The following is a 72,089-nucleotide window of genomic DNA, read 5'->3' as shown; positions in this document are numbered from 1 at the left end:
GAAAGGAAAAGAGACTGAGAGAGTGAAACAAAAGTAAAAGTAAGCGTTTGAGAGAGAGACAGAAAATAAGAGAGAAGAGGACAAAGAAACACTGAACAGAAAGAAGAAATACACTAAAAGAGGGAGATAGAGATAGAGATAGAGATAGAGAGAGGAAGAGAATCATTAAGAGAGAGGGAAAAATTCCTTCATGAGTACCTTGTGATGTTCTTTATCCTTCGAACGGGATGTGTTTTAAAAGATAGAGGTAAATACAAAGATATTTAAAGAGCGAGGGAAATAAGCTAAAAGGAAATAGGTGTATAGATAGTAAACGACAAGAAGAGAAACTGTTAGAAAGATAGAGAGAGAGGCGAATAGGAGGCATGTCACTAAGAGAGAAATAGATAGAAATGGAGGGAGGGAAAGATAAATAGGATCTCTATGAGTACAAAGAATTGAGAGCGAAAGTGAGAGAGGATCACAGTGTTTTTATAATGTTTGCTAAAGTAACGTCATGGCATTTCGACATCTTTCGATGTTTAAAAAAATGAGATAACCAAATATTTGATATATCTGAGAAATATTAGGTCTACAACTTTGCTTCAGCCGTTTTCCAATAGATGTCTCTAGGGTCAAGCAATGATCGATTAAATCGTTTTATATTTGTTTTAGATCTGTTTGCATCCCAAACTTATTCTCAACTGAGAATGTCACTTCTTGAGCCGAATTCTCGACATTTGCGGGAAATCTTGCTTTTCTTTTTCCAATTCAATGAAAAGTTCGGCTGAGGCTCATCGAATGCTTTCGGATACGTACGGTGAGGCTGTCCTAAGTGAAAGAACATGTCGAGAATGGTTTCAACGTTTTAAGAATGGTGATTATGAAGTCGAAGACCGGCATGGTGGTGGCAGGGAGAAGATTTTCGAAGATGCTGAATTGGAAGCGTTACACGACCAAGATGCGTTTCCAACCCAAGAGGAATTGGCCGAATCGTTGCAAGTGGCACAGCAAGCCGTATAAAAACGCCTCAAAGCCATGGGGATGATTCAGAAACAAGGAAACTGGGTTTCTTACGACTTGAAACCAAGAGATGTCGAACGGCGCTTCTTTGCATGTGAACAGCTGCTTCAAAGGCACAATCGAAAGGGATTTTTACACGCATTGTAACTGGCGACGAAAAATGGGTCCTCTACGATAATCATAAGCGAAGAAAGTCATGGGAAAGCCTAGACATGCCTCCACGTCGACGGCAAAACCGAACATTCACGGCGCCAATGTCATGCTTTGCATTTGGTGGGTCCAGCTGGGGGTGATATATTATGAGCTGCTAAAGCCAAGTGAAACCATCACAGGAGATCGATACCGAACGCAATTGATGCGTTTGAGCCGAGCACTAAAATAAAAACGGCCACAGTACGAGGAAAGACACGATAAAGTCATTCTCCAGCATGACAATGCTCGGCCTCAAGTCGTAAAGGTGGTCAAAAAATATTTGGAGAAGCTGAAATGGGAGATCTTACCCGACCCGCCGAATTCTCCAGACGTTGCGCCATCTGACCACCACGGTCTAGCTAACGAGCACTTCAGTTCTTATGAAGAATTCAAAAATTGGATTGATACTTGGATCGATTCGAAAGATGAGGAGTTCTTTCGTCACGGAATACGCCTGCTGCCAGAAAGATGGTCAAAAGTAGTAGCTAGCGACGGCCAATATTTTGAATAACATTTTTGTAACCGTTTTTATACAATAAAGCCTTAAGTTTACAAAAAATACGGCGGAAGCAAAGTTAAAAGCAAATTTAAAGAAATTCTACCAGTTTTTGAGACAAATAAAGAAGAAACCTTCTCTGATATAAGTTACTTTTTTCTATTTATTGAAGTAGTAAATATATCAATGATTCACTTCCATTTACGCAAAATATTCAACACCTAAAGTTAACGTTCCACCGTCCACTTCCGCTAGCTTAATTCACTGCCAACGAATTCCGTGACCCTCCGAAAAAAAATCTAATTTCCAAACAAACAAATCACAAGAAATTAAAAAACTTTCAAAATGAACCGTGAAACAGATTTCAAAGTCGTTGCTTCAATCAATAAAGTTTCAACGCTTCAATGTATCATTGCGACCGCAAAGCGTGGAACCCCAGGCAACCAATCAACTAACCAGCAAGCAAGCGCGGCGAGGGGGGTTTGCGCAAGCATTAATTCCATGCTTCATTAAATGTTTATACGAGTTTATAAAAACTTCTTACCGCTCGCAATTAGTCAATAAATAAAATTCACCCCCGTCCCCTCTGCTTCACAGTATACCGCAATACATACAATAAGGGGAGCAGTTGGCATTTTGGGGAGGCCGCTACTACATAGTTACCCGCCAACAAATTAGTGAAATATATAGCGAAAATTCAATATTCATAGCAAATATGGCTGGCGGCTATTTTCAACACAGCGGCGAATTGAAAAAAACTTTTCACTGAACTCAGTGCAAAGTGTAAAGTTGGCAAAAGACAACAACAACAGCGCCAAAAAGTGAGGGTCGGCAGTGCGGAGCGAGACTTTGCGGTATGCACGCGCTCAAATTGACTGAGATTACTAACTGGTTGTTGTTGTTGTTGTATGCTTGATTCCACACTGTACACTGTTGCAAATGGCGAAGTTTTGTATTTCGCCGTCCAATTGAGCAGCAACAGATTTTTATCGACAAGCAGCGCGTGGGTGCTCATAAGCGCAGCTTCGCTGTATGGAGGGAGCATGCGGAGCGCGATGTCTTGTCGGGCAGCTTGTTTTCCTGGGTTGCAACACTTCCAAGGATAGCAAATATTTGCACAACAACATAATAACAGCCGACGGCTACAAGGTTACCCCACCCTCTCTAACGGTACCGCAGCGCAACTGCAGGCAATGTGATATTTTTAGTACAAGTTCACACACATACACACATACATATATACAATACATATACAAATTATTCAATCTCAGCAAGAGGCAGTTACTCAGCTGTCAATGCTACGCTGCTCAGACCCAAGCAAGAGGTCTTCTTGAAGAAGATGAACCAGCACAACATGAAGTCGCCACTATTGAAGTTTATACGCGTATGTATGTATGTGTGTCTTTTACAGTTAGCACTGGTTTTAAGTTGGAAATTCGAAATAACTGTAAGTTGAATTGCCTCGAGGCGGCTGATTGCGTACATCTTCGGCAACCGGCCGTTATTCCATAAATGGACGCGTCAACAGCGAGTTGAGTTTGAACAGTTGGTGGGTGGGTGTGTTCTTCCATCTTCAGCTTAGGCAGTATAGCTGCGTATTGACAGCATCATGGTAGTCAAGTTTTGTGTCTGTTTTTGTTGCAACAAACACGCTTAAGTAGCTTAGGAGTGCGTTGAGCTAAGACTCTAGCGTCAGACAAGTTGTAGCAAAAGTTATGAAAATACGACTCCGGGCTACTGGTGTAGCCATCCATTTCACGGTTGGTTATGTGAAAATTGGCTACCAAATTGTGGTTGGACAAAAGCAAGGCAAGGACAAGAAGTGCATACAGTAACTGGATGGAGTGGGGGGCAAGCAAATGTTGTAAGTTGTAAGAGTGATTGTTGCGGAGATTTACATAGGTTTGTTGGTTAGATACCTCAGTATAATAATAACTTTTTGCATTCAATGAAATGTTGTGGGAATTAAATACGATTTTACGCCGCTGTGATTTTTTAGAAGTCCTTTCTGGTATTAGGTAAGTAAAATAGGAGTATGAATATTGGAGAAACGGGTCTATTATACCTATAGTTCATTTATGTGAGACATCAATCCAATAAACTGATATAAAAGCAGCATTAAAGCCAATGTCTGTCTCAAATCCTCAGTCAAATTTGGCATAAGCTCTTTTGGATAAGATCATAATAGGCTTTTGTTCTTCGTAGCGAAGGGGTTTTTCATGGAGGCTAAAGAGGCACATATCAAGAGCATCGATCTGAAAGTTCTTCGCATTGTAATTGAGAATCTGGTTTCCGGTTCATAAATATCCACACCTTTAGTCTACTAGGGTCGTCAGTGTTCTGGTGCAAAACCTTGCTGAATTGTAAGGGATTCAAGTCGACGGAAATTGTTACTTTATATATTTTCCCAAAAAGATGGATCCCAAATTGCAACCATTATTGTACTGAAAGGGTGTTAGAGGAAAATCAATCGGCCGGAGGTTGGATTACGTTTTATAAAGCAGAAAAGTCTTTAGGGACCTTCGAACATTCTAAGCGTTAACCTTAACACCCAAGCATAACGAAGACTCCAAAACCTCAATGTGGTTGCTGAGCAACATTTTATTAACGATTCCACTATATTTAAAAAGAGCGAAACTTCCATACAGGACTTTGAGGTCAACTGATTTTCTACGGATGGATCAAATCTAAATGAAAGAGTTGGTGGGAGAGTCTAAGCGTATTTCAAACTGAGGTGGTCAGGTGAGGTAAATCATTAGATCTACGGCTTTGGTAAGCGGACTTCATCGACAATGGAATAGACTATAAGACTAGTAAAAAGGCGGAATCGCAAGGAACTGCAAAACTAATAAGCTCGCAAAGAAAGGCACTCGGAGTTGCGTTCCCTTCTTGTAGATTTCTACTGCATGGCTTGATCTTGAATCAGTTTCCAATGAACTGGTCAACTATATATTCTTTCAGGGTGACAAAGTGAGTTCCTAGCCATTTGCTCTGTTCAATTATCTTTAGTTCTAGCGATTGGAAGTGGTCATTTTTCAGAGGACGTCCATACAGCCATAGTCCGTAGCCTGAAAGGCTACTTGGATGGCATATTTTCGAAGGTGCTTCGTAGAGTTCGATATTTGATCGACATAGTACCATGTTGAACTGAACTACCAACTTCTGCGAGACTAAGACTGAAACGTTTGGTTAGTTGCTTAGCTTGGGAGTTGCACCATGCAGTCGAAGTAGCTGGTATAAAAACCAAAAATACAAGCAGAATTTTTATGAGTTCAGATGCTAACACGATACAAGAGAGTTTTCGATAATTCTTCAGACGCTCGAGGATTAGCCTTGAAACTAAAACTAACTTAAAAGCAATCCATTACATAATAGGGATTGACCTTACAGCATTCTAAACTTTATGTTTCCAACTGTATGCACTCAAATATTATTATTTAATTCATTTCTATGCAAACAAAGAACGTTTTTAAACAAATTTCAACTGTTGGAAAAATAAAATTCACGCTTAAAGAAACAGCAAAATTTCCATTTCTCCAGCAAATAAAAGGCGGCAAGGCTGCTTTTGATTTGTACTCTAAGCAAGTTTGGAGCTGTGTGATGACCTTGCCAGACTATTGAAACAAAAAATAGTAGAAAAATAAAAAAAAGCATATAAAAAATGGCACAGCAAAGCAAATTAGTTGAAATTTCATCAAGCTTTCTAATTTCATTTAGTTAGCCAACAAAAATGGCTTCGGGCAGCCATTTGTGTGTTGTGTTAACGAGCAGTATTTCATAAATTTACGCTTGCGCTTGCTAACAATGCGAACGCTTTCATGCTCTACGAACTGGCAATGTGCATTATATTACAACAATAACAATAACTAACTGTATTTGCCAGTTTTGTGTTGCGCCAAATTTATTATAGTTTATGAAATTCCATTATCATATGCAAAGCGTTGTGGAGTGGCTACAGTGGTGGAAGGGAGTGTGCGTCTAATGCGTTAGATTTAAAAAATGCAACAACAACAAATACTACATAGAGTAAAGTAACTGTTAATGTTATTGCGCTCTTACACATATATTCACACACATATTACGCCCAACAAAAGCTTTGTTCATTTGTTTTGTCGCTTGGCATTGCTGGCCTGGCTGTGCTGGGGTTGTAAAGCTAAAACGCCAAAAAGTATGCAAATAACCCGGCAAATGTACAAACCCTCGTATGATAATATGCACTTAAGCACAAAGTCCATTTAGATGTGGGAGCGTGTGGGCAGAGCACAAAGTGCCCTGACTGCAAGGCAAATAGCGTGTGGATGCGCTTGGCTTTGTCCACATTTGTTGTTGTTGTTGGGGTTGTTGCAACACTTCCTAGAGCACTCTATGAATTTGTATTATGACAACGTATAGTCTGGTTGTGTGTGTTTGTTTTGGCTGTTGCTGCGGTTATTAATGCACGTACAACTAGTCACGAGTCTAGTTGCTGTCTAGTTGGCAACGCGCGCGCCACATCGCCGCCTCAAACATGTTTACATGGCGCTGAGTGCTTAGTATTGGCGCAACAGCAGCTTACCCATCTTCTCTCTGCTTCCCAGAGTGTTGTACAGGTGTTTCGTTCGATTGCTACCGGCGCAACAGTGTTTGTGTGTGTTTGCGAAGCGTGAGCGATATAAATGGTAGAATACTATATAAAGTACACAGATGCATATTAGAGTGTGTTTGTCTATGTACTAATACTTATCTATGTATTGTGTGACATTGTTGGCATGCAACCGTGTGCCCATTATTATGAGCGTTATTCATATTTTCATTTTCATATTGCATATATGAATCTAGATATGTATATGTGTAGGTATATAGCATTTCCCCGCGCCACCAAAACGTCATATTGACGCAAAGTCAGCAAATGAATTTCATTTTGTGCGAGGAATCGTATTACACTTTCTGCAAATTTGGCGAAATTCAAATTTGGTTTGCTTTAGAATTTTATCAAAATTACAAAGGTCAGGTCATCAGCTGGTGGGTATATGTAGAGTGTAAGTGGAGCTTTCGCTGCGCAATTTTGAGTTTGGTTTATTACATTTGCGGTAAAATAACAAGAAAGTTAAGCGAATGTTATGTGTTGCATTTAAATTTTTTTTAATAAAACTGAAACAAAACTGAAAAATAAATAGTAAATAATATAGCAAAAATATTTAAACAAAAATTGTTAAATCATTTTTTTTTAACTTTTAGTTTCTTAATCACTACTAATGAAATATTTTTATGCTTTTTGTGCTATATCCAGGCATCTTAATTGCTAATTAAGAAATTTTCGTCTATTAAGTAATAGTCAAGTAGTGTTTAATTGCGTTTAAATTAATTTAAGATTGGTTTGAAATGATCAGTTAGTGCATTATTGTCAGCAATTTACGTTTGATATTTGATTTCATACAAAATGGAAAAAAACTAATGATCAATTAGTGCTTAATTGTCATTCAATTAGTTTAGTATGTCAGTATATACAAAATTTGTAAATATAATAGTAGATTAGTGCTTAAAAACTTAATTAATAGTTAGTCAATTAGTGCTTAATTGCCGCTGAGACTTGAGATTTTGTTTAAAATAGTCAATTAGTTGCTTAGTTGTCATTAAATTAGTTCAAATTTGATTTTATACAAAAAGGAAGTAAACTATTCACTCATCAGTGCCTAATTGTCATACAATTACTTAAAAATTGTAAATCGATTAGTATACAATTAGAAACAAAATATAATACAATGTCCAATAATGTTTAATTATTTCTAAATTGCAATTTAATAATAGTCAGTTAGTGTTTAATAGTGATTAAATTATTTAATCAATTTAGAAAATTAAAAAAAAGATTGCATGAAAGACACAGCTAATTAATTGTCAATTTATGCCATTAAATTGGTATCAATTTCGCTTAAAAATGTGTTTCAGTCTAAATAATACAAATTTTTACTATGAAAACGAGAAATACAATGTGAAAGAGGTATTAATTATAATGCAAATTTGATATTTTGATAATTGTCGCTGAGTTAACGATTTTATATCGAAAATACTAACCCAGACGGAGTTAAAGTATAAAAGCAGGAACTTGTGATTGGATAAAGGAAATATTATATATATATATATATTTGGCGTAGGAACCGCTTTAAGCGATTATAGCCGAATCCACCAGAGCGCGCCACTCATTCCTCCTTTTTGCTTTTTGGCGCCAACTGGAAACACCAAGTGAAGCCAGGTCACTTTGCACTTGGTCTTTCCACCGGAGTGGAGGTCGTCCTCTTCCGCGGCTTCCTCCAGCGGGTACTGCATCGAATACTTTCAGAGCTGGAGTGTTTTCTTCCATCCGTACAACATGACCTAGCCAGCGTAGCCGCTGTCTTTTTATTCGCTGAACTATGTCAATGTCGTCGTATAAATCGTACAGCTCATCGTTCCATCGTCTGCGGTATTCGCCGTTGCCAATGTTTAGAGGACCATAAATCTTGCGCAAAACCTTTCTCTCGAAAACCCCAAGAGTCGTCTCATCGGATGTTGTCATCGTCCACGCTTCAGCGCCATACATCAGGACGGGAATAATGAGCGACTTATAGAGTTTGATTTTGGTTCGTCGAGAGAGGACTTTACTTTTCAATTGCCTACTCAGTCCAAAGTAGCACCTGTTGGCAAGAGTGATTCTGCGTTGGATTTCAAGGCTGACATTGTTGGTGTTGTTAATGCTGGTTCCCAGATAAACGAAATTATCTACAACTTCAAAGTTATGACTGTCAACAGTGACGTGGGAGCCAAGACGCGAGTGCGCCGACTGTTTGTTTGATGACAGGAGATATTTCGTCTTGTCCTCATTCACCACCAGACCCATACGCTTCGCTTCTTTATCTAGTCTGGAAAACGCAGAACAAACAGCGCGGTTGTTGCTTCCGATGATATCAATATCATCGGCATACGCCAGGAGCTGTACACTCTTGTAGAAAATTGTACCCTCTCTATTTAGTTCTGCAGCTCGTATTATTTTTTCCAGCAATAGATTGAAGAAGTCGCACGATAGTGAGTCACCCTGTCTGAAGCCTCGTTTGGTATCGAACGGCTCGGAGAGGTCCTTCCCGATCCTGACGGAGCTTTTGGTGTTGCTCAACGTCAGCTTACATAGCCGTATTAGTTTTGCAGGGATACCAAATTCAGACATCGCGGCATAAAGGCAGCTCCTTTTCGTGCTATCGAAGGCAGCTTTAAAATCGATAAAAAGATGGTGAGTATCGATTCTTCTCTCTCGGGTCTTTTCCAAGATTTGGCGCATGGTGAATATCTGGTCCATTGTGGATTTTCCAGGTCTAAAGCCACACTGATAAGGTCCAATCAGTTCGTTGACGGTGGGCTTTAGTCTTTCACACAATACGCTCGACAAAACCTTATATGCGATATTGAGGAGACTTATACCACGGTAGTTGGCGCAGATTGTGGGGTCTCCCTTCTTATGGATTGGGCAGAGCACACTAAGATTCCAATCGTCAGGCATGCTTTCTTCCGACCATATTCTACAAAGAAGCTGATGCATGCACCTTATCAGTTCTTCGCCGCCGTATTTGAATAGCTCGGCCGGTAATCCATCGGCCCCCGCCGCTTTGTTGTTCTTCAAGCGGGTAATTGCTATTCGAATTTCTTCATGGTCGGGTAATGGAACATCTATTCCATCGTCATCGATTGGGGAATCGGGTTCGCCATCTCCTGGTGTTGTACTTTCACTGCCATTGAGCAGGTCGGAGAAGTGTTCCCTCCATAATCCCAGTGTGCTCTGGACATCCGTTACCAGATTACCTTCTCGGTCCCTACATGATAATGCTCCGGTCTTGAAACCTTCTGTTAATCGCCTCATCTTTTCATAAAATTTTCGAGCATTACCCATGTCGGCCAGCTTTTCAAGCTTTTCATACTCACGCATTTCTGCCTCTTTCTTTTTACGTCTGCAAATGCGTCTCGCTTCCCTCTTCAGTTCACGATATCTATCCCACCCCGAACGTGTTGTGGTCGATCGCAACGTTGCGAGGTAGGCAGTCTGTTTTCTCTCCACTGCGGAACGACAATTCTCATCGTACCAACTGGTTTTTTGGCGTTGCCGGAGACTAATTGTTTCGGCTGCAGCGGTATGCAATGAGTTTGAGATGCCGTTCCACAGCTCCCTTATATCGAGATGCTGATGAGTGCTCTCAGAGAGCAGGAGTGCAAGTCGAGTAGAAAATCGTTCGGCTGTCGGTTGTGATTGCAGCTTTTCGACGTCGAACCTTCCTTGTGTTTGTTGACGGGCGTTCTTTGCTGCACAGAGGCGAGTGCGTATATTTGCTGCTACTAGATAATGGTCCGAGTCAATGTTTGGTCCTCGGAGCGTACGCACGTCTAAAACACTGGAGACATGTCTTCCGTCTATCACAACGTGATCGATTTGGTTGCGCGTGTTCCGATCAGGGGACAGCCACGTTGCTTGATGAATTTTTTTATGCTGGAAACTGGTACTACAGACAACCATATTTCGGGCCCCAGCGAAGTCGATCAGCCTCAGGCCGTTTGGCGATGTTTCGTCATGGAGGCTGAATTTTCCGACTGTTGTACCAAAGACACCTTCTTTACCCACCCTGGCGTTAAAATCGCCAAGCACGATTTTGACATCGTGGCGGGGGCAGCGCTCATAGGTGCGTTCCAGTCGCTCATAGAAAGCGTCTTTGGTCACATCGTCCTTCTCTTCCGTTGGGGCGTGGGCGCAAATCAGCGATATGTTGAAGAACCTCGCTTTTATGCGGATTGTGGCTAGACGTTCATCCACCGGGGTGAATGCCAGGACTCGGCGACGGAGTCTCTCTCCCACCACAAATCCAACACCAAATTTGCGCTCCTTTATATGGCCGCTGTAGTAGATGTCACAAGGACCCACCTTCTTCCGTCCTTGTCCCGTCCATCGCACTTCTTGGACGGCGGTGATGTCAGCCTTTAGTTGTATGAGGACATCAACCAGCTGGGCAGAGGCACCTTCCCAATTAAGAGTCCGGACATTCCAGGTGCATGCCCTCAAATCATGATCCTTAGTACGTTTGCAGGGGTCGTCATCAAAAGGGGGGTTTCTCATCCGAGGCTCGGTGTTTGTTTTCATTGGGGAGATTTTTTTATGTGGTGGGTCCCAAGCCCTACGCACAACCGCACAAGCGGGCTTCGCCTTCTCACTTTAGCTCGCCTCCAAACGGATGTCTGTTAGCTACCCAGGGGATACTTGGTCTAAAACCGGAAGTCGTGAGCTGCTTGAGTCATATGCAAAAGAATCGTTCCTGGCCACTCCCAAGTGAATGGCAATCAGAAACTTTCCTCACTTGCGCGAACTTCTACATATGACCCCATCCCCCTAAGGAAATATTATGAATAGAAAATATATTGAGTTTTGCTTAATGGAGACTCAATTAACAATTTAACTTAATATAGTTAATTAACATCAACCTAAGAAATATGAAAAGTTATTTTTATCAGAGAAGTATTAATGGGCAAAATTAAAAGGAAAATTTAATCCTTTTTTTATTTATTTATTAATTATTTTCAATAAGAAAAAATGTTTTATTTAAAAATAATAACAATAAATTTTAAATTAATTTTTTCATAATATAAAGTAAAACAGGGCAACAATAATATAACTTTTTTATATTAAAATTATATACTTTTAATTTATTTAAATTATTATAATTTTAATAAAAAGCCATCCAAAAATAAAAAGCCACCATGTCCTGTGAAAATTTCAATTTATTTCTCACTTTAAATCAAGCAAACAACGCAAAGCAATGCAAAAACATTGAAAATACAACGGTATTTATGCACCCAAATGGGTGGACACTTTTCCCGCAATGGACTATTGTTGAATTACGAATTAAGCGCGCTAAAAAATCACACAAATTCATTTGGGCGCTTAAAATATGTATGGGTTTTTAAAACGCACGCTATGAATATGCAAAAATATTTAATTTTTTTTATATGCTTTTCTTGCTTTTGTTGCATTGTATTTTGTGTGTGTTGCGCACAAATCGCATTGGGACGCCAGCAACACGCGGTATTTCACACAAACTGCAGTAATTTTAAGTGGCCAGTAAATGTATGAATATATATATTTACGTCTGTGTGTGTCTGTGTGTGAGTGATTGCCAGCAATTTTTATTGCATTTCAGTGCTATTTACGACACGTTTCGATGTGATTGCTTTGCTAGGGCTATGCGGCGGCGCTACTGTGCTGCAGTGCGCCAAAAACGCATATATTATTCATACAATAGACGCTGCGACCTCAAATATTTGTATATTTGTGTTTTTTATTTTCATTAACCAAAAACAATTTACTGCTCTATTTGAGTAGGTTTTTATTGTTGCAAGCATACACATTTTGGTTTGAGGGAGAGAGTATGGGTGTGTGTTGCATGTGTTCATAAGCGAGGCATGTTGAAAAAATCATAATAATATTTACATATTATAGGCATTGTGCTTTTTAAATATACCTACATACACGTATACGCTCATACGTCCAACTAACAAGACGCATATACTCCCACACTCATATTTATACCTTCAATTTTCCAACCTCTAACCCATCTCTTATAAAACCAAGCGTGTTAATTGTTTTTATTGTTGTTGTTAATTTCAACTTTTTTCCAAACTCCAACCAAATGTGTTTGTTGTTATTGTTGTATGCCTTCATTGTGTTGACTCGCTTGTTGACCTGCAACATGCATTTGGCATTCATGCCGCCCAACCATCCTGTTCCGCCATTGTTCCCTTCGAAAATTATGCATTTTTCCCCAATGGTCCATTAGCTGTGTGGTACACACACACACTTACTCATAAAAACACTGCATGTTCATAAATATTTCATTTTGAGTGGTACGAAATGAATTATGGAAATATTTCATTGCTTAATACACAAGTATTTACAGTCACTTTTCCATATAGAATATCCGTGCTGAATTTTAATAGGTGTCGCAATTGTTTGGGAATTTTTATGAGAATTTGCAAAAATAATTTCGACTAAGTGTAAATGCATATCTATAAATACATCAATTATTTAAACGGATATTTATGTATACAACTTGTAGATATTTTAACTAAGAAGATATTGAAAAAGTTAGTAATATAGGCAGATTAGCTCTTCTTCCCTCTCTTCTCCCTCCATCGCTTTATTTCTATATTTCCATGCTCCCAGTATTTTATTTCTCTGTTTTATTTACAGGGAATTAAAAAATTCATCTCGGCCAAAAAATGGAATTAACTCGTGAACATTTTCGTGCGATCATTTTTCACAACTTTCGACGTGGATTATCGCGACAAGAGTGCATCGATGAACTAAAATCTTTGTATGGCTATGAAGCACCATCCTATAACACTGTGAAAAGCTGGTACAACGAATTCAATCGACGCCGACGCTCGCTGAAATACGAATTCCGTGAAGGTCGTCCAAAAACAGTCGTTGTGCCAGAAAACATCGATGCTGTACGTGAACTGATAATGCAAGACCGTCATGTAACATACCTTCAGATAGAGGCATGCCTATGCATTTCTCCCACCAGCATACATTCGATATTGCATGAACACCTGGCCGTAAAAAAGGTTTGTTCTCCTTGGATCCCGCACAATTTGACAATCGCTCAAAAAAAGGCTCAAAAAAAGTGCTTCGAAAATTGGTTTGAGCGCATGCAAAAGTGTATAAATCTTGATGGAGAATATTTTGAAAAACAATAAAACCATTTTCGTTGATAAATATTCCTATTTTCATTATTAGGCCAGAAATATATATAGCAGCTCTCGTACTTAAGAAGTGGTAGAGTTAGTAACTAGAGCTTATTGTTCTGAGAATGGGGTATTTTTCTCTTTCTTTTCTAATCTTTTTTTTTCATTTTCCCTTTCTCCCACTTATTTCTTTTCATCTCCTTCACCCTTTCAAACAACCTTTCGGTCATGAAAAGTATCTTCGAAAATATAATTATTTTATTATGAAGTAAAGGAAGTAAAAATAATATACAAATCTAGGTAGTAGCTACCCAAGTAGTGGTATATATAGTAAGTAAGGCTATACTAGTTTTAGATTAGGCCTAGCTTCTCCTTCTCTCTACCTCTCTTCTTATTATTTTATATTTTTATTTCAACTCTCTTCTTTCTCTCTCCCGCTCTTTACTATTTTTGTATAATTTTACTCCTCCTTTCTTTTTTCTCTCTACCTCTCTTTTCATTTTTCTATATTTTACTTCTCCTTCTTCTTTATCTCTCTCCCTCTCTTCACAATTGTTGTATAATTTTACTCCTCCTCTCTTCTTTCTCTCTACCTCTCTTCATAAGTTTTCTGTATTTTTACTCCTCTCTCCTTTTTCTCACTCCCTCTATTTTATTTCTCAATATCTCTATCGTTATTTTTCTTTTCCCAGGGATATACATATTACTTGCATGACGGAGGAATCAACACAAATCTTATGCATCTGGTTGAAGGATCACACAAGTATTTGCAAAAATTACATAGTTCACATATCAATAGATCTTATCGACTTTAAATTCTCTTCGAATTCGAATCAATATCGACTTTTCGTGACCAAATATATACTATATACATATACAGTCAATCCTTACAAGATAATATATGTGAGTATTGTATGTATGTGATTGGCGTTGCAACCGTTTAGCCGGTTATAGCCGAATCGACGATAGTGCGCCATCTCTCTCTCTCCTTCGCAGTTCGGCGCCAGTTGGAGATCCCAAGTGTAACCAGGTCGCTCTCCACCTGGTCCCTCCAACGGAGTGGAGGCCTTCCCCTTCCTCGGCTTCCTCCGGCGGGTACTGCATCGAACACTTTCAGGGCTGGAGTGTTTTCGTCCATTCGGACAACATGACCTAGCCAGCGTAGCCGCTGTCTTTTTATTCGCTGAACTATGTCAATGTCGTCGTATAACTCGTACAGCTCAACGTTCCATCGTCTGCGGTATTTGCCGTTGCCAATGTTCTTAGGACCATAAATCTTGCGCAAAATTTTCCTCTCGAAAACTCCTAGTGTCGTCTCATCTGATGTTGACATCGTCCAAGCTTCTGCACCGTAGAGCAGGACGGGAATGATAAGCGACTTGTAGAGCTTGATTTTGGTTCGTCGAGAGAGGACTTTACTGTTCAATTGCCTACTCAGTCCAAAGTAGCACCTGTTGGCAAGTGTTATTCTGCGCTGGATTTCGAGGCTGACATTGTTCGTATTGTTGTAGTTGGTTCCCAGGTATACGAAATTATCTACGACCTCGAAGTTATCAACTGTCAACAGTGACGTGGGAGCCAAGACGCGAATGCGCCGACTGTTTGTTTGATGACAGGAGATATTTCGTCTTGTCCTCATTCACCTCCAGACCCATTCGCCTCGCCTCCTTATAATTGTGAGTATTAGTCATTAGAAAGTATTTAACTGAAAATATGTTTCACTTGGAATTTCACTGCTCCTCCGTATGTACTATGCTTCGAGGAGTCTACTACTAGTTATTGAGTAACTTAAAGCTAAACAAAGAGTCATAATTAGAACAGTCTTGGTATTTCTACTCTTTCTGATCGTCAACATTTCCATGTCGTGTGTACTCTGGTAGGAGAAGGTCAAGTTCAAGAACTCTACTTTCCATCCTCATCATAATCATAATCATAACTTAAATAAATGCCTTTCCATTAAATAAATTTCATTCTGAATTAAATTCATTTTCAATGTCTAGACTACTGTCAATGTCATTTATCTTTTCTTACGATTTGTCTCTCTGCCAACGGACTTACTGTCGTCCAACTTTTGTCTTAATGTTTTTATTGTATATATATTTATTGCACAGAATAAATCAAAAAACTATCGACAAATAAGGAAATTCATGCAAATAGAGACAAATGGTTGTTCTCCACTCTGATGACAGTTTACACCTATGAAAGATAAAGGGTGTTCTAGACAGTATATAAAATATAGTTTCTTAATAAAATTTATGAGAAGATACCCGCTTTAATATTTTCGCTACAAAAGTATTGAAGAACTTACAAAATCTACACAAAAATCAGGGTTGATTTTTTTAGTACTATTATTTTTTGCATCGATGACCTTCTGTATTGTTTTTGTGCAAGTTAACCCAAGGACCACCCCACTTGTGCGCATTCACACTCAATATGTTACACATCTATTCATCATCGCTCGTTGCTTTGACATTTCTGTCATTTGTCATATTCATTTACAACAAAGTGGTTATAAGTAAATATGTACGATTATGTCAGTACAATGAAAAGTAGAATGGAATAGTTTTTGTTTCAGCAATTTTTCACAACAGCTTTTATTAACATTTTTATTTGCATTGGTTACAGATTTGATAAATAGATAGCACTATATAAATATAGAGGTGGTAAAAAATTCTACTGAAATTCGATAGATGTGTCGATGTATATATGTATATTCTACCGGGAAAGAATGTCCATACCTTTTCGAAGGTAAAAAGACTGAATAGAAGAAATAATTTGTTCCAGGACTACTACTTTAAATAGAGAATAAAAATCCTAGCTTTCGAAGAACAAAAAAAAACGAAGAATATAAAAGATTTAGAGAGAGAGGGAGATAGAAAGAGAATGGATAGTTTCTAGAGGCTGGTTTGATTTAGGAAACCTAGATAAGTAGTTGCTACGAATAAGATAAGTGTGGAAAATACAAAAATAAATGACATAGTAAAAGTGACTAAGAAAGCATAGATAGTTGTCGTGAGGCCTCTACGATTTGTCTCTAGATCAAAATTATAATATGATTCTATCTCAGGCCCATAGAGTTATGTTATTTTTAAAAAGACGCTCCTTGGTCTCAAAGCAACTATTCTCTTAATATGATCGAAAAACTCTGTGAGGTGTGAATCATCATAAAAAGCCGGTTAAAATTATTTATTCAGTTAGATACGAGTCATTCTTCGGTCTAGGTAGGAGTCTTAAATTTCTTAAGAAAGTTGTTGGATGTTGTTGTAAGAGCTTAAAATATACAGTATGTAGTTTGGAGATTGCTATTATTACAATGAACTCGATGCGTTTGACAGTTTATTGTGGAATGTCATGTTCGATCTTTCATGTTTCGAACTTTCGACAGCGAGTTTTGAGGTTAGAAGAAAGTTCATATATTTTGTTATATTAACCTCAAAAAAAAAAAAAAAGAAAATTCGACGCTGACGTTCCCAGAGAACTAATTTCTAAAATTGTTCGCTTTTTAAATCGCAAAGCTCATTAAGGTGGACACCTAACACTGTTTGATAAAATGTGCGAAATTATGCGCTTAAGTTCGGTCTTTGAAATTATTATTAACGAGTTTATTTGTGCAAAAAAAGAAGGTGTAAGAAGTGAGTGTGTTGAAAATTACCAAAATTGTTATGATGTGTATCCGGCCAAAGGCCGGAGGCGTTACCAATGAGAATATGAAGGAGAAGAAGATGAAGACAAAATAAAAGCTGAACTATGCAAACAAATTGGAAATTCAAGCGAAATTTGTGTAGAACCAAATGCAGACATATTCACCTGATCAAAAACAGCTTTGCAACAACAACAATAACACATGTGTGCATATATTTACATATATTTGCCTACTTTGAATACGTGTGAGTATATAAGATATCTAGTGTTATTTATCGGCACATGTGTGCAACCTAACTGCTGCAGTGTTTTTGGTTTTGTAGCACAGCAGGAAATTACAAAAAGTTTTCTACTTTCATTTTTTATTTTTTACATTCCACAAAGCGGATGCTACCAAACTCGCTCAAAAAGTGAATGCCAAAGTAGAAGATGCAAGCGAGAGGCAAATGCGAAAGGTTGGCAAATGCAAATGAGAGACGTGATCGCATTAGAGATTCAATAAAAGGAAAAAAAAATTTAAGAAGGCTAAGAAAAAAATAAAATTTTTGAAAAATATAAAAATCATTTTATTTAAAATAAAAAAATTTAAGATAATAAAAATAATTTTATTTTGTTAAACAATTGACAAATTCATATTAAAAAAAATATCTGAAAAAAATTAATTTTGGTTTTTCAAATAAAAAATCTAAAATTAATAAAAGAAAAAAATATTAAAACAAATATTTAATTAAATAAAAATAAAAATAAATAAGTAAGGAAGGGTGTAACCGAACATTTTATACTCTCGCAATTTATTTATTTAACTTTATTTATATTATATAATACACAATTTGACCCACATATTCGTCATATATATTGTATAAAGTCCATTGAAAGTTGGAAACCATAATATTAGGTCAGAGGCACCGAGGTCCTCGTGTTCGATATATGGGGCCTTAAAAACCTATGGTCCGATTTTGGCGATTTCTAGAATGGGGCTGCCACACTATAAACATAGTATTTGTGCAAAGTTCTGCACCGATATCTTCACTAGTACTTACTTTATATATTGTAAAGTAAACGATTCAGATCGTCTTCAAAGTTCTGGTATATAGGAAGTAGGCGTGGTTGTGAAGCGATTTGGCCTATTTTTACAACATATCATTGGAATGTAACGAAACGATTACAAACCAAGTTTCATTGAAATCGAAAAACGACTGCAGAAAGTTTGGTTTATATAGCGCTATTGGTTTCCGAGATATGTACAAAAAACCTATTTGGGGGCGGTGCCACGTCCACCTCCCCAAAAAAATTACAGCCACATATGCCCCTTCCTAGTGCGATCTTTCATACCAAATTTTAATCCATAGCTTTATTTATGGCTTAGTTATGACACTTTATGTGTTTTCGGTTTTCGCCATTTTGTGGGCGTGGCAGTGGTCCGATTTTGCACATTTTCGAAAGCAACCTTCCTATGGTGCCAAGAAATAAGTGTGCCAAGTTTCATCAAGATATCTTAATTTTTACTCAAGTTACAGCTTGCACAGACGGACGGACGGACAGACATTCGGATTTGAACTCCACTCTTCACCCTGATCACTTTGGTATATATAACCCTATATCTAACTCGTTTAGTTTTGGGTGTTACAAACAACCGTTATGTGAACAAAACTATAATACTCTCTTTAGCAACTTTTGTTGCGAGAGTATAAAAATTTAAATGAATATCCAATTGTGTTTTTAATAAAAAAATTCAAAATAATTTAAAATTCTCAAAAGCTCTAAAAAATGCTAGAAAAAAGCAATAAAAATAATTATTAATTAATAATACTAACAAAAATAAACAAGTAAGGAAGGACTTGGGAACATTTTATACTCTCGCAATTTATTTATTTAATTTTATTAAGATAACACACAATTTGACCCATTTATTCCGCCTATATATGGTATAAAGTCCATTGAAAGTTGGAAACCCTAATTAGGTATATGGGAGTTAGGTGAAGTTATGACCCGATTTCATGCATTTTTGGCACGGAGACATATTATTAAAGGAAAGATATTCCCTCTGAATTTTTTCAAAATATTTGAGTAACTTACCTATATTTTCGGTAAAAAAAATTAGAAGCACTGAGGTCCTCATGTTCGATACATGGGGCCTTGAAAACTTATGGACCGATTTCGACGATTTTTAGAAATGGGCTGCCACACTATAAATACAGTATTTCAGCAAAGTTCTGTTTCCATATATTCACTAGCGCTTAACTTATAAAGTTAACGATTCAGACTGACTTCACAGTTCTGGTATATAGGAAGTAGGCGTGGTTATAAACCGATTTGCCCTATTTTCATTACATATCATTAGGACGCAAGGAAAATATTACGAACCGAATTTCATTGAAATTGGTCGAGCAGTTAGGGAGATTTGGTTCTTGACCCATAAGTGGGCGGAGCTACACCCATTTAAAATTTTGAGTACAGCTCTTCCGTACCGTCTTTATAATGAAATTTACTGAATTAAAGCATTTTTAGTAGTTTTCAACTTAACCTTTGTATGGGAGGTGAGCGTGGTTATAAACCGATTTCATCCATTTTTGCACTGTATAAGGTAGTACTTAAAATAAACGACTCTAGAAAGTTTGGTTGATATAGCTTAAGTAGTTTACGAGATATGTACAAAAAAACTTAAAACTCCAAAAAAAATTAAATCTAAATATGCCCCTTCATAGTGCGATCCTTTGTACCAAATTTTACTTGTATCTCTAGCAACTTTGTTGCGAGAGTATAAAAAAATAATTTAAACAAAATAATTTTTAAATTCTTAAAATCAGTCTTTCTTCTTGTTATTGCATTATCCGATTTATATTTTATTTTAATCTCATATGTGCACCGCCGCGAATTTGCAAGCAACAAAAGAAACGGATTTCCGGTGAAAATTTTCATAATTTGCCCTTTGGCATTTTTAATTTATCAGCACACAAAATTGTTGTTGTAATTACATGTAATGGTGTGTGTGCTTATTACTCCTGCATTGCATATTTATGTATGTATATAGCATGAGGGCATAATATGATCAAGTCTGCATGAGCGGTTAAATGTATTGAAATGCTGTAATTTCGAAAATGGTATGCTAGTGCGTGTGTTTGAGTGAGACGTGGTGGCAATCATTGCGAATGAGAGCCTAATTAAAACGCAATGGACACAGAGCCAATTAGGCATACAAATATGAGAATACTTTTTATGTGGACATGCAAGTGAATACGAGGGTATCGCACGAACTAAGGGAACTTGATATGATTTACGTGGCAGTGGAAACGTCTGTGTTTTTTAGTAAGACCGGACTATTGTTTTTATGCATGCTTTATAGATCTTACTTATGCTTGATATAGGCTCTGTGGCTTTATATCGAGCCAACGAAGGTTTATTATTTTTGAATCCCTTGCTTTACTGTTTAAAATATGCACAGGTGGCAACACTGTTTGGAAAAATGTTTTGTATTATAACTTTTAACTCTTAAATGTTTAAAATTTTACATAATTTTAGTAATTCAAAATTTTAATTAATCTGCCGATATACTTTTTAACACCCCCACGTAAATATAGAAATATCAGTATAAATGCCATAAAAGCATATTTGCACCCAAAAACTGCACTGGATAATAATTAACCAATGGAAATTGTAAATTGCAAGCGTTGTAATAATCATATTAGCCAAACGCATCAGTTTTTGGTTTGCACATTAGGGTGGTACTTAATAACCAAATTAATACTGTTACTGTCAGATAATAATTAAGCATTGGCTATGATAAACAGCAGGTGTTATAATGATTTTATTAGTCAAATCGGATACTTTTAATTTTTATTTAAACATTAGGGTGGGACTGAAAAAAAAGTATTTCATATTTTTAATTTAAAACAATAATTAACCACAGAAAATTGTAAATTGCAATTGTTTATTTAATCAACTAGCCAAATGCATAATTTTCTGACATTAGGGTGGTATAAAAAAATATTATTAATATATTATTATTAATATTTTTTAAACTTATTAATATTTTTTACTTTCAGAAATAAACTGACCCATAGAATTTAAATTTTAACCGTTTTACTAAACTTATTAGGCAAAATATAGAATTTTTACTTGTGCATTAGGGTGTTACTTAAATATCTTGAACATATTTTTTTCATTTACGCTTTTTTTAGCATTACAAATTATATTGAAAGTGCATACATACATAAATTTTGGGTCCGATAGTAGACTGTTTAAGAGTATTCAAAATTCGGACCACCCTAGCCACTTAATTTTTTTCGGCGTCAACATTTTAAAATTTACATCTTTCATTTCACTAAAACCTATATGAGCGAGGTTGTATTAATAAATTAAATTAAATGATATGCACCAATTTCATACTACTCTTTAGGACCACCCTAAAGTGTTTTTGGCATCAAAATGTTTAGTTTACATTTTTCTCTGTTACAATTTCAATACAGTATACTCTCGAAAAGTAAATCGATTGGTATTTTGGGTAATTTCCTTTTTCGAATAATTTACTTTTCCAAATATATACATAAACTAGCAGACCCGGCCACACGTTGTTGTGGCTAAGGTATACATTAAATTAAGTTGGTTCAATCTTGGCTTCGGCGACGATATTGATTACTTGAGGTCGATTTATGTTACGCAGCATGATGACAACTCACACTACTTTTAATTGCAAAGTGAGTGGTGATAGTACAGGCAATTTTTAATAGTTTGGGATAATTGACTACGTCATCCTGGTTTGTAGCTGTGTCGACTCTCCTGGACCGAAATTCTAAATTGTCGCATTAGGATCATCGATATCTTTGTTTTTTTACCACCAATATAGGTCATTCAATCAGTCATTTAGGGTTATCATATTGAGGTTTCATGTCAGGAAAACTTCTCTTTCAAGTCAATGAAGTGACAGAAATCTGTTGAAAATGCTATTAATCCATCGGGGTGTCAGCTGCGACCCTACCATTTGCAACTGCTTCTAGAATCGCAATTTGATATACATAGTTGCAAAAACACTCATATGTTAGTTGTTAATTGGCGATCTTTATGTGTCGCCACAAATTAAATGACTTTAGGCATGCGATTAGCACGTCAGTAACAGTTGATCCAGGAATAATTGGAAGAGTCTGGCGTAAATCACCTGTTAACAGAATCCTGGCTCCACCAAAAACGTTTATCTACAATCAAGATCTTTTAAAGTCCTGTGCAGTACCTCCAGCGACTTCTTTAATATTTGGAAAATCTTCGTTATAGCGCTAGTTTTGGCGATTTTGCCGACTGATGTTTCGTTCATTTGCAATTTAGGAGTAATTTCAAGGCCGAATGTGCCGTTTGTTTGTCTACTAACAGGTGCCTATTCCCGTTAACCTTGGAAACCTTGGAACCTTGGTGAAAATGAGTGAAATGGGTTCTGGAATTACATCAGCCCTCATATACTATATATGATGATTTTCTATTGGACTTTATGCCGAATATATAGGTCATATTGTGTGTTATCTTAATAAAATTACATCAATAAATTGCGAGAGTGTAAAATGTTTGGTTGGACGTGAACTTAGCCTTTCCTTATTTTTTACAAATTGTTTTGGGCTATCGACACAACCTTATACAATTGAACAATAACAAAAATATTTTAACAAAGCAACAATGACAACCTTCAAAATACTATTTTTTTGTTTTCTCTTTTTATATTTTTCTTGTCAACTCGAATAAAATTCTCTTATTGATATCTTCCTCGCAATTTTCCATATTTACTCACTTTCTAATCTTTTTCTGGCCTTCCACGAATATTTCAAGACTAAAATTAGCCAGATCGGTATGAACTTCAACAACCAATAACTTCCCGATTTTAGAAAATTTTTAATTTTCTTCGCGGAAAGTTAAAAAAATTTAGGGGTGGACCACATAACATTTAGGAGGATGAAAAATAGATGTTGTCCGATTCCACCCTAGCCGATATGCACGCTAAGATTCACGAAAATCGGTCGAGCGGTTTCAGAGGAGTTCAATAACGTACACCGTGACACGAGAATTTTATATGTATATTAGATTATCTGTTTTTATAATATTAAATGCATTTTTAAATTAAAAAAATTCATTCATTTATTTGCTTCAATAAAACATATGGATTTACATGAAAAACATATTTACATTTGCATACATACATATGTATTTACTATGAAGAGAAAAAATCTTGAATATTCTTTTGTTTTTTTTCTTTAGCAATATATTTTCTGACCATTTTTGTACGACAATTCAAAAAGTCTGACACCTGATTTGCATCGTTTTCATTTTTAAACCAGTGGATCAAGTAGGAGAGTTTATTTACTAAAAAGACGCGATAAACAAGAGAGTATGTGTTTTTGCAACATCGTAAAAAACACTGCTTGCTTCGTTTCGAATTTTTTTATCACACTCTCTGAAAAGTAAATTAAAAAATTTACGTTTTCAAGGTGCATGTGTAATCTTAAAGGCGATTATTTACTTTCTGAGAATTTACTTTTCGAGAGTATACTGTATTTATTCTCTCGCAACAAAAGTTACTAAGAGAGTATTATAGTTTTTTTCACATAACGGGTGTTTGTAAGTCATAAAACTAAACGAGTTAGATATAGGGTTATATATATCAAAATGATCAGGGTGACGAGACAAGTCAAAATCCGAATGTCTGTCTGTCCGTCCGTCCGTCCGTCCGTGCAACGGATAACTTGAGTAACAATTGAGATATCTTAATGAAACTTGGAACACTTGTTCCTTGGGACCGTGAGCCGTGACCGGGATACCTTCCAAAATAGGCAAAATCGGACCATTGCCACGCCCACAAAATGGCGAAAACCGAAAACACATAAAATACCATAACTAAGCCATAAATAAAGCTATGGAAGTAAAACTTGAAACAAAGGATCGCACTAGGGAGGGGCATATTCGGATGTAATTTTTTTGGGGAAATGGGCGTGGCCCCGCCCTCAAATTGGTTATTTGTATATATCTCGCAAACCAATAAAGCTATATAAACCAAACTTTCTGCAGTCAATTATTTTAGCCACCTCTTAATTTAGTCTCAAAATTAAAGAAATCGGAAATCGGGTGGGGTACCCACCTCCCATACAAAAGTTAGGTTGAAAATGACTAAAAATGGATTAACTCACAAAATTTCACAGAAATAATAACAGAAGAAAGCTGCACTCAGATTTTTTTACAAAATGAAAAATGGGCGTGCATCGCCCACTTATGGGCCAAAATCCATATCTCAGGAACTACTCGGCAGATTTCAATGAAATTCGGTATATAAAATTTTCTTGACACCCTAATAACATGGATGAAAAATAGGCGAAATCGGTTCACAACCAGGAATACTTTCCTTAAAACTTAATTTGAATTCCATCTGATTCCTTCACTTTATAATGTATACATAAGTAACCAATGAAGATAGTGGAATAAAACTTTACACAAATACAGTATATGATCTGTGGCATCACTTGTGAAATAATTGTCGAAAACAGACTATAACTTTTCAAGGCCCCAGATATCGAACATGTTAAACTCAGGGCCTAAGGGTACATTTTAACCGAAAATATGGGCAAATTTCTCAGATAATTTAATGTAATTCAGGGGAAATTATTTTCTTCTAATAGTGTGTCTCTGTACCAAAAATTATTAAAATCGGGTTATAAGATCTCCTTGCTCCCATATACCTAATTATAGGTTTTTCAAAAATACGGTGGGCTTTATTCCGCATATATATATTGGTTAATATGTGAGATATCTTAGCAAATTAAAGTGAGCGTATAGTCTTGGATATAGTGTACCGTGCAGGTGAAAATGAAAGAAATCGGTTCAGGAATTACCTCAGCCCTCATATACTATATATGACGGTTTTCGTTATTCTATTAAACGTTATGCCGAATTTATGCGTAAATTTGTCTGTTATCTTAATTAATGTTTATGTTTATTTTCGTTGCGAATGCTTGAAAATATTTATCACAGCACCTTAGAACCACCCTGATATGGCTAAATTATACTCTAACATTGTAAAAACATCCAATTTTGCCACAACAACAACAGTACCTTGCATTTCAAGCACTTGCTTGCATTGCATTTCGGTGCTCATGTAAATTACAACAATTACAACCAATAATTTTACTATTGATTTTCGGTCAAAATTGGCTAATTGCGTGCAACGTTAACAGCGTCATACACCACAATAATAATAACAACAATGCAATTTATAATTCAACCATTTCTATTATTAGCGCACATATTATTTTCACTTTGTCTATATATTAGTTAGTATCATGCATACAACATTTATTGTTTTTGTTGTACTAGTATTGCCAATTGACGCTGATGAATTTGTCTGGTCATCAACAACAGCGGCGTTTGCACAAATTGTTTAATGCTATTTGTTGAAAATTTACCAAACCCAATTGTTAACACACACACACATACACACTAACTGACACGAAATATGCCGTTATGTAATTGCAGCAATTGTCTGTTTTTGTGGCGATTTTCGTAAATTTCGCTCGAAATATTATTTGTTTTCGGTTTTGCGGCGCGCATACTTTAAACGAGCCAATTATTGCGATGCAAATTGCTTATTGTTTTTGTATTTTTATTATAAAAATATTTGCTAAAATTTGGCATCAGTCAAAATATACAGTTATGTATGCAGTTGTGTAGTGACAATGGCGCAACTGCGGGGGCATGACATGTAGTATTGATTAAAATTTATTTAATTTAATTTTTATGAAATTAATCATTAAAATCGCATGCTTATAACCTTCGGCTTACGTGGCCGCATGTAATATATGCAACTCGTGCATTAATTTGCTTGTCGAAACTGATAAGCGGTGACCTTTAACTACAGAAAATAGCAGCAATATCAGCAGAGTGACTCAACAGAACAAAACTCTGAACAAAGACGGCTGATTGTACCGTTACTTAGTTGTTACGTCAATCTCAATGAAAGAGCAGTGGCTTACCTTAATATGTGATGTAAGAGGGGTCTCACAAGCTTCGAACCGCTTCCGAATGGTCCGAAATCTCACAATTATGGCAAAAAGTTGGAGAACTGATAAACCGACAGCCGAATTCCGCTCGGAAACCACTCTTTCCGTAATTCCAATATTTTATTTAGTAGAGATTTGAGATTCCCATTATACTCTCGATGAAAACATCGGAAAGTTCTTTAAACATTTTGCACTTTGATTGTTCGAAATAATTATCGGAAAGTGTTACTTTATGTTAACTATCAGATTTCGGGTTCTAACTGCTGAACTCTCTTTATTTCTTTGCCTAAAGTTTTATAAAACATTTTTCACTTGGAAATTATTAAATCACAGTTCGCCTTGGCTATCAAATATGAACTGAAATATATAGAATAAGTTCCGCTTTTCAGAAAATCTAAGATATTGGTTGACTTACAGCTTCAAATCGCCTCTAAACTTTCAATTGGTGAAACCATTACTCACAAACGTTGATCCAAGCCATTATTCACAATTAGATAAAGGCCTGGATTTTTATGCCTGCAGCAGAAGATCTATGGAGGTTTGAAACTACCGCCGATTCAACAAACTAACAATCTGAAATTCTGAAAGCTCTGAGGGTCGAACACAGCACTTACAGATCAATAGTCCATAGCCTGTTTTACCCGAAGAACGAGCTGTGAATAAGTTGAAAATAGTTCCCATAATTTTAAGGTTATGCCGCTACAGTAGTTCAAATTCAGAGCTCGTCAAATAAGAGTCAGTCATGGGAACTCGATAGCGTTGAACATTACCGATCAGAAATTCAACCATCTTCTACCAGGTTGATGGGTTTAACATATAATGAAGCAAGTAACTTAAACTTAAGAATTCCAGAACAAGAGCTAAACTTATCAACCATTATCCCTATAAAAGTTGTGACAACATTCTGTTGAGACGAAAATTTGCAGTAGATAAAATCAGTTCGTTTGAGCTAATGAATATTCAAGTATCGTGGAATCAAATTGTATCATAACAAATTCTAAAAATTATGTGAGGAAGTAAGAAAATAGTTTCCTCACCGCACAGAAATATGACCGCGGTCAAATGTGGGATTGTTACTGAGGATTCTCTCAAAGTTACTACTAATAAAAATTCCGATCAGATCGATATTAGCGTGAAAGAAATTTGCGGATTCGGCGAAACACTTGAAGAATAGTATTACTAATCCATATATCATAGAACTGGGGTATGGAGTATATCAACTCAAACCCCCACCTCTATAAAAATGTGTGCACCACCAGTGCTTACTTAAATACATTTATGTAAATATGTTAGTGTTTTTGCAATTCAATTAATTGCATAAATTCGGTTGAATTTCAAATTAATGATTTATTTTTCATATTGAAATATTAATAAATTTGGCATTCAACATATAAACGCAAATTAATTCATCAAACATCAGCAATGCGTTTATTAATTTAAATATTGTTATGCATATACTTTCCCTACTAATAAGATTACACTGTGCTAACGTACAAATACTAATTAATATTTACTAAATTGTATATATTTTGATAGTAGGTTGGTCGTTGAACAGTTGAACAGTGAGTTGGTAGTTTGATAAAATATATGGAGATTCACATATTTATTTGTTTCTATTTCAGAAAAAGTGAAAAGAGAGTGTGAAACTAGTCAGTTACTGACTTTTATCGCCACTGGAAATGAAACGAGAGAGAAATATGGACATTTATATAATTATATATATGTATATATATAGAGAGAGAGAGAATTAGATACAAAAAGAAAGCATAATCCTCGAAAAATCTGTAAGACTCTTTAGACACACTCCTCGATAGAACAAATGAAGAAAGATAACTGGACTGCAAAATCAGAAAGTGATAGACTGAGGGAGAAAACGGTAGAGAGATGAACAGATATGGATTGAAAGAATAAGAGCGCGAGAAAACAATGGCGACGAAGAGCTTATGATGAGTACATACAGAACGAATATATTTCTGTAATCAATATTTTCATATACCGTAAAGCACGAAGTCCTTTCGAACCCGTTTCTAGTAATGTTAACTGAATGTGATCAATGCTTTTGATTGAAGCTTCTCTCTGATACTCTAATGAGAATTATAATTTGGCGCATTTGGAATGTATCTGCAGGTGCTCACAAACATGCATCATCAGTCTGGAGAGTGAGTTATAGGAACTTTCGTTAGCTCAGTCTGATCGGTTCTAGTTTGCAGAAGATGAGGTTTAAAGCCACACTACTTGAAGAGTTATGATATGAGCTTATGTCAACAATTTCCGTCGAGCTCCGACTATCAAGAGTCCTGAGGATCAACGGAACTGGTTTAGGTGCTCACAAACATGCATCATAGTCTGGAGAGTGAGTTATAGGAACTTTCGTATCGAGGTTCGGACGAAAATGTTTTAAATTTTAACATTTGAGTTAGATTAATGACTTAGCTATAGTTGGACCGCTTATCTACTCTGTAATTGAATGGACTCGTATGCCTTTTCGGGCTACGGATAAATCTTAAATTCCGCCTAAATGTTTTATTGAGTCGATGCTTTTTGAAATTTCGTTGAAAATATCATACCTTAAAATACTAGAAGAGTCTATGCAATCCAAAGAAGCTGTGTTCTGCCTTTAGGCATTAAAAATTAACAACCGAAAGTTTGTTTGAGGGCAATACGTGAAAAGACTAACAGTATAAACAGCGGTATGTATTTCATATAAAATACTGACGTCCTTGAATGTTCTTGTCTCTCTCGGCAATGCATCTGCTCTCTCAAGGTAGTGAGTAATAGAATTTACTATTTCTTTCGAATTTTACGAGTAAATTATTCTTTTGACAAATTCGCCTTTAATACACGCTGTCAACCGTCGAAGGCTCGCATTACAAGTGTCCTTGCAAGCTACTGGAAAATTTCGCTAGTCACTATGGTAATATATACACCGACGGAGCACATCACCAACACTAGTCTGAATGATTACTCTTTATATAGTCGACTCGCACACATATTGGCATTGACAAGGACGCACACGTCTAATGCACGTGTAGAAAGTATAATAACACAATAAAACGTGCAGTTGAGTGCTAAATTGTTTTGCAGTGCTTTTTGCGACTCTCCGGCAAGCGTGTGCAGCATTGCACAGGTTGACAAGAACATACAGGTACAGGGCGTGCAAGTGCAAATGCGAATGCAAATCCAAAGAAAAGCATAGTAAGACGCTGTCATTTTGGCTGAGAAATGATGTTGATGCGTGTTTGCAATTTTGCAATTCATGTTGAATGCCGGTGCTGATGTGTTTTTAATTTACTACAATAACAACAACAACAACTGAAGTGAATGTGCGTTTTAAGTGGTTGAAAAAGGAAAGCTTTTCGGATTTACCTTAGAGCTTTTTGAGGCGCTGAGTAAGTTTGGTTAAAAATTAAATTTTGTATACAATTTATTAGCGAAAATATATTTTTATAAAAAGTTCTTAAACTTTGAATCAAAAGCTTTGACTAAAATATGAAAGCTTTTATAAATATATATTGATAAAAATTAAAAAAAATGTCTACTCTTTGTTTAAACTTTATTTATATTTTATATTATTATATTTTTTTAAAAGCTTTTGAAGTTTGAATTAAAAGCTTTGAATAAAATATAAAAGATTTCATAATTAAATATTGACAAAAATGTAAAAATATGTCTGCAGATTGATTACGCTTTGATTATATATTTTAAATCATTTTATCTTTTTTAAAAGCTCTTGAAGTTCAAATCAAAAGCTTGAATAACATATGAAAGTTTTGTCAAAAAAAAACTTTATTATTCCATGCTATTACAAGCTATCCCAATGTAGTCCAGTTATGTTAGAATACAGTTAATATTAAGACCACGTACTTGAACACTATTTCTTTTTGACTTTTCAACTGGAGCCCGTCCTATGCTATACGTTTTAAATTTAAAGTCATGTCTGTACGAACAAGTCTAGTAAGCTTTCAAGAACGATTAATCTGTGCCATTTAACAATCTAGAGTATTGCAAGCTTTGAAAGCTCCGTCAAACTTTGGACTGAATATCCTACAAATCAACTATTCTTGGTTTGTTGCACAAGATTTCCTACTACTTAGAACTCTATCGAACTCTAAGAAACTTATCTAATTATCTTTTAGGACGATTAATTTGTGCTATTTAAAAATCCAACGTGTTGCATAATTGTGTGTGCTTTCAAAAGTTCAACTTAAAGAGATTTTGAAATATGTTTTAAAGCACCTAACTGAATGCCGGTTCAACTTTGGGGTAAATATTCCAAAATAAAGCTAAGCAATGATTTGACATATCATCTGATCTGCTTCTTGGACCCCTATTGAGCTTGGATGTATCACTACCCTGAATTTATGTGAATAAATAAGCTCTAGAATCCTAAACTTCTCTTGTTTAAGGACTTAAGAAAGCTCCTAAGCTCGTATAATTTTTGACCAATGAAGGACCATTCTTATTTCATTTCGTGATTAATTTAATAACTTTTCAGAGCTTTATCTGAATAAAATATCGATCTTGCGACCTTGGCCGTATAATATAATAATAACTGGCTCAATTCCCGCTTCCTAGAATCGCCTGTCGAGGTTCCCCATGGAGCTTTTCTGAGAATAATTGAAGATCTACTCAGCTCGGAATGTTAAGTGAATCTAAACGCTTCTGAATTGTGTTTTTCAGCTCTGAGAGAGGTCCGTTATATCATCGGTTGGTACCGAATTTAATCGTTTCAGCGTGTGAAAGACTAGGACTCTTCATTTTCATTTGATCACGGAGTTATAATTTGGTTGACTATGGGACTAGGTATTTTTTGCTTCGTAGTTTTGACTATTAAAATGCAACCCAAACCAATCTTCTACTACCACATATGCATTTCTCAAGTGTTGTCTCTAAAATATTAACTTTTTTGCATTATTTAAACCACCCGGAACTGCATATGCACCCACTTGTCGCATATTCAATTTAGCCAATGTTTGTCTGTGCTCGGCACTTTGCAGCTTAAGTTAAAATCTGCCAATAAACTTTGCGATCGCATCTCGTTTGAAGCAGCACAAACACACACACACAGATGCAGAGAGACAAACACGCATCCTTAGATTCTACACCCCACTGAGCGCCCCCAACGCGTAGATTTCTGCTTTCTTTTTTTCGGTTTTTGCAGCAGCTTGGCAGTTGGAAATTTGCAATGGCTTTGGCATCGGAAATGGCAAATGTCGTTTGTTTACTCACCGCCGCCTCCTCCCTTCCTCTCGCCCACTTTTAGCTCGTCTAAAGCTTCCTGTCGACAGTTGCAGTGACAAAAACGGCTAACGCAATAATATAGCTGCAGGAATATCACACAACAACAACACATACACGTATGCAAACAAAAACACAAACACTTGCAAAAAAGCTGAGAGAGCATATGAAACAATAGCAACAATAATATAGAGTGTTTTTAGATGCATACTGTTAGGCGCATATATCCGCTTGGCCTTGGTTTGGTTACACACTCTACTTGTCGTTGTCTGGTCATTTGTTGTTGTTGTTGTACTGCAAATATAGTGTTTTTTTGCTGTTTTATAGACGCTACCCTTGCTGCTGGCAGTTTTATTATTTTTGTTGTAGTTTTTCCTTTTTACTGTTTTTGTTGTTGTTGTTATTTACTTCGTTTGTTGTTGTTGTTATTTTGCATTGCAGACGACATGTGTTCATAAATTTTGTCTCATGTGCATTGGCATGGCATTTTTATTGCATTTATTCTATTGACTTTTCCCGACTCAAATGGTCTTTACATAATTCGCATACATAAAAGTTGGATAAGACGCTGTTACGAGCACACTAAGATGACCTGAGTGTGAACGAATGCTTGTTGTTTAGTAAAAAACTATGCGCTATAACGGTATCGTTTTCAATAATGCACAAAAAAGCGATGGTAAATATAGAAAATTGAAAGAAATATAAATAAGAAAAAATCTCAGTACAAGTAAAAAATTATAGCATGCGATAAAATTTGTGATCAAGAAAATAATATTGCATGCGATAAATTGTTCATTTACTTAAAAGGAATTGTGAGTAATGAAGGCTAAAATTAAAAAGAAATGTACAAATACAAAAATTCAAGAAAAAATATTTTATTGAAACTAAAAATACGATAAAATATTAAGGAAAATATATTTTTCTTTTTTTATCGAATATTTCGAGCATTTGGATTATTGAAAACTACGGCCCGTTGCCTACTAGTGCCACTTTATAGGTTTCTATTACGAATATTTTTATATTTTTATTTCAATTAAGTTAATATCGCCTATCAGGTTCTATCGAGCTTACTGTGTGAGAGACTTAAGCCCACCGTCAACAAACTGATTGGACCTTATCAGTGTGGCTTTAGACCTGGAAAGTCCAACATGGACCAGATATTCACCATGCGCCAAATCTTGGAGAAGATCCGTGAAAAGAGGATCGACACACACCACCTTTTTGTCGATTTCAAAGCTGCTTTCGACAGCACGAAAAGGAGCTGCCTTTACGCCGCGATGTCTGAATTTGGTATCCCCGCAAAACTAATACGGCTGTGTAAATTGACGTTGAGCAACACCAAAAGCTCCGTCATGATTGGAAAGGACCTCTCCGAGCCGTTCGATACGAAACGAGGCTTCAGAAAGGGTGACTCACTATCGTGCGACTTCTTTAACTTGATGTTGGAAAAAATAATACGAGCTGCAGAGCTAAATAGAGAAGGTACAATCTTCTAGAAGAGTGTACAGCTGCTGGCGTACGCCGATGATATTGATATCATCGGAAGCAACAACCGCGCCGTTTGTTCTGCTTTTTCCCGCATGGATAAGGAGGCGAAGCGATGGAGGTGAATGAGGACAAGACGAAATATCTCATGTCATCAAGCAAACAGTCGGCGCACTCGCGTCTTGGCTCCCACGTCACTGTTGACAGTCATAACTTTGAAGTTGTAGATAATTTCGTATACCTGGGAACCAGTATCAACAACACCAACAATGTCAGCCTCGAAATCCAGCGCAGAATCACTCTTGCCAACAGGTGCTACTTTGGACTGAGTAGGCAATTGAAAAGTAAAGTCCTCTCTCGACGAACCAAAATCAAACTCTACAAGTCGCTTATCATTCCCGTCCTGCTTTATGGTGCAGAAGCTTGGAAGATGTCAACATCAGATGAGACGACACTAGGGGTTTTCGAGAGGAAAATGTATTATCATTCCCGTCCTGCTTTATGGTGCAGAAGCTTGGACGATGTCAACATCAGATGAGGCGACACTAGGGGTCTTCGAGAGGAAAATTTTGCGCAAGATTTATGGACCTCAGAACATTGGCAACGGCGAATACCGCAGACGATGGAACGATGAGCTGTACGAGTTATACGACGACATTGACATAGTTCAACGAATAAAAAGACAGCGGCTACGTTGGCTAGGTCATGTTGTCCGAATGGACGAAAACACTCCAGCTCTGAAATTGTTCGATGCAGTACCCGCCGCAGGAAGCCGAGGAAGGGGATGGCCTCCACTCCGTTGGAGGGACCAGGTGGAGAGCGACCTGGTTACACTTGGAATGTCCAACTGGCACCGAACTGCAAAGGAAAGAGAGGAGTGGCGCGCTCTCATCGATACGGCTATAACCGGCTAAACAGTTGAACGCCAATCACATACATACAAGTTAATTCTCAATTAGTAGTATCGGGAATTCTCAATTTGGCTTATAGCCTTTTCACATAGGAGTTAAGCGATCAATTAGCCAGCCTCTGTTCGATTAAAACGCTGATTAAGATTGATTTACCATAAAAAATAAAAATCTACATTAATTTTTAAATGAATTTTTTTCATTTACCATCTTCTTATGAAAAGCAAAAACAAAAATTTGTAACAGCAGAACGATTATCTAGTAGACGGATGTGTCAATTAATTTGGCTGTGTGAAACGGCTTATTAAAACATTGAAATCCTTGATTAGAACGTGAGTTTTTGGTACTCAATTAAGTGTAATTGAAGCAATTAAGCTCATACTTATTACTCAATCTATTTAGAGTTCAAATTATCTATTAAAATCTGTTAAATATATATAATTTATTTCAAACTTATTAGATTAAGTAAGATAAACATTTCTAGAGCACTTTGCTAAGTCACAGCTGAAGAGATTCTGGCAATTGCATTCTTAATTTGTATTTAGTGTAACATTTAAATAAGTCTTATTTTGCACATAAGTAAATTAATTTGTTGGACCAAATATGTTGAGGACTTCACGAGCGGGAATAAAACACATTCATGAGATACTAGTTGAGTTGACTAAATTGAATGTGTTTGAATACTTTACTCCAGAAATTAACCTCTATTTAAATGGCCTGAGCTAATTAGTTTCTTAGAATATATTTTTATATACAATAGGTTAATATTCGGAAATATTTTCTACTTCTACTGAATATCAAAATAATCGTTTTATTTGAGACTGGGTTCATTTATCAAAGTAGGGAGTGATGTCTACAGGTTCAATTTTCAAGAAAAAAACTCAAGTTTTACAGTTTAGTTTGCTACCATTAAGGCTTAAAGATCTGCATTGTCTTGCCTTAATGGTAGCAAGCAAAGTAGACGAAGTTTTGCTTTTGAAAGCATTAAAAGTTAATGTTAAAAAAGGGTTGGTACTCATATCAAATTACTGGGATGTTTTCTATGTTTATTATGAGTCGAAGGTATATATCTATGTTCAAGATGAACATAGTTATTATGAGTCGAAGGTATATAACTATGTTCAAGATGTAGATTGAAGAAGAAGCTCTAAGTATCTGGTGATTACGACTCTAGTAAAGAGATGTTGATATCGAACGTCGGATGGATATGTCGCTGGGACGCGGCTTTGGACTTTTGCAGGCGTAGAACACAACGGCGGCCACGCGCTTTTATAGCGTATAAATCCTGCGATTTTGATTGCCAAGTGTCAAATACAGTTAACAGACAACAAAAGGCAAATGAAAGCGGACAGCGGCCAACAAATCGAGAAAGTGCAATGTGGAAAAACAGCAACAACAACAATAGAGTAGAAAAAAAATGATTTTTTGACACAAAATTTGTCACCACGCATGCTATGACGCGGCGGTGGCGGTGTGTGGTAGGTGAGCAGGAAGGACGGACGGAAGTAAAATGCAGTCAAAACTTACACACATACGAACCCTTGGCGCATTTGAGTGGCGAGTGCCGTTGAATGGTGTGGTCGTTCAACAGGACAAATGGCCGCTCGGCGTCGTTGAGCCCTCGTGATTTATGCCCACATTTGTGTATGTGTGCGTGTGTGTCTGGCGCGAGGTGGTATGAGACCATCGCTGTGCTCTTGATTGTGTATTCCGCTTTGCCTTCACATTCACGGCGGTTGAATGCTTGGCGTGCTGGTGTTGCCATATTGGTCGTAATCGTTAACGTCTGTGTCGCATTGACGCCACAGCTCAATGGAACAACTCATACCGTTGACACGCAATCTCCATCCATGCTCCATAGGTTGGGTTATGGCTACCGAAATTCCCACCCTCCGTGCTTCACGCAACGCGTCGCTCTTGCTATCATTCGTGTTGAACTATTGAAAGCTTGTTGACGGTTGCTCCGCGCACCCTACAGGAGGGTACACAGCGGGCGGCCGCGCCTATATATGTATATTCCGTATAAATTTGCGATGTGTGAACGATTTGTGAACACTCTTTCTGTTTTTGCCGCACATTGTTGTTGTTTATTTTTCTACTGCCAGTTTTGACTAATTTTTGGCGTATGCTTTTTTTCATGTTTTTCATGTTTTTCATCTTTTTTCCGTTTTCTGCGCAGGGATTTGCTGCTGCCGCTGATGCACGAGTGGATAAATTCGTTTTGGCGGCTACGTAAAGGGTGTGCCAATTGGTTGGTTCGTGTGCTGCTCAAAAAATTGTTATTTGACGCGGTGCTGCTGCTGTGTTGTTGTTGTCTTTGTGTGTTGCGGATTTGTTTCGGTTTGCTGGCTTATGCGCAAATGTTTGGATTTTATTTGCATACAAATGACTGAAGTATGTCAAACTGCTAGAATTGTGCATTGTTTGGAAAACAGATCACATTTGTATGTATGGATTTGTGTTTTTTTCGTGATGAATGTCAGCGGACAGGATATAAATAATAATAACGAAAGGCTTAATTGCCATAAGAAGCTTAGCGTGGCGACATTCGTATGTGATAAAGTGAAGTTGGGTTGGAGATGTTGCACGAGAAAGTATGGAAATGGGTTACAAGTATATGAGAGAAGAGTTTTGGTGTTCAACACTGAAGAAGAAGTATTTAGTATGCTCAATACATAGTAATTCTCATGCTACTTTTCAAAGATTCCCATGTCGGTTTAGAAAGAAAAACAAAAGCTTTCACTCAAATGGAGATTTCACTCAAAACGAGTGTTGATTTGTAAATAAGTTTCCCTTGAAAAAGCTTTGACTTAAAAGAGCTTTCACTTAAAAGCGATTTCACTAAAATACTTTTGAGTTGAAAAAGCGTTCACTTAAAAGACTTTTAAGTTGAAAAAGCTTAGACTAAAAAAGGGTTTATCGGCAATTTTTTTTTCATTAAAAAGGTCTCGTTCAAAGATTTTCATTTCTAAAGTGCCTTGAATTTTTAAGAGTTTGGAGAGAAAAAGCATGCGACAGAGTTTTGGGGTTTAGTAGTGTAATTTTCCTTGTTTGTTATTTACTTTGATAGGCTGTTTGAGAACTCTATGGTATTTAGACTGCTTAGAATATAGGAACAGGCACAATGGTTGCCCGGCGATGCACCTAGGCCTTCAGGAGGTGATTACTATATATATACTTATTAAGATATTTTTACAAGCATCACCTGTGGAGGTTGAGGAATGAAAAAAGCTACACTTATTAAAAGTTTTCACTTAAAAGAACTTTCACTCAAAAGAACTTTCACTTAAAAGCACATAAACGAGCTTTAACCTGAAAAGGCTTTTATCATACCTGAGACAGACATGTAGTATACATTGTAGTATGCTTCAGAAACCATATGTGTATCACCGGTTTTCCGAATTTTGTTTGAAAGCAAATGGTGTTCCGTACTACAATAGAGTTCTAGAAACCATTGAAATTTTGTGGTGTTGTGAAATGTACTACAATGGATTGCATTGAATACACCGAAAGCTTTAAGCTCTTCTGCCACAATCATATGTTTTCTGACATTTTGACATACAGAAAATTAATTAAATTCAAAATTAATTGAAATCAAAAAACAAAATTTGAAAAACAAGTATGTGAAAAATATGTAATATTTAATAATTATATTGGATAATAATATTTTAAGATGGCTTGAAATTATAACTAAGTCAGGATCAATTTTCCTGCCTGTTATTCATAATTACATTTTGCTTGAATTTATTTGTATCAGCTGATGAATGTAAACATAGTACAATATACTATTTGTGTGTCACTATGCTGGTTCATGGTTTCTAGAGCTTTTATTGTAGTACCTATTATAGTATGGAAACCATATGTCTATCTTAGGTATCAGAAAATATTTAACTTAAAAAGAGTTTTCACTCAAAAGAGCTTTCACTTTAAAATAGCTTTTACTTAAAAGAAAGTTGAAACAACTTTCAGCACAAAATTGTCTTGGCTTAAAATAGCTTTCATAAAGTTATACACGCATATAAATGTTTCATCATTCCCTGCCTCTAAAAAGGTTTTCATTGGCCATTTAATGTGTATATTTTTAATTTCCGTTAACGAAATTTCCCTACGCTTTGTCAATTTTTATTAACCAACTAATCGATCACAATAATATCGGCATTAATATACGGAACAGTGACAGCTGGTAACAGCGCAAACCATCAAAAAATAGCCACAACATTAAGTACAAACATAACAATAACAATAACAAAGTCAAATTTACAGCTGTCATAAGTGCAAATAATATTCACCACCAGAGAGTGAGAGTTCTCTTTCGTGCGCCTTTTATTACTTTTCGCCTTAATGCCCAATTTATTTAGGCCAACTAACCAAGAAAGTGACCGCCAGGGCTGGCCAGGGAACGAATAAACATAAAACTTTTACATGCTTTTTGTTATTAATTATCTAGTTGTTGAACAGGCGGTAAGGTGGCAAGGCTATGTGACGCAATGGCACACGAGCCTTTCATATTGATGGGTATAGAAGCAGATACATTAAAGGACCTATGGCTTTGGCTTCAGTACACTCGTCCACTCATCTTTCATATATTAATTATACAAGCTCCTGCTGTTAATATCCTTCAATGTATGCGCATTGTCCTTGGCGCTACAGTGACCACATACCCATACATTTATAATAACAATGTAATAATAACAATGATGATTTACTTATTATTATTGTTACCAACATAGCCATAGTCTTAATTGTTGTTAATATATTACTTAGTTCCGCACAAAATCCTGAGGGTGGTCCTTCAGTACTCCCAAAACAGTCGTGCTTTGTTTGTATCCACAATCATTGGTCGGTCTGGCTACCTACCTAATTATTATTTGTGTGTTTTGCTATTTATTGCAATTATTAATATTTGATTTAAGTGTCCAGCCTTACAGTTAAGCAAATGTTCGATTGTTCACAGTACAATGGGGCGTATGAGTGACCAATAATAATTGTATATTAGTGTAAGGAAATGAAGCATTGATAATTAAGTGCTGACATGCTCACTTAGTTGACAATACAGAAATGCCGTTATGTGTCGATATAACGGGTATTGCTTTCGTAATGCTTGAGTTAAGTATTGTATGTTAAAATTTGTAGCTTAGTGCATGTAAGATTTGGGAGAAGTGAAGTGTGTACTTAATGACCAGCATAACAAGCGCTTGTTTGATTTCTAAACATTGTCATTACAAAATTATGACAACTTTTCATGCAAAATAATTCTCAATTTGTTTGCTCAAAATATACTAGATATGCCTGCTCCTCTGCTTTCCTTTTGATTGTGCACAGATTTAATGGCAAAATAAGATAATTAACAATGTTGAGTAGCAAATAATTTATATAAAAAATCAGAAATGTTCAATATAATATACAAATCATGTTGTTGTACATAATATACATATACATATACTCATATTTCAATAGTTTCAATAATGAAGTAGCATTTTGTTAATGTACTAAAATGTCAACTTAATGAATGTCATAATGAAGTAGGAAAATCATTTTAAACGCCATATATTTTTAAGGAAGCATTTTCAAAACAAATAACTTCAAGGAGTTTATGAAGCAGCAGAGGCTTAAAGTAGTAAAAATTAATTCTTCAATCAACTTTATTAAAGAGTTCTGATAATAAAAGTAGATTTGATCATTGGTTTCAAATTTGATTTTTAATATCATTTAGCCAAAATTCCTATTGGCGAACATTTTGTAAGCCTGAAAATTAAACGGTGCGTCTTGGGTTAAAATTATCGATACGATTATGGAGTAAAAGTTTGAAATTTCAAAGTACATATGTATGTAGTTTAGGTATCTCGAGTGAAATTGTATAATTGTAAACGGAATTACTTTTGGACAGATTTTCTGAGGATTGGTCGAAATGACCGGCACCGCGCGTTAGAGGGTTAAAAATTTTCATGACAATATTTCTCGGACAATAGTATTAGACTTTAGCAATAAAATTTGTCAACATTAAGTTGTAGATGTGTTGGAATGTACAGAGAAAACACATTTTGAGTTTCAGGCTTAGACTTCTTCAACAAATGTACTCCACATATATCTCTTGGATCTGTAGGTTTTGATTTCAATGATGTCTCAAGCCTAAAAGGAAGGTTTATCATATTTTAATTAACCAGAGGTTGTGTTACTGTGCATGTTTTATAACCAAAATCACAATTTAAAAAGCTTTACCAACTTTATCGCAATCTGCAATCACAAGTACTGGACATAGAGAAGGCCTGTGAAGCTCTATTGGCTAACTACGAGAGCATACATAAAACAGCAATATATACAGATAGTTAGGCGGACCATCTGGTCTAGTCATCGTCGATGACTAATTCCAGCATAGTACATAACTGCACGAAGGCATTGAGCTACACTCCAACTACAAATTCCAACTAGACTTGATCTGGGTTCCTGGCCACAGGTAAGCCTTTCTAGACGAATCCGAGGAAGAGTTAACACCTCGATTAGGAGAGAGCAAAACTCACAATTTGAACAATTAGCTGAGAACACAAGGAAAAATTCAACCAAAGAACAAAAACAGATATGGCCAAAATATGATAAGACAAGAACTAGGTCTTGGAGAAGTATTTTAATGGGTTTGCTCTACAATAACATTTGCCGCGGCTGCGAAATAGAAGGGAATAAGAAACAATTTTTCACTTTCTCTGTGATTGCCCAGCTCTATCGCATATCCGACACAGTATACTTGGAATCCATAAGGCATCAAACCTTGACTTGATGTCTATTAAATGCATATCGGACATATTATAACTAGTTTCATCAAAAGTACTTAATGGTTTGAACGAAAAGATGAAACGTGATATCAGTATCATAAAGGTCTACGATTAGTGCATTAAATTTGCACATCTAATGCTAATTGAGTTGAATAAACTATATAGCTGCACTCCTACATATCTACCTTTGCACAATCTGAACAATGCTCAGCCCTAGCTGGATTCTTCAAATCATCAGAATCTGAAATCTTCAGTTTAATGCTTTATATTGTATATGTTTAAGAAGGCAGATGATCTCGCTATGCTGAGATGAGACTAAGAGTACTTGCTGACATTTGGACAAGAATCACCTTCGGAGTAAAATGAGTGAAGAACAAGTAAAGAAAGGCAATTTGAAAATTCTATAATTAGGTATAACCATTTCTGGTAGGAGATAAACTATTAGAAGAAAAACATTTCCCCTGAATTAAATTAAGCTACCAGAGAGATTTACCGAAATTTCCGGTGAAAATTTACCATGGGCCACTGAATTCTTCATATTCGATATTCGGGGCTTTGAAAAGCTATAGTCCGATTTCGACAATTTTTTCACAAATGATGCCATAGATCATATACAGTATTTGTGTAAAGTTTTATTTCGCTATCTTCATTGGTTCCTTATGTATATCTTATAAAGTGAAGGATTAAGATGGAATTCAAAATTGAGTTACATGGGAAGTTGTCGTGGTTGTGAACCGATTTCATCCATTTTCCACACGTGTCATCAGGGTGTTAAGGGAATATTATATATCGAATTTCATTGAAATCGGTCGAGTAGTTCCTGAGATGTGGTTTTTGACCCATAAGTGAGCGATGCCACGGCCATTTTCCATTTTGTAATAAAATCTGAGTGCAGCTTCCTTCGGAAATTTCTTCTGTAAAATTTAGTATTTCTGACGTTTTTCGTTAGTGAGATAACTCACTTTTAGTAATTTTCAACCTAACTTTTGTATGGGAGGTGGGCGTGGTTATTATCCGATTTCAACTAATTTCATGGAGTGTGGTGGGGTACGTAAGAGAACTGACTGCATAAAGTTTGGTGTATATAGCTTTATTGGTTTGCGAGATATATACAAATAATCGATTTGGGGGCGGGGCCACGCCCACTTCGCCAAAAAAATTACATCCAAATTTGTCCTTCCTAGTGCGATCCTTTATTCCAAGTTTTACTTTTTTAACTTTATTTATGGCTTAGTTATGAGACTTTATGTGTTTTCGGTTTTCGCCAGTTTGTGGGCGTGGCAGTAGTCCTTTGCCCATTTTCGAAAGTAGCCCTCTCACGGTCGCAAGGAACATGTGTTCCAAGTTTCATTAAGATATCTCAATTTTTACTCATGTTATCCGTTACACGGAAGGACGGGCAGACAGACATTCGGATTTTGACTCGTCTCGTCACCCTGATCATTTTTATACATATAACCCTATATCTAACTCGTTTAGTTTTATGACTTACAAACAACCGTTATGTGAACAAAACTATAATACTCTCTTAGCAACTTTTGTTGCGAGAGTATACAAATATATTTTTTTTCTTCCTTTGCGGTTTGGTTAGCTTAAATATTGTTCCGAATCCTTGTTCTCGGACCCAAGTAAAAAAAAAAACACTATTTCAGCACCTCCTGCTTTCACAAATTATAATTGATTTAAACCTCCTTCATTCCATTCGTGCAAGTTGTGAGTTTAGTTGATAGATATGTAGGGTTTGTTAGCGGTTGTTTACCAGGCGTCCTCTAAAGATATCTGAAGATCTGTACACACTCACAGAAAACGTATTACTATTCTCTTCGAGCTCAAAGCTTCATTTGAATTCATTGACAGAGTTAATATTTTTCTAAATTGCCATTTTATATTCTTCATTTTTAGTCAACCAACTGTTATTTAAATAGAAATTTAGTTTGTTTATTAAAAATTCAGTCATTCATTGCAGACTTTGTTTATTGGCATTGCATCACTTTGAGCAATTTGTCACATCAAATTGACTTTGAGCACTGAATCCTTTTTGGCATTTTATTTTAGAAAACTTTAGAAATGCACTATGCAGATGATCGTTCGTTGGATGCGAGCTGCTGCAACGAATTGTGATGGACGTGCTGTTATTGTTGTAGAAATAAAAGACTTGGTGCTCACTATATATGTACCTACATATATATAGATATATAAATATATGTATATCTACGTTGCAGTTGTGTCTGTTGTCATTGGTCGTACAGCAAATCGCTGACAGCTGTTGGCGTTGGCACTTCATTGATTGTAGTTAATTGGAAAATTGATTTCTACAAACTCGTCAGCTATCAGAGGTTGCTAAGCAGCAGTCAAGGGGTGCGCTTATTTCCACTGTCGCAGTCGAATTTGTTGATTTGCCACGACAACATTTTACACTTTAGTTTTTTAATTAAATCTAATTCGTAAGCTAAAGCTGCCTGCAGTTAATTGCTAGTCTAATATGAAATGCAAGCTTCTTCAGCCAGCAGTTTTCCGCTTTATTAAGTCAAACAAACTCGTTCAAGTTTATTTGATTTCGCAGATTTTGTGTCGCTTAATGACTTGGATTGCATGCAATTAGCAGGGAAATTCAGCTGTCGAAACACTGCATTTGGAAGCTGTGAATGCGTTCACTTAGCTACAGCCTGGACCAAGGCATAAACTCGTACCCTTGGTACATTAACGGTTTACTAATTGTGTCAAATGCAAACTTCATTAATTTGATGCAACAAGTTGACAGCTAACAGTTTATGCTATTGACAAGCTGCTGCTGGCGATTATGCATTCCGTTAATCTGTGCGGAGTTGAAGCTTCTTTAAAAGTGTGAACAAGTCAGTTTGGTTTTGTTGGAAGCGTGTGACGGAAGTTTGTACGCTAAACTATAACTCTCAATGGATCAATAGTTAAACTTGTGTAAACTTGTAACTCTGTTGAAAAGACGAATCTCTAGAAGGAACCTTTAATAACATAGCTGATATATTTGGTCCCTTGAGAAGATTCGAAATGACTGAAAACACATTTTATCTTATAACATCTAGTAAGAGAACTGTATAATATATCAGTGAATAAGGCGAAAAATGAAATAAATGCGATTAGAAGGTCTAGAAGCAAATCTCGCTTGAATTTGTATTGCCAATAAGAAATATCCTTACTATCCACTGGTTTTATTACGTCAACTTAAGAAATTATTTGGATAAAATCTTAAAATAATCGGTTTCTTATCCTAAGGGCAACTATGAACTCAACGACCAAAAATCAATATTGATTCCTTCAAAATAGGATATGTGTACTTAAAACCTCAAAAGAGCTAAGCTAAGAGTTCAGAATAGTAAACATTAAGAAGAAGTTCGGGAGATTTAAGATTTCTGTAAAGACCCTTCCCCTGATGGCAACCCGTGAATTATTGCAGAAACACTCTGGGCTTGACTCCAATGACTTGATAAGGCACGAAGTAAACGGAAACTTCGGCAGAGATCTTAAAATTGTCAGTGCATCCGATTGTCGAATTTGACCACTCCTGAGGAACATGGATGGTTTCGTTTCTATCTCTTCTTCTTGACTGGCGTAGACACCGCTTACGCGGTTATAGCCGAGTCCAAAACAGCGCGCCACGTATCCCTCCTTCTGGTAGTTTGTCGCCAATTGGTTATACCAAGCGAAGCCAGGTCCCTCTCCACCTGGTCCTTCCATCGGAGTGGAAGTCTCCCTCTTCCTCGGCTTCCACCAGCGGGTACTGCATCGAATACTTTCAGAGCTGGAGCACTTTCATCCATTCGAACAACATGACCTAGCCAGCGTCTTTTTATTCGCTGGACTATGCCTATGTCGTCGAATAACACATACAGCTCATCGTTCCATCGTCTGCGGTATTCGCCGTTGCCAATGTTTAAGGGATCATAAATCTTCCGCAAAACCTTTCTCTCGAAAACTCCTAGTGCCGTCTCATCGGATGTTGACATCGTCCACGCTTCTGCACCGTAAAGTAGGACGGGAATGATGAGAGACTTGTAGAGTTTGGTTTTTGTTCGTCGAGAGAGGACTTTACTTTTCAATTGCCTACTATTCCATAATAGCACCTGTTGGCAAGAGTGATTCTGCGTTGGATTTCCAGGCTGACATTGTTATTGGTGTTAATGCTGGTTCTCAGGTAGACAGAATTATCTACAACTTCAAAGTTATGACTGTCAACAGTGACGTGGGAACCAAGATGCGAATGCGCTGACTGTTTGTTTGACGACAGGAGGTATTTCGTCTTGTCCTCGTTCACCACCAGACCCATACGCTTCGCTTCCTTATCCAGTCTGGAAAAAGCAGAACTAACGGCGCAGGTGTTGTTTCCAATGATATCGATAACCATCGGCGTACGCCAGTAACTCTACACTCTTATAGAAAATTGGACCTTCTCTATTTAGCTCTGCAGCTAGTATTATTTTCTACTTCGTTTCTATCACAGTCGGTTGTATGTAATCGGACTGGATCCGAATTCAAAACCGAGCAAGGGGATCTATAATTATTTCTGCTGAACTTTTAACAATTACGACGATAACTAGAAGCTTCTGATTAGGACCTCAACTATTGTGACCATGTGAAGGAATGCAAATTTTGCAAAAAACTTGGAGTTTTTCAGTTAAATTACCAATTTTACATAATCCATCTGTTTGTGGTTATGTAAAAAACTGAGTTAACTATGACCCTACTTAATTATATAAAACAAAGAAAGAAATTCAGTCAAATGAACGACAATTCAACGTCTCTCAAGCAAATACTGATCCACAAGGTCCGGACTGCAACATATGAAAAGCATACTTTTTAATCGGCTGTTAGTATTATAGTTTGGAAAACTCTTCAATAAATCTTTATGGATCCACTTTTTTCAATATCGTACGTCTAGTATTACTCGGACCTCGGAAAGCATTTCTCACTAAATGAGTAACGCTACATAAGGTTTAAAGAATATTTAACGATCTCGATAGCATAAATGACCTCGAAATACGGGAAGTATTAACAAATAGAATAATAGAGCGCAAAATCTGTACCAAAAGGTTCTCCGAGTTTCAGAAGATTTCAATATGACTTCGACTTCCTAAAGGAATAAAAAGATGAGATTTTCTTTGGGACATTTTGATTAACTTCTTCAAACCTCAGAAATGAGTTGGAGATGTTGAAGAAGCCGATATATAGAGGGTTTTAGCTCTATAAGAATACGATTTCAAAAAACTCGGATTACAAAGTCGAAATTTTTCGAATATATACCTTACGGTTTAAATACCTCCGAACATTCCAGATGAGTAAAATTAAAGCATTTAGCACAACTAACCGTCGAAAATGGCTTAACAGCTCCCCACAAGGATTAGTGAAGATAGTGAGAACGAAGACACTGTTGTTTTAAGTAGCATAAATACAACGCAGTGCGGAAAGTGAGCTCGTAATTCCACGGCAGTCACTAAAAGTCGCTGCAAAGTTTCGCACGACCGACTTGCCATTTCCTGCTTATGGCGTTAACACGAAATCGGTCGAAATACCTGCAGAAATGTTCAAGTATGTATGTATGTATGTGTTTGTGGAGGGAAAGCATATGGTGAAACTAAAGTATATGTGTAACTTGAAAAATGTATGATTTACGAGTATGTTGGCACGTTTCATGAAATTCAAAGTTCAACCAAGACACACAAGCACTCGAACATAATGTTGTAGATGAGTGCAGATAACTGGTAAAGTCTTTAGTAAAAATTAGTGAAGAGTTTCTGCATCACGTTTGGTGAAAGTTCGAAAGCATTTTAAGAAGTTCAGATATACTACCTTGATATACATGTATGCTACATATGTACATATAGGAGTAAGAGCTCTTCTGAGAAAGAAAACATGTTTTGGGTTGTAAAATTTCATATTTTCGAATTAAAAGGAAATTAAATACGGAAGAACACGTTCTTTATTCAAATTCTAGAGAAAATATGGGTATGTGATATATAGGAAGTTCCTCGAAAATTAGATTTGCAATTAGTATTAGAAATTGTTGACCGATTACACCCATTTTTAATAAAAAAAATTAATTTATATAATAACTCACACAGCCATAAAATTTCAATAAGAAATCTAGCTTAATAGATACCGAGATATCTATTTAAAGACAACTGATATAACAGAAACCAGTCTCATACTGATAAGGGTTATCGATTAATTTCGATTGCTGAGACCCAATAATTTACTCCGACTTCTGTTACAGTGGCTTGTATATAGGCCCACCAAGACTCTTAGTTTATTTCTGGGGAGGTTTATTACACACGTAAATCTTTTAATATCATACCCTCCAATAAAACGCTTTGCTTGGCGTAGACCCGTAGCCTGCCGCCAGTACCTTTTCCTGTCTTTCCTCAGTTCATTCCGGAACACCTCCTTAATTATGTGTGGCCCCACTGCTATAAAGGGTTCTGGGCCAAGCAGCTTGGTTGAAGCTTCCGATCGCGCTAGTTCATCAGCCGTTTCGTTCCCTGCTATCCCTTTCTGTCCCGGCACCAAGATTAGGTGTACACTGTTTTTCATAGATAGAGTATTGAGACTATCAATGCACTCTTCGACCAAGCGGGACTTTGTCTCATAAGAAGAGTTAGCTTTAAGTGCCGCTTGACTGTTACTCATAATAGCAATGCGTTCATTCCGATATCTGGGCTCGACGTTAACCTCGGCACATCGGTAGATAGCATAGACTTCTGCCTGGAATATGAAATGGAACATGCGAACGCTCATCTGCTGTCAATGTATCCAAGAAGCGAGGTTTCCTTCTCCATCTGGGTGTACTCTTGGCGCTGTCTGTTTGTCCTTGTCGTTGTTGTTTTTGTTTTTGTTTTTGCCGTTGCTCCATCTGTGTCGTACGACCAGTTGGCTCAAAGGTGAGCCTCGTGATCTATATTTTCTGTAACAAGAGTATTCGCCTCGTCAGAGCTCCTTGACGTGGTAAGGCCATAGTTACTTCTCAATGCGGCCCGGTGTTGGGAAGATGTAAATTAATGGATATAGAATTGTCAGAGAAAGGTCTGGACCCACTTCAACCACAAATATGGACCTACATATATCATTATTAGAAAGGTTTGACTGATACCGATTTATCTGAACATCTTTCACCAACTTTTAGCTCTAAGCAACGCTGTGATTGAAGCATTATATTTCATATATGGATGTTAGCCCCAAGATATGTATCGAGTATATACATTTCAGGAAGGAGGTTTCCATATATATCACCAAACCACATATGCTCTTCTCATTTTTTATGCTCATTGCTTTTCTATTTCTATTATCTTCTTTTAACGCTTATAGCTACTCCTTCCTCTTCCTCTTCTACTTCTTCTTCTTCCTATTGAAAATGTTTTGAAGCATTTAGCATTTAACACTTTGCACTTTAACTCTCTTGGTGGTCTCATTGCAATCAATTGGCACACAGCAATTGTCGTCCTCCCACGGTGAATGTCCTTTGTGCGCCAAGTGTGAATTCCTTTCAACGGCAGTCAGTTACGTATGCGTGTGGGTGTCTGTGTGTGTTTAGACACACCTAAACATGCAATTACAAATGTGTATTATAGTCTCGGGCGTATTGTCACTTTCAAAAGTTTGGCAATAAAATTTGTGTTAAGTGATTTTATGGTCTTTAATGTGAACATTGTATAAGGTATCTGGTATATATGTTTGTTTGAATATTTGCGTTTAAGAGTTTAAAATATGTAAACCGACATGAATTGCCAACTAATTGTTGGTGAATAAAATATATGGATACTTCTACAGTTGTTTGTTTGTATGTTTATCTAGCTATTTAAGTAGCAATATTTATTGAGCGTAAAATAGAATTTGAATTCATGAGATATTAAAGACCGGTAGCTTAGTGCAAAAATTTTAAACAATTTCTTAAATATATCAACAAGTATTTCCCAATTAAAAATATAAAATTATTTGTTTAATGGAAAAAAATAAAAAATAGTAAAATTCTACTTAAAAATTCTCAAATAAAAATATAAAATATTTTGAATATTTTGAAAATTAAAAAAAATAATAAAAAAAAATTATTAAAATTTGAAAAACCTTTAATGAAAAAATAAAACAAGATTAATATTTTTTAACAACAATTCCAAAGAAATATTGCAAATATAAAAACATTATATAAAAAAATTCTGAAAATATATTTTAAATATTACAACACATTCGTATAAAAAAAAATATTAATATTTAATACTTAAAAAAAGTTTAACAAATAATTAAAAAAAAAATAATAAATAATAAGTATTATCTTAACAACACGTCAAAAGAAATGTTTCAAATCTAAAAACCTTTAACAGTAATAACAAAAAAGTAACCAAAAATTAAATTTTTAATATCACAAAAAATCATATTTAAAAATATTTACAAAAAAATAATGTTTTATCTTTTTTAAAACATTAATACATATGTATATTAAATAATTTTTATTAAGAAAAAAAAAAAAATAAAATTTTATAAGCTTTTAACAAAAATAAGAACAAAATTGTTAAAAATTAATTCAAAATATCAGAAAGTCGAAAAGTATTTTTATATATCATCAATGCAATATTTTTTAACGTAAAGCAGGTTTAATATAAAAATGTAAAAAAAAAAACTAAAAATATATTATAAATCTCACAAAAAAATTTATATACAATAATACAAACAAAAATATTTTTTTAATAAAAAGTTAACAGAAAAGATGAATAAAAAATTAAAAAAAATATGTTTTTAAAACATGTAAGGAAGGGCTAAGTTCGGGTGTAACCGAACATTTTCTACTCTCGCAATTTATTTATTTAACTTTATTCATGTAATACACAATATGACCCACGTATTCGTCATATATTTGGTATAAAGTCCATTGAAAGTTGGAAACCCTAATATTAGTTATACGGGAGTTAGGTGAAGTTATAACCCGATTTCACCCACTTTCGGCATAGACACATATTATTAAAAAAAAAAATATTCCCTATGAAATTCTTCAAAGTATGTATATGAAAGACTTACTCATATTTTCAGTAAAAAAACATTAGAAGCACTGAAGTCCTCATGTTCGATATACAGGGCCTTGAAAACTTATCGTCCGATTTCGACGATTTTTAGAAGAGCTATACTATAAATGCAGTACAGTAGCTTACAAGTGCCTACCAATATATATTGTAAAGTAAACGATTCAGATCGACTTCAAAGTTGTGTATTTGGATTTGGACTATTTTCACAACATATCATTGGAATGCAAAGAAAATTCCAAAATATTCATTAATATTGGTCGAATAGTTTCGGAGATATGGTTTTTGACCATAAGTGGGCGGAGCCCCACCCATTTATAATTTGGTATACCAAGTTGAGTGCAGTTCTTCCGTACCTTCTTTATAATGAAATTTAAGGTTTCTGGTGGTTTTCCTTACTGAATTAAATAATTTTTAGTAGTTTTCAACATAACCTTTGTATGGGAGGTGAGCGTAGTTATAATCCGATTTCCTCCATTTTTGGACTGTATAAGGTAGTACGATGCTAGGAAGCTATATCAAGCTTAAGTAGTTTACTAGATATGCACAAAACCTTAGTAGGGGGTGGGGCTACGCCCACTTCTCCACAAAAATTACAACCAAATATGCCCCTTGGTAGGGCTATCCTTTGTACCAAATTTTATTTTTATAACTTTATTTATGGCTTAGTCTTAATTTTTACTTAAGTTACAGCTTGCACAGCGGACGGACGGACGGATAAACAGACATCCGGATTTGAACTCCACTCTTCACCCTGATTACTTTGGTATATCTAACTCGTTTAGTTTTGGGTGTGAACAAAACTATAATACTCTCTTAGCAACTTTTGTTGCGAAAGTATAAACATATGTTTTTATTAAATACAAAAATTAAAAAAAAAAAATTATATTGTTTTAAATTTCCTTTTCTAAATTCCATTTATTTTCTAAATTGGTGAAATAAATAGTTTAATAGGTATAAGTAATTTAAATACAAAAAGAAATTTGCAAAATTATAATTAAAATATGTTTTGAATTTTTGCAAATTTTTTATAAATCTTAAAAGAAATATATATTTACAAAATAAATTTGTATATATGTAAATCATTAAAAATATATTTTTCATAAGAATTGCTTTTCAAAAAAATGATAAATTTCATTGTTTCAATTTAATTTTAATTTTTCATATATCTTTCCAGTTAATTTATGGCAATAAAAATAGTAATTTGACCATAAAAATGATAAAAACAAAAATCGCATACTTACACACGTTAATCTCTTGATGTTGAAATAAAAAAATGTCTTTCAGCTTTAGAATTAAAAACATGTACATTAAAGACATGTACAGAGCATTCGTGTAAGCACCTCCGATAATCTGTGACAAGGTCATGCTCTCCTCCAAATTTGATTAACAGATTCCCCGAATTTTAATTTTCAACTAATTGTTGATACTCTATTTCGCATATAAAATTTAATTAGGCCATTATTAGTGATAATAAATAAATATGAATTACATAGAATACAATATATTCTTAATTTACTATCAGTAGTTACACTGGATTTTGCAGAAGCGAGTTTACTTGTTTGCTGCCAGAATTCGGTCTCAACAGTTTGTTTTGTCACACAAAACCGAGTAGTAAGATCCTAGCTGTGCTGAAACTTTACGTTCATTCAGTTAGATAATTCAAATTATTATTATTTTTCTGTGTAATTTTCGAACTATAAAAAGTACCTGATATGCATTGTAAAGTCGCTCTAATTTGTTTGCTGAGTATAACAGCGATTAATGCACATGTAATACCTCGTTTTAATCATTCAACCTACCACTCAGAAGCCGAACGAGAACTACAGTTACCGTCAAGCATCGAGAAACCTTGTAAGTATAAATACTTTTTTCTAGCAGTTTAGATGTCGTTATAAAGCTTTATTCACTGTCTTTAAGTACGTCATTTGCTGCACTCCTTCAAAGATTACGGCAAACCAAAGTTATTATCAAATGGAAGCTTAGGAAGCGAACAACCTGACTGGCTGAACCGCAACGAAAGCTCAGTCGCTGATAATGTTACAAATGTACAGCAAACTATTAACGATTGCATGAACAAACTGAAGGGTTTTGCTGCGACTTTAGCACTACAAAACAAGGCTAAAAATAGAGTTGTGCGCAGTACTATCGCGCTTAATCTTGGTAAAGTTGAAAACGACTCCACAGACGGCGAGAGCACTGTGAATAAAGAAAAATTGAAAAATCTGCTCTCAAGCATCTTTGATGAGGATTCCACAGATGGCGAGAGTACTGCGAATAAAGAAAAATTGGGAAATCTTCTTTCGAGCATCGTTGATGAAGATTCCACAAATGGCGAGAGTACTGCGATTAAAGAAAAATTGATGAACATTCTATTAAGCGTCTTTAAAAAAGATTCCACAGATAGCGAGAGCACTGCGAACAAAGAAAAATTGAAAAATCTGCTCTCAAGCATCCGTGAAGAAGATACCACAGATAGCGGTAGCACTGGAGATGAAGATGGGGATGAGGAATACATGAGAAAATTTATTTCAAGCATCTTTGAAGATGAAATCACAAACTATCTTCCAAACATCATTCACGAAGAATTAGAATCGCAACTTCCGAGCATTCTTGAAGAATCAGTTTTAAATATTCTTTCAAACATCTTTGACGAAAATTCCACAGATACTGACAGTGATGAGGAGGAAACAACATGGACAGATGTTATTAAATGGATTTTGGCCATTTTCTATATCGTAACGAATGCATAATAAAATTCTGGAAAACAAAAAAGTACCGTGTTGATTTCTTTTAAATTTCATCGAATTCTTTGTTAACAACAATTATATTTTATTAATAATAAATAATAAATAATATAAAAAACAAAGCAAAAAAAAATATTGTTTATAATACATGCTCTGGACAAGATATAGTCCGATTTCGACAATTTTTCCACAAGTGGTACCACACCTCAAATCCAGTATGGGTGTAAAGTTTCATTCCGTTATCTCCATTGGTTCTTAATGTTTATATAATAAAGTGAATGAGTCAGCTGGATAACAAAATTTAGTTATATGGAAAGTGGCCGTGGTTGTGCACCGACTTCGTCATTTTTTCATATATGTTCTCAGGGTGTCAAGAAAATCTTATAAACCGAATTTCATTGAAATCGGTCGAGTAGTACCTGAGATATGGTTTTTGACTCATAAGTGGGCTATGTCACAAACATTTTCAATTTTGTAAAAAAATCTAAGTGGAGCTTCTTTCTGCCATTTCTTCTGCAAAATTTTTGGTAGTTTGATTTTTTATACTAAATTTCAATATTTTAACTTTATTTAAAGCTTAGTTAAAACATTTTATGTGTTTTCGGTTTTCGCCATTTTGTGAGCGTGGCAGTGATCGGATTTCACCCATTTTCAATAGCAGCCCTCTGACGGTCCCAAGGAACCAAGTTTCGTCAAGATATCTTAATTTTTATTCAAGTTATCCGTTGGACGGACGAACGGACAGACAGACATCAAGATTTCAACTCGTCTCGTCACCCTGATCATTTTGATATGTATAACCCTATATCTAACTCGTTTAGTTTTATGACTTACAAACACCCGTTATGTGAACAAAACTATAATACTCCTTTTAGCAACTTTATTGCTAGAGTATAATAATAAAGAAATAAAAGTCGGTCTTTCACTTATACACATATTGAGTTTACATATAATATAATATTAGAATAGTGTTATTGTTATTGTTAAAATAAAGTAAAATTGTTTGTCAGCTTAATATATTTAAGTATTATATATTACAGTTCTTTGAAATATTGAAATATTTAAAACAACAACAGCATTAAAACAATTAAATATATGTGAGAAAAGGTCAAATTATAAATGATGTCAATGCCTATCAGTTGCTCATATTGTGGTTTACACACACACTCCAACACCCATGGCATTTAGGCAACTGATAAAGAGTGGCTTAACACTTGGAATTTCCGCATGTTCACTAAGCAACCGCATTCAGCGAACAAATTCCGAGAATCTGCATATGAGTTTTGAGAAAAGACAAGTTCACGCACTTCTGCAAAACTTATTTACCAGAATTTGAGTTCCAGCTATTTGTGATATCTTGCACCCTCATCGCAACGCAGTAAATGAACACCTACAACTGTACAACTTTGTAATGGCATATAAAACATAGTTTTACAATTGGATTACAACCACGCCTATTTTCCATGTTAAGTAATTTTGATCCCAACAATTTCTTGGATATTTCAAGACTTAACTTAGCGGTAATAGTACCTAGAATGTGTGTAAACTCTGGAAACAAGAATGGTTCGAATCGGTACAAATACTAGTAGTTCACTCTTCAGTTGGTTTTAGGTCATATGTGTATATCAGACAATATCTTAATAAATCACACTACTTCATATGGTTTTAGGCACTATGACCGACAAGACTTTACTGGTCTTGACCAGGACTAAGACCAGGATTAAGAAACAGTAGAATGGTAAGTGCCCAGCAATTGGGATTATCAGTGAAAACTTCCAATTGATCTCCTTCCAAGGGACCATACTATCAAAAGGGTAAACTTTGACAGACGATTCAGGGACGGACAGATCTAAGGCAGCCGATGGTTTAGGTGGCGGGTTAACGTGACCATGCCTCAAGTTCTCTGTTGCTATAGGATAATTTTCAAGCATTTTTCAAGCTGAAGTCTATCGGATCTTCATTGTAATTGATCGACATGTTTTTAAAAGCCATCAACAAGAAGAACAATGGACAAGTAGAAACTGCTGCTGCCTGCATTTGCAGGGAATTTGCCATGCCAAACTGTTTCTCGGGGAATATAACCAGAAAAGATTTAAACAATTAATAGCGCTAGAAACAAACTGAGACAACTAGTGGCACTTTACACTGGCCACTGCACAAACCATGAATCTTCTTGTTGGATCAGTGTCATTTCCGTGATCTAGTAACGGAGACACCTGAGCACTCACTGCTTGACTGCACGGCGATCGTAAAGAGAATGAATCAGTTAATAGGGGGCTCTGTGTTCCCAATGTGTTAGTATAGCGTCCATTAGTCCTGAGGTACTGCTAGGCAATATTAAAGCGACACGGTTAGATGGTATATTGTGATGTCCTTTATTTGTCAGCTTATTACAATTGATACGTATATGTCAGTTGGTACCGAATAATAATAACAAGTAAGGAAAGACTAAGTTCGTGTGCAACCGAATATTTTATACTTTCGCAATTTATTGATGTAATTCTATTAAGATAACACACAACTTTAGCCATATATTCGTCATAAAGTCCAATAGAATAACGAAAGTCAACATATATAGTATATGAGGGCTGAGGTAACCACCAAGGCACACTATATCCAAGACTATATGCTCACTTAATTTGGTTAAGATATCTCACATATTAACCGATATATGCGGTATAAAGAACACGGGAAGTTTGATAATCCGTATATAAGATATGGGGGAACTAAGGGAATTTGTGACCCGATTAATAATTTTTGGAACAGAAACTATTAGAAAAAATAAATTTGCTTTGAATTGCATTAAAATATAGAGATTTACCGACATTTTCGGTGAAAAATTTCTCTGAGTTCTTCATGTTCGATATCCGGGACTTTGAAAAGATATAGTCCGATTTTGGCAATTTTTCCACAAGTTAAGCCACAGGTGATATATAGTATTTGTGTAAAGTTTTATTGCATTATCTTCATCAGTTCCTTATGTATACATTATAAAGTGAAGGAATCAGATGGAATTTAACATTGACTTCTATGGGACGTGGTCGTGGTTGTGAATGCTGGTAAGTGTAAATTATATGGAATTCGATATACGTATATGTAATTTATTATCAGCATTTATTACCAACATTTATACTGGATTGTGCTGAACCGAGTTTTCTTGTTTACTGACAGAGATCAAACTCAACAGTTTATTTTGTCACACAAGGCCGAGTAGTAAGATCCTAGCTGTGCTGATACTTTACAGTTATTCATTTATAAAATCAGAATTATTATTATTTTTTTTTTGTAATTTTCGTACTATAAAAAGTAATTGAGATGCTCTATAAAGTCATCCTAGTTTTTTTGTTGGCTATAACAGCGATAAATGCGGCCATATCATTCCCAGTCGAGTTGTCAAGAGATTTGGAAAATCCATGGCGAATTGATAACGATTTCAGTCGCAGTTGGTACCGTATTGAAGAAATGAAAAACAGGCTTAGAGCAAAGTTAGCAGAAGAAAAAGATCCCACTGAAAGAAAAATTTAGAAATCTTCTATCGAGCAACCCTGATGAAAATTCCACAGTTGATGAGAGCACGGTGAATGAAGAAAATTTGTGAAACCTATCTTCAAGGATTGTTGAAGAAGTACTTTTAAATATGCTTTCAAACATATTTGGAGAGGATTCCACAGATAATGACATTATGGACACAATGGAACAATATTATTGATATCGCATCGAATTTAGAATAACATTTTGCTACCATAAAATTACCAAATTAACCAATTAACGAAATGTTTTTCCTTTTTGAAAACTAAATTAGTCAATTTCAGCGCATTCATTGTTATCAAAGAGTAATATTTTACTAATAATAAAGAATATACCAAAAAACAACAAAAATCGGTTTTTCACTTATACATATAGTAATATAATATAAGAATAGTGTTGTTGTGGTTTTTGTATTAAAATAAACTAAAAATACATATGCATTTACATATATATTACAGTTCTTTGAAATATTTACAAGAACAACAGCATTAAAACAATCAAATATATGCGAGAAAAGGTCAAATTATAAATGATGTCAATGGCTATCAGCTGCTCATATTGTGGTTTACACACACACTTCAACACCCATGGCATTTAGGCAACTGATAAAGAGTGGTTTAACTACTGGAATTCCCGCATACTGACTAAGACGTGAGCAATCGCATTCGGCAAACAAATTCGGGGAATCTGCAAATGAATTTTGAGAAAAACTTGATAAGTTCACGCTCTTCTGCTAAACTTATTAATCGATTCTCATAATTTTATGGTTTTTGGGTTTTAGCTACTTTTGATATTTCGCTCTCTCATCGCTACGCATACAACGGCACATCTTTTCCTCGGTATATAAAACACAGTTTTATAATCGGGTCACAACTAGGGATGGCAAAACATTTTTTTTAATCGATTAAATAATCAAATGATTAATTGCAAGATATAAAAAAATAATTGCAATTAATTGCAATTAATGTAAAAAAATCGATTAATCGATTAATTCCAATGTTTGCAACTTTGCGTAAAAATAAAACCAATAAAATATAGGAGACTATATTCTTATTTCAGACATTCAAATTGTGTTCGTATATACAGAAAAACAAAAACGGAAATAAAATTAAAATATCGTATTAAAAATTAATTTGTCTTAGCATAAAGGAAAATATATTAATTGAATATATGGGCATTTCCGCCAGAAGGTCCACCACAGACAAAATATTAAACATTATTAGAATTACAAAGTTTTTGCATATTTTCATAGGAAAATATTTAAATTTATTTATATTTAATTAATTTTAAATTAATTTATAGCCAATTACGAGATATACCAAAGCCAAGTCGAACAGGAGCTACTTTTCTCATTTCGATTTTTCTACTACATTTGTTTTTTCGTCAAAATTGTTAAAGAAACATATCATGTATTAATTTTTGCTTTGTGTAAAACCTTTATAAGGGTACAAAGAGCAAAATAAAATGAATAAGAAACCATGCGATTGCAAATAACTGTAAGTTTTTGCTCTCTTATTATCCTATATTTTAATGTCCCGTGCGACATCAAAAAACAACACTTGTTCCCACTGCATCGCAAATAAAAGCAGCAAGCTCGCCAAATTTTGGGTATAAACAGTAAATTTATATACAATTAAAATAAAAAAAACCTTGTTCAAAAATCAGAAGATTTGTGGTTTTGGTAACTACTTAAAATTGGTCCCATGCGACATCGTAGGTGTGGAATTTAAAAATTAAATTTTTTTTTTGTTTTATAAAATTTACTTATGTATGTAAATAGATACATTTACATTAATTATTTACATATGAGCAAAATCCGCACTTTAAATTCCACTAACTAGCTATTTAAATAGATTTTGGTGAAAATTATAGGCTTATAAATCAAAATAAGAGTGCTCATTTTAACAATGTTGTCAGAAGAAAATCGTTTGTCTTTAAAAGTGACAAGTTAACGCACGACATATTATTTTCTTGATAAAACTCTTAACTAAAATTAAGAAATCATTTAGTTGCTTTTCTAAAATATTTATTTTTTTTTTAATGTAACTGCTCTCAGTTTAAAATCATATTTATATTATCAAGCCTGATTGATTTTATAAAATAATTAAAATAGTCTTCATTAGAATATAATTTTTTTGCAAGGAGCCGTCGATGGAGTGGGAGCAGTTATCAAACGAAAAGTCTAGCAGATAACGAAATCCAAAAATATTTATTCCCGAGGACAACATTTTCTTAAAAAACTGTATTTCACATTCATAATACTATTAATTACTTTTAATACTATTTTCATTTCATACTATAGAATTTTTGTTGTGTTTCTCGTTGGATATTAGTTAAAATAAATAAATAAATACATTTACTACTTCTTTAAGCCATTTTATTGGACTTGTTGTTAAATAATTACATATTATAACAACAAAATAAACATAAATATTATGATGGAAAAAAATGTCCCGTGCGACATGTCCCGTGCGAATGTGATTAATAATTAATTAAAAAAAACTATAAATTATTTTTGGATGAAATTCATACCATCTTTAAAGGCCATCAATGCGCAACATTTTACAATCAGAAACATTTGAATATTGCCTCACAATTCGCTGAAATCGCCGTTTGAATCGTTGTCCCCAAAAACGACTTCCATTTTTTGTCCCGTGCGAATGCCTTGGTTTTTTGCAATTATCTTGAAAATGAAAACCGTTCCAAAATCAACATTAACACTAAATGTAGAGCTAATGAAGAGCTATTAAAAAATCCTACTGTCAAAATTAAAAAACATTTTAGTTCATATTTTATTTTAGTTGAAAGGTGCACGATTGTCCCGTTCGACATGGCGGAAATACCCATATTCAGAAAATTTAGAAGTCTGTTCAACCAAGTTTGAAGAAAAAGCAATTTCGATAAACTTTAAATAGTGTTTCGACTTAGTTCTAATAACTGACAATTCAAATAAAAGCTCAATTCATCTTGTGGAGATGTAAAATCGTTGTCCTTCCTCCTTCTTGTGTGCACTAGAGTGCACAAAATGGTGTCAAAGTCATCATCACTTAGGGAAACATTGTCTTTACTCCAAGATTGCAGAGTCTAATTTGTACACATATATTTATATACAACTAGAAGAAATTTAAAATGTAATACCGATTGCTCCGACTTACCACCAATTTGCAGGCTACAGTTGCATGCTTTAATTTTAAATGCTGCAACATATTTGAAGTGTTATTAGAAAATTTTAAATTTTTGCAGCAAAGTTGACATTTAACGTAGTTGTTGCTTATTTTATTAAAAAAATGTCCACACTTCGCTTTTGACTGGCGCCATTGCTCTTCAAACAACTGAACGTAAAATGCGTTTGACTTAACTGTAAATGCAGTGTTACCAGACATTCATTTGTTGATATTAAACTACGTTGACATATTAGAATTTAACTATGTTTACACCGTTTGCAATTTCGACCCTTGTAGCTAACTTAGATGAACATAAAATGTATTAAATTTCAAAATGCTGTTTGCGATTAGTTTGCAATTACTCGAGTAATAGTCGAGTAATTAGAAAAGGTGTTTCGATGCAATTAAATCGTAAATTGAATGAAAATAATCGATTAATTTAATCAAATGATTAATCGTTGCCATCCCTAGTCACAACTACGTTCATTTTCCATACTATGTCATTTTGAAACAGAAAAAACTACTAACTTAGTCAACAGCCATATATCATTCCCAGACCATATATATCAGAAAATACGCGAAATATCTTAATAAAAACACACTACTTCATATGGTGGTAGGCACTATGACCGACAAGACTTTACTGTTCTTGACGAGATCAGTATTAAGAAACAATAGAATGGTAAGCGCCCGGCAATTGGGATCATCAGTAGAAAGCTTTCAATGGTTCTCCTTCCAAGGAATGATATTATGAAGAGGGTACATTTCGAGAGACGATTCAGAACAGTTCTAAGAAATAATAGGGAATGGGAGGAATCATATCTCAAGAAATTCAATACACATCCAACAAAAGTACACCGACGAGCTAAAGCAGTCCCCGGGTTAACGGGACTACACCTCAAGTTGTCTGTTGTATGGGACAATTCCCCAGCATTTTTCAAGTTGAGGTCTATCGGATCCCTGTATTGCAGTTGATCGACATGTTCTTAGAGGCTGTCTACAAGAACAAGTAGAAATAGCTGTTGGCTGCAGAGAATTCGTCACCACAAAGTGTTTCTCGGAAAGATTTAAAAAATTAATAGCGATCCCTTGAGACAACTAGTGGCTTTTACAATGCCCACCGCAGACTAAGGTGCCGATTCTGTGATCTAGCGGAGACACTTGAGCACTTACTGCTTGACTGTGCGGCGATCGCGAAGAAAAGGAATAGGGGGCTCTGTGTCCCCAAAGTGTTAGTATAGCGTCCATTAAATCCGCTCGAAGTTTCTCTTAGTCCCAATATACTGAACTTGAAAATGTTTAACTCCTGTTTGTTATAATAGCAAAGTAATCAATATATCATGTTAATATTTAGTCATATTATTAAAACTAGCATAGAAGCACATTCTAACAAAAATGATCAAAATCGGTCTGTATCTGCGCCAACGCTCCATATAACTTATACATATATCGAGTTCCGGCAGTTCGGTTGTTTTAAGATTATTTTCTAGTAGAATTTCAAAGGTAACTTAATGAATGATAAATGAAATATTGGTATCCAAATAATTATAAGTATCGCTTCATAAATTCGGTATTTAATGTGTACCGATTTCTGGGATTATATTAATAGTTCTAATTATTCGCGACTTTGTTGTTTATTTACAACCGATTTAGTAATGTTCAATTTGTTTTTTAAAAACATTTTAATCAACAAATTAACAAGAGAGAGAGAAGGAGTGCTGCGCTCTCTGCAAACACTTTTGGTGGTTTTTATAAATAAAAGATTTATAAATAAAAGATTGAGCACTTTCTCAATTTCGCATTAAGCGATAATAAATATAAATATATAATTCTATAGATTCCATTGTATTTCATTATTACTTATCAGCAGTTGAACTAAGCTGACCTTAATATTGATTGTACCAAAGCGACTTCACTTGCTGGCTGTCAGACTACAGACTCGACAGTTTATTTTGTTACACAAGACCGAGTAGTAAGATCGTACTGCGACGCAATTCTACAGTTATTTAATTTAGTTTTATTTTTTCAACTAATTTAATTCAAAATTTAAAAAAATTTGGTTTTTGCAATTTGCGAACTAAAAACAGAACTCGCGATGTACTGCAAAGTTGCTCTCGTTTTTTTGTTGGGTCTAACAGTGATTAATGCAAGCGTCATTGCGCGTGTTAATTATCCAACTTACCAGTCAGAAGCGCTGCGAGATCTACATTTACCGTTAGGTGTCGAGGAACCATGTAAGTAAACATACTTTTTTCTAGCAGTTTAGATTTTGTTGTAAAGCTTTGTTTTCTGTCCTTAAGCACGCCATTTATTGCCACCCTTCGAAGATTATGGCGGTGCACGTTTGTATTCTAATGGAATATTCAGAAGCGTACAACCCGACGGGCAGTTGCCGAATGAAAGACAAGAGATTGACAAACAATTTGAGCCGCAGCAGTATCCATACGATGTGGTTAATCGCATATTACCGAAGGTGCAGGAGCCCACCGATTTCCAACCGCTCGATCAACAGATAACCCAAGTCTCTGACAATGTGAAAAATACACAGCAAACTGTTAATGATTTCGAAAATTATTTGGAGGGTGTAGCCGCGGCTTTAGCACCGCAAAATAAGCCTAAAAATGGAGTTCTACGTGTTACTATGGACATGGCGCCCAAGCTTGGAGAAGTGCCAATTAGTAGTTTAGCTGAAAAAGACTTCGCAGATAGTGTTTCAAGCATACTTGTGGGAGATACACCCACAGATAGCGAAAGCGCAGAGGTGGATAAAGAACTTGACAAGTTTCTTTCAAGCTTGTTTGGAGAAATACCAAACGAGCGCGAAAGCGCAAACAAGCACCAAGAATTCGTAAATGTTGTTCAAAATAAAAATCTAGGTACCTTTGATGACAATATCATTGAAGAAGATAGCGCAAAATATGAAAAAGAATTGGAAGATCTTCTTTCAAGCATGATGGAAGAAAAAAGCGGTAGCTCAAATAAGGACCAAGAATTCATAGATTTTCTTCAAAAGATTCTTGAAGAAGATAACGCAAAAAGTGAAAAAGATATTCTAGGTTCCTTTGATCGCGATGTCCTTGAAGAAGAAGAGAAAGAATTGGATCACTTTCCTTCAAGCATGACTGAAGAAGACTCCACAGATAACAATAGCTCAAAGCAGGAACAAGAATTCGAAAATATTCTTCAAAAGATCCTTGAAGAAGACATTGCAAACAACAAAAAACGATTTGAAAATCCAAATTCCTTTGATGAAAATATCTTCGAAAAAGAAGAAAAAGACTTGGAAAATCTGCTATCAAGCATGATTGAAGCAGATATTGCAAACAACAAAAAAGAATGGGAAGATAGCGCAAATAATGAGAAAGATTTGGAAAATCTTCTTTCAAGCATACTCCGTGAAGACAATACAGATAGCAATAATGCAAAAGATCTTAGTCAAAAAGTAGATAAACATAATGATGACGAAGAAAAAATCGATGAATCTTTGGACTCTTACTTAAATAAAATATTCGCTGCAGAAGCTCGTCAAAAAGCAGATAAACATAATGATGACGAAGAAAAATTCGACGAATCTTTGGACTCTTACTTAAATAAAATATTCGCTGCAGAAGCTCGGGTAGTAGAAGAAGAAGAAAAAGGTGAAGAAATAGAGCAAGCAAGCGCTGATTCATTTGATGAAGATTTAGAAGAACTAGAAAGGAATAATTATTTAAATAGTATATTTGCTTCGAGTCCAACATTGAATGGTGATTATTTCATACGTTAAGAATTAAAATCTATAATAAAAGCTTACTGTAATCGATACATTTAATTTATACTATATTAAAAGCTTTACTTAAATCTCAAATAAACATATTTACATTTAAAGAGTATAAGACTCTTATTTGACTAAAAAGCATTTTAATAGAAATATCTGATTCTAGGAGGAAAGCGGTGAGTAAACACGAAAGAAATTCGAAAGCTCTGACTTAGCTTTAGTCAGCTGATTTGTGGTTGAAGGTGTTGTAATCTTTGTCTTGATGGTAATCACAACCCTTGACAGGTCTAACAAATCTTCGGCTGTATATTCTTATATCTGATATGAGAAGCTCAATCCAAACTTGTGATTTTAAAATCACTCCATACAGCGCCAACTGTCAGCAGCATAGTAGTGAAATTTCTAAAGAATAAAAAGTGATTTGTCGTCTAAACTAAATGGCGGTCAACGTACCGAACGCATAGAGCGCATTATAATATGTTGGCCAATTAAAATTTCAAAGAGTTAAGAAAGTCATATTAAGTTTTCTGGCGCCGAAAATTCCAAAGAAATACAGAAACAAAGCCAAAAGCTTTTAAATGGATTCACCTTGAAATTGGTTTGTTTGAAATTTTCGTATGAACAAAAGAATTTTTGGCGAGATTGGCCAATAATACAGAAATTATTATAGTGGTAGTGTGGTAGAGCGAGAATGAGGTTATGTCAAGTTCAAGTGGTTAAACAAAGCTGATTATAGGCGGTTATCAGCGTCAGCAATGCGGGTGCTTAAATTAATAAACTGTTGGCTGAAGCAAATTAAATTGCTGTTGCCAATTTATTTCTTTTTCGGTACTAAGTTGTTGGGCATTTGCGCAGGCTTCCTTTTCACTGTTATTTCGCTTATTAACGGTGTGTTGACATAATTTTTACGAAGGTCTACAAGTCATCAAGCCATGAAATGAGTTTTGCACATTTCTAAAGCCACATAACCACACACTTTTCTTTGGAGCAGCACTTTTCTCTCGGGTTTTCGGTTATGGCTATATTTGATTGTGACACAAAATTATACCGAAGCCATGGCAAATTTATCTTTCATTTTATTTCAACTTTAATTACTTTTTTGTTAGCCGTTATAGGTGGGACATGGCAACCAGCTTTGAAGTTGTTGAAAAAGTTTTGATTTGAATACGCTTTTGTGGACATAAAAGGACATTGGTTACTATGCTGGTGCGCTGGCAGCTTTCAAGTTGTATTAGGACTGTACTACCAATAAGTCATTTGATAAGTAAATAAGTGGTAAATTCTTAGAGAAACTTGTATTTAGATAAGAAAGCGATTATTTTTCGAGAGAAGTGCGAGAGATTCGTTACACCAAGTACTTGTGAGAATTCCGAACTTTTTTGGGATAAAAGCTTTTCAAATTGTATAGACATACCACTCATAGGAAGGAATTTGAAATAATTTTGTAATAATTACACTGTCCAACAGCATTTTTGGAACAGAATAGCGACCCTATAATTCTGAAAGGGTATGTTGAGTAGATCATTTTTGTAGAACAAACTTATGGTCCAGCACGTCTGAGTTTTTTTTACAGTGGGTCAAAGTTTTCATTTTTTGGTCGAGGGGAGCATTCTACTATATGAAAAAAATGTTGTAAGTTAATGTCTGAGAGAATTCTTATGGTCAAAGTTGTATTGTGGAATTGTATGAGAATTGTTTTTGTGGAAGATCTTAACCCTCTAACTGGTTTCTTTATGGGTCAATTTGACCCTTTTTTCGAAAAAATCAAAAAATATCCTTTAAAAAAGGACATTTAAGGATTAAAATATTCTACGAAAATGTTTGGCGGAAAATTTCAGTGGGGGTCACCAAAGACACCATTGTTGTAAATAAAGCTCTTTACGATTGATAAAAAAATTCTAATTTTGTTTTAATAGTGGTTTATTATAGTATGTACATATTTATTTTTTTGCTTCAGCAGTAGTAGGATAATGGATTAAAGATTAAACTTAATATGCTTTCCTGTATTTAGCTTGACGTGAAAGCCCCATACGTATTCAGCAAGCATTATAGTTTGGGATTTCCCTTTGAATCTGTCTTCCAATACCTTTATATCCTGATGAAACCTTTCACCGTGTTCATCTGAAACCGCTCCAAGTTTTTCTTTAAATAAATTGAGATGAGAGTGCAGAAAATGCAGCTTTAGTGACATCTTAACGCCAATATTGTTAAAACAGATTAGCATGCTTTCAATGTTTTCTGCATAGTTTTGTGCTTTTGAGTTTCCAAGGAATTCTGATATAACTAGCTGCATAAAGTCAAATGCTGTCTTTTGCATATCAGACAGATGACCATAAAATTCTTCATCTTGTAATAATTTTCTTATATCGGGTCCAACGAGCATTCCTAGAAAAGGTAGTTTACATTAAATGAAATAAATTATTTCTTAAAACCGTATTTTACCTTCTTTTAATTTTGCTGCAGATAATCTGGGGAAATTTGTTTGAATGCGTTTGAAAGCATATCCTTGTGTATTTAAGCTTTTAATCAAAATTTTCACCACGCTCAACTTAATATGCAGCGGTGGAAGTATGACCTTATCTTTTGGGACAAGATATTCATGGATTACATTTAAGTCACCAATAATATTTTCTTTACGGTCTTCGAAATATTTAATATGATAATGGCTGCTGGTAGCACGTGAATCCCATTTACAAAGAAAGCACATATATTTTGTGTATCCTGTTTGCATTCCAGGCAATATTGCAATCATTTTGAAGTCTGCGCATACTTCCCATTTATATTTATAGTATTCAATTTTATTTTAGAGAATTGAAATATTTGCGTATGTTTCCTCCTTTTTTGTGGAATACGCAACCGGTATTGATGGATGCTGATTTCCATTGTGCAGTAAAACTGCTTTTAAGCTGTGTTTTGAACTATCTATAAATAGTCGCCAAGCGGAAGAGTCCAGTGGAAGCTTTAGATATTTTAGAACCTCTTCAATACTGCAACAGTATACAAGTTCTTCTGAATTTTTAAAATAACTTTCCAAATCGGCGTGTCTTTTTCTTGGCGATGTAACTTTTACATCGGCTTTTATCAAATTCCTGTTTTTCAATCTGGAACATAATATTTCAGCTTCCTCTTTTGTTAGTCATAAATCTCTTACAAGATCTTCAAAATAAGCTTAGTCTATCAAATTAGGACATATGTTTAAACCACCAGGAGGCAAGTAACTTATATCTGATATGTTTTCAACCGCCGCTGTTATTTCTGTATTGGCGTTTGTCATATTGGCCGAAAATGTATGTGTAGGCGGTTGAGGCACCGGAACACCTTCACAGCGCACATCTGGTAAAATGACATTATTTGTTGCTTCGTATGTCATTATCGCGTAGTGCCTTTGGCTTCTACCAAATTTGTAATTTACGCAGAAATAGCATGTATCTGATTTGTGATTCAGGTTCAATCCATATAATAGGCGCAGAAAATGGCAGCGCCTTAGTACCGCCTTTGTACCAGGTCAAAAGACCACTTTCGCAAGTAGTACATACAGTTTTAGGTATCCAAGCTTCACATAAAAATCGTATTCCAAAGAAAAGAATATCTTTGTTCTGCTTTGAAGGTGCGTAAAATGTCCACAAATAAAACAAAACCAATCTCTTAATTTGCAAACAGAATCCGCCATGCTTATTTAAGTTTTAATTGTTCTTTTTTTATATTAATTTTAGTAAAAATCACACCCGATATGTACTGCTTAGTAAGCCAATTATGCTTAATTTTATCACACCCGAAGACGCGAGAACTCAGTGTTTGGCCCGGCCGAACTTGACGACGTTTTCACCTACTTTGTATATGTTGGCGTGTAATTTTGCCAATTAATCGTAAAGAACTTTATTTACAACAATGGTGTCTTTGGTGACCCCCACTGAAATTTTCCGCCAAACATTTTCGTAGAATATTTCAATCCTTAAATGTCCTTTTTTAAAGGATATTTTTTTGATTTTCTCGAAAATAGGGTCAAATTGACCCATAAAGAAACCAGTTAGAGGGTTAAGATCTTCCACAAAAACAATTCTCATACAATTCCACAATACAACTTTGACCATAAGAATTCTCTCAGACATTAACTTACAACATTTTTTTCATATAGTAGAATGCTCCCTTCGACCAAAAAATGAAAACTTTGACCCACTGTAAAAAAAAACTCAGACGTGCTGGACCATAAGTTTGTTCTACAGAAATGATCTACTCAACATACCCTTTCAGAATTATAGGGTCGCTATTCTGTTCCATTCAAAAAGTCTTCATTTGTTGGACAGTGTTATTGATGGTTAATGGCAGTTTTAAAGCTATAGATTAGCTGAAAACATTTTGTTTAACAAGTTCCGTTATTTTCATTGAAAGATCAGAATAATTTGCCAAAACTCCTGGTGCTAAGATTCGGAAAAACTTTTCAGAGCTCCATATAAATTCAAAAAAATGCTGCAGCTAAGACCTTGACACTGAGAGATATTTACTGGGTTTATGGAAAACGCATATACCGAAAAAAAAAAGCTAAGCACTTGAGGACTGAAGCTAGTAGGTCTTTCTTCACTTGATCTATCTAATGAAAAAAGTAAGATATTGAACTTTCATTGCCTACTTAAAGAGAAGAGATGTCTGCATTTGTATTAAGGGGATATTCTGGTCTAGACGGTATATTCATTTTTTAAACTTAAAAAAAAATGGCGTCGACTTGAATTAAAAAATTTTTTTCCCGATTTTTTAGTCCTTTTCGAATTTTTTAAAAATACTTCAAATCAAAATTTTTGGAAATCCAAGGCAGACACGATAGAGAATTGTATAAAGAAGATATATACCAAATGTCAAAGGAATCGGTTGAGTAGAACTTGTGATATCACAATGTCAACCACCTCAAAAAAAGTAGTTCCGAAAAAACGCGTTTAAAGTTTAGAAACCGCTCGGCCGGCTCGGACGCGACGTCACAAAATTAGCTGAATCTCCGAAAATAAGTCGAATTTTGAAAAATCCTTCCAAGGTCATATTTTTGAAAGTCTTAACTTTCAAAATATCCATAGATTTTTTCGAAAACCTAGACCAGAATAGCCCCTTAACGAAAGCTTTATTTTATATAGTAAAATCCCGAACTGCATATATTGATGTAAAAATAGAGTTCTTAAAGCTAGAATGAGCACACACGTTTTTATACTCTCGCAACCTGTTGCACAGAGTATTATAGTTTTGTTCACATAACGGTTGTTTGTGTCACCAAGAAATAAAAGAGTTAGATATGGGGTTATATATATATAAATGATCAGGATGACGAGTGGAGTTGAAATCCGGATGTCTGTCCTAACTAAACCATAAATAACAGTAAAATTTGGAATAAAGGATCGCACTAGGAAGGGGCATATTTGGATGTAATTTTTTTGGGGAAGTGGGCGTGGCCCCGCCCCCTACTAAGTTTTTTGTAAATATCTCGCAAACCAATGAAGCTATATAAACCAAACTTTCTGCAGTCGATTCTCTTACGTACCCCACCACACACCATGAAAATAGTTAAAATCGGATAATAACCACGCCCACCTCCCCATACAAAGGTTAAGTTGAAAATTACTAAAAGTGGGTTAACTCACTAACGAAAACGTCAGAAACACTAAATTTCACATAAGAAATGGCAGATGGGAGCTGCACTCAGATTTCTTTACAAAATGGAAAATGGGCGTGGCGTCGCCCACTTATGGGTCGAAAACCATATCTCAGGAACTACTCTACCGATTTCAATGAAACTTGGTTTGTAATAGTTTCCTTACATCTCAATAATATGTTGTGAAAATTGGTCAAATCGCTTCACAACCACGCCTACTTCCTATATACCAGAACTTTGAAGACGATCTGAATTGTTTACTTTACAATATATAACAATATATGCTTACTGGTGAAGATATCGGTGCAGAACAAATACTACGTTTATAGTGTGGCAGCCCCATTCTAAAAATCGCCAAAATCGGACCATATGTTTTCAAGACCCCATATATCGAACATGAGGACCTTGGTGCTTCTAACCTAATATTAGGGTTTTCAACTTTTAATGGACTTTATATAATATATATGACGAATATGTGAGTCAAATTGTGTATTATATAATATAAATAAAGTTAAATAAATAAATAGCGAGAGTATAAAATGTTCGGTTACACCCGAACTTAGCCCTTCCTTACTTGTTAGAGTTCATTTTCAGTTCTCATCAAGCTAATTATTTGAAATCCAACCTTAAGTTTCATCTTCGGGTTAATGGTAACTAGATGGTATCGTCAGAAGCCTTTGAAGGTTTCCAAATTTTGGCTCATGTTGAATATATAATGGTAAGTGATAGATTTTCGTAGGTCGGAATTATACAAGAAGATGTTCCAATTGAACTTCAATATTTAATCTATTAAAGTCGAATTTTTAAATAATAGACTGAAGGCTGATCGGAGCCTACATAAATTCAAAACTGGATCCTATTCGGTGTGGAGCGACATCATTACCGTCCTTATATAGTTCGCTAAACGGCTTTTTACTGAAACTATCGCTAGATTGAAGCAAGCTCTTTCTTTCTATCTTTCCTCTTTATATTGCTATCTGTCTCCTTTTCTATCTCTCTTACTCTCTCTCTAATCCTTCTGAAACTAAAGCTCTCTGTAATCCTTCCTTCAGCGATTGTCATCATTCTCGAGTGCTTCTCCATATAAAAGTTGAATGTGAGGAAGTTGGAATTAGGTCGGAGAATTCTTTGAGAAGGTGATATATATACCTTATATTTCACTGTCTTTCACATATTCTTTCTGACTTTTCTTATTAGTGCAAGATTTGACATACATAAAGGGAATGAAAGGAAGCAAATCTCACTTTTCAACAACCGTTGCGCGCTCTTCATCAAAAGCTCAAATTGCTTAATTTCTGAAAATAATTAAAAAACTCCAGAGTACGTTTTGATTAGTAAGTTCAAGAAATTAATTATATACATAATATGTGTTTTCCTATGGGGTAGTGACTCCAGCCAAAACACAAAGCTCGTCTTCGTGAGAAATATGTTTCCGAAACAGTGTACTCTCATTTGCAATTAATGTGAAAATCGAACTTTATCTAATATTAAATATAAAATTAAATAATTAATTAAAATACTGAAACCATTATTTTGACGCAGTTTAAAGTCGTTGAGAATGAACTTGATTTACGCGTAGCTTTACGCTTTAATTACAAATGTGTGAGTGCGCACAAAGCGGTAAAGTTTTGTAATTTTTTATGTGTGTATATTATGTATGTATTATATATGCATGTGTGTGTGCGTGCGCATGAAGGCATCCCGCTGACAATGAAAATACTTTATGCGGAAAATTTGTGTGCGCTCGTCATCATATCGATGCCAATCAAATGCAAAATATTTATGATTTTTTGCAGCGATGGCAACACCACGCCGGCGACTGGTTGCAGCAACTGCATGCAAATACACACACTCACACAGAGGAGTGGCAGATTTTTATTAAATTTCAATGAAGCGCAATCATATACGCCCAGCGCTGAGCGTTGTTTTCGCTGCTTCGACTTTCTTTTTTTTATTATTTTTTTCCATATGCTTTTTTTTTTGCTTTATACTTTTTCTTTCTTTTTTATGGCAGCCGAAAATCGCAACATAAAAATTTTATAATAATACTAAAACATCTTTTTCACAAACGACCACACGCCGCGCGAGTTGGCATTGACGGGATGGCATTGATGACCGCCCGTTCAATGCTATGTTACATTACCGCGGATTCCATTCGGAGGCATTCAAATGATTTTTATTTCATGAGATTTATTTCCAATTTTTCCCCAACTTTTTTTTATTTTTGCTTTTGTTGGTTGCCAACAATGAAGGCATCAAATTGCAAAGGCTTTCAATGAGTCATTCGCTGGCCCTTCCTTTTCTTCCTGTTGCATGTGGCAGGCATGCGGTGGAAGCGGTTGGCATATATTATACTAGGGTGGTTGGAAATTTTGAACATTTTTATCTGTTTGTTTTTTGGTTTTATTTTATTCGAGTATTTATAATTTATGTTTTTGTGCATTAAAAAGCAATTATTGCAATATTAGGGTAGTAGAAAAAAATATAAAAATTTATTTTAAACAGAAAAGACGGGTATATTGCTAGGTACCACAGCTAATCACAAGCTCTTTTACAACAGATTTTATAGTAAAATTATTTGTCACACCCTAATGAGGTACATACAGTAGCGGACAGTGAAATCCGGACAACTACAAAATCATGGTTTTTTATACTCTCGCAACAAATGTTGCTAAAGAGAGTATTATAGTTTTGTTCACATAACGGTTGTTTGTAACACCCAAAACTAAACGAGTTAGATATAGGGTTATATATACCAAAGTGATCAGGGTGAAGAGTGGAGTTCAAATCCGAATGTCTGTCTGTCCGTCCGTCCGTCCGTCTGTGCAAGCTGTAACTTGAGTAAAAATTAAGATATCTTGATGAAACTTGGCACACTTATTTCTTGGCACCATAGGAAGGTTGCTTTCGAAAATGAGCAAAATCGGAAAACTGCCACGCCCACAAAATGGCGAAAACCGAAAACACATAAAGTGCCATAACTAAGCCATAAATAAAGCTATGGATTAAAATTTGGTAAGAAAGATCGCACTAGGAAGGGGCATATGTGGCTGTAATTTTTTTGGGGAGGTGGACGTGGCCCCGCCCCCAAATAGGTTTTTTGTACATATCTCGGAAACCAATAGCGCTATATAAACCAAACTTTCTGCAGTCGTTTTCTTTAGCCATTTCTTAATACAGTCTAAAAATGGAAGAAATCGGATAATAACCACGCCCACCTCCCATACAAAGGTTAGGTTGAAAATTACTAAAAGAGGGTTAACTCACTTACGAAAAACGTCAGAAACACTAAATTTCAAATAATATGTTATGAAAATTGACCAAATCTCTTCACAACCACGCCTACTTCCTATATAACAGAACTTAGAAGACGATCTAAATCGTTTACTTTACAATATATAAAGTAAGCACTAGTGAAGATATCGGTGCAGAACACAAATAGGTACTATGTTTATAGTGTGGCAGCCCCATTCTAAAAATCGCCGAAATCGGACCATAGGCCTCATATATCGAACACGAGGACTTCTAAAGTAATATTATGGTTTCCAACTTTCAATGGACTTTATGCACTATATATAACGAATATGTGGGTCAAATTGTGTATTATATAATATAAATAAAGTTAAATAAATAAATTGCGAGAGTATAAAATGTTCGGTTACACCCGACCTTAGCCCTTCCTTACTTGTTCTTATTATTTTAGTAAAATCTTAAAATTTTTTACTTTAAAACAATAATACGAG

At 35.3% G+C, this 72,089-nt stretch overlaps 2 protein-coding genes across 2 annotated transcripts; both read left to right on the top strand.

Annotated features, from left to right (window-relative positions):
- Positions 1–50,730: 50,730 nt before the first annotated feature.
- LOC128922410 (uncharacterized) lies at positions 50,731–52,333 on the top strand. Its single transcript, XM_054232737.1, has 2 exons — positions 50,731–51,372; positions 51,439–52,333. The coding sequence occupies exons 1-2, from the start codon at positions 51,234–51,236 to the stop codon at positions 52,269–52,271; spliced, it is 972 nt and encodes a 323-aa protein (XP_054088712.1). The 5' UTR covers positions 50,731–51,233; the 3' UTR covers positions 52,272–52,333.
- Positions 52,334–60,886: 8,553 nt separating this feature from the next.
- On the top strand, positions 60,887–62,852 carry LOC105213964 (myosin-2 heavy chain). Its single transcript, XM_011187091.3, has 2 exons — positions 60,887–61,191; positions 61,258–62,852. The coding sequence occupies exons 1-2, from the start codon at positions 61,053–61,055 to the stop codon at positions 62,721–62,723; spliced, it is 1,605 nt and encodes a 534-aa protein (XP_011185393.1). The 5' UTR covers positions 60,887–61,052; the 3' UTR covers positions 62,724–62,852.
- The last annotated feature ends 9,237 nt before the right edge of the window (positions 62,853–72,089 follow it).

The sequence above is a fragment of the Zeugodacus cucurbitae genome, chromosome 6, assembly GCF_028554725.1.
Source record: "Zeugodacus cucurbitae isolate PBARC_wt_2022May chromosome 6, idZeuCucr1.2, whole genome shotgun sequence".
In the NCBI taxonomy this organism is placed as follows: Eukaryota; Metazoa; Arthropoda; class Insecta; order Diptera; family Tephritidae; genus Zeugodacus; species Zeugodacus cucurbitae.
This window is presented reverse-complemented; position numbering and strand designations above follow the sequence as displayed.

Coding starts and splice junctions, on each gene's coding strand:
- LOC128922410 (XM_054232737.1), top strand. CDS start 51,234: ATGCATTGTAAAGTCGCTCTAATTTGTTTGCTGAGTATAACAGCGATT. Junction 51,373..51,438: donor GTCAAGCATCGAGAAACCTT/GTAAGTATAAAT, acceptor ACTGTCTTTAAG/TACGTCATTTGCTGCACTCC.
- LOC105213964 (XM_011187091.3), top strand. CDS start 61,053: ATGTACTGCAAAGTTGCTCTCGTTTTTTTGTTGGGTCTAACAGTGATT. Junction 61,192..61,257: donor GTTAGGTGTCGAGGAACCAT/GTAAGTAAACAT, acceptor TCTGTCCTTAAG/CACGCCATTTATTGCCACCC.